This window comes from Leuciscus leuciscus (genome assembly GCF_965113295.1).
Source record: "Leuciscus leuciscus genome assembly, chromosome: 20".
Classification (NCBI taxonomy): Eukaryota; Metazoa; Chordata; class Actinopteri; order Cypriniformes; family Leuciscidae; genus Leuciscus; species Leuciscus leuciscus.
This window is the reverse complement of record NC_138744.1, coordinates 6008841-6080661: the sequence shown is the minus strand read 5'-3', so window position 1 is coordinate 6080661 and position 71821 is coordinate 6008841. Positions and strand designations below refer to the sequence as shown.

The 71821-nt window shown below is 37.9% G+C and overlaps 5 protein-coding genes across 7 annotated transcripts in view; 1 reads left to right on the top strand and 4 right to left on the bottom strand.

Moving 5' to 3' along the window:
• The window catches only part of polr3glb (RNA polymerase III subunit GL b), a 6029-nt gene extending 377 nt beyond the window's left edge, over window positions 1-5652 (top strand). For both annotated transcript variants that reach the window (XM_082148941.1, XM_082148942.1), the window contains exons 2-8: window positions 52-162; window positions 1674-1803; window positions 2554-2622; window positions 3346-3402; window positions 3860-3930; window positions 4049-4165; window positions 5080-5652. In XM_082148941.1, the coding sequence (XP_082005067.1) occupies window positions 55-162; window positions 1674-1803; window positions 2554-2622; window positions 3346-3402; window positions 3860-3930; window positions 4049-4165; window positions 5080-5166 (639 nt within the window). In that variant the 5' untranslated portion in view covers window positions 52-54 and the 3' untranslated portion in view covers window positions 5167-5652. The remainder of the gene's footprint in view (window positions 1-51; window positions 163-1673; window positions 1804-2553; window positions 2623-3345; window positions 3403-3859; window positions 3931-4048; window positions 4166-5079) is intronic.
• An 11311-nt stretch (window positions 5653-16963) lies between these two features.
• Window positions 16964-20023, bottom strand: txnipb (thioredoxin interacting protein b). 2 transcript variants are annotated; one of them, XM_082148998.1, is made up of 6 exons: window positions 19549-20023; window positions 18938-19013; window positions 18711-18858; window positions 18259-18618; window positions 17855-18154; window positions 16964-17723 (listed from the first exon to the last, which is right to left on the bottom strand). In XM_082148998.1, the coding sequence occupies exons 1-6, from the start codon at window positions 19802-19804 to the stop codon at window positions 17715-17717; spliced, it is 1149 nt and encodes a 382-aa protein (XP_082005124.1). In that variant the 5' UTR covers window positions 19805-20023; the 3' UTR covers window positions 16964-17714. The 2 variants fall into 2 exon arrangements, with proteins under 2 accessions (XP_082005124.1, XP_082005125.1); XM_082148999.1 differs by having other exon boundaries at window positions 16964-17720.
• Window positions 20024-21838: 1815 nt separating this feature from the next.
• hjv (hemojuvelin BMP co-receptor) lies at window positions 21839-37165 on the bottom strand. The gene is made up of 5 exons (XM_082148914.1): window positions 37010-37165; window positions 35245-35320; window positions 34183-34351; window positions 26268-26773; window positions 21839-23547 (listed from the first exon to the last, which is right to left on the bottom strand). The coding sequence occupies exons 3-5, from the start codon at window positions 34283-34285 to the stop codon at window positions 22930-22932; spliced, it is 1227 nt and encodes a 408-aa protein (XP_082005040.1). The 5' UTR covers window positions 34286-34351; window positions 35245-35320; window positions 37010-37165; the 3' UTR covers window positions 21839-22929.
• Window positions 37166-39924: 2759 nt separating this feature from the next.
• On the bottom strand, window positions 39925-63153 carry thbs3a (thrombospondin 3a). Its single transcript, XM_082148872.1, has 23 exons — window positions 62990-63153; window positions 61544-61750; window positions 60930-61183; window positions 59814-59916; window positions 59680-59706; window positions 59501-59583; window positions 59363-59414; window positions 58137-58285; window positions 57815-57955; window positions 57007-57081; window positions 56759-56911; window positions 56052-56162; window positions 52376-52483; window positions 49611-49770; window positions 49403-49521; window positions 48491-48543; window positions 47465-47667; window positions 47205-47383; window positions 44581-44629; window positions 44307-44503; window positions 44058-44230; window positions 40979-41118; window positions 39925-40814 (listed from the first exon to the last, which is right to left on the bottom strand). The coding sequence occupies exons 1-23, from the start codon at window positions 63063-63065 to the stop codon at window positions 40753-40755; spliced, it is 2874 nt and encodes a 957-aa protein (XP_082004998.1). The 5' UTR covers window positions 63066-63153; the 3' UTR covers window positions 39925-40752.
• Window positions 63154-65453: 2300 nt separating this feature from the next.
• The window catches only part of mtx1a (metaxin 1a), a 15041-nt gene continuing 8673 nt past the window's right edge, over window positions 65454-71821 (bottom strand). The window contains exons 4-8 of the mRNA XM_082148922.1: window positions 69768-69860; window positions 69507-69689; window positions 68711-68787; window positions 68413-68570; window positions 65454-68283 (exon numbers count right to left, since the gene is read on the bottom strand). Of these exons, the coding sequence (XP_082005048.1) occupies window positions 68060-68283; window positions 68413-68570; window positions 68711-68787; window positions 69507-69689; window positions 69768-69860 (735 nt within the window). The 3' untranslated portion in view covers window positions 65454-68059. The remainder of the gene's footprint in view (window positions 68284-68412; window positions 68571-68710; window positions 68788-69506; window positions 69690-69767; window positions 69861-71821) is intronic.

The window sequence follows — 71821 nt, the reverse complement described above, 5'->3', positions numbered from 1 at the left end:
AAAATAAATCAAGCTTATGTATAAATGTGATATGTGGTGATTGTGTCTCAGATAATGGCAGGAAGGGGCAGAGGGCAGCTCACTTTCTCTGTGGAGATTGTTGGAATCGGTAAAGGAGAAAATCTCCCTCCGTCCACCGTCCAGCCGACCCCTGTATTCCCTGTGAGTGTTTCAAGATAAGATAAAACCTCATCGGACTGATATGAATTATTGCATTACACTTATGTATTTGGCAGACGATTTTATACAAAGCGACTTACATTGTATTCAAGATACACATCAATTATTGCACGTCGAACCCAGGCGTTCCTGGCGTCGTTGAGCTCCAGAAATCACACAACTAATGCATTATACTTGTGTTAGTAAACTAATACATATTACTAACACAAGTAATAACAACTTCTCCAGTTTAACTGTCACATGTAGAGCAGCCCAAATGTATGAATGTCATCACAACAAAATATTAAAGTGCTATTTATTTTTAAAGTCCCCATGAAATCAAAAGTTTTTGGGCTTTTAGTATGGATATGTTTGGCTTAAAGGTATAGCGGAGGATCTTTCCAAATTTTAGATAAGACCCGCCCTCTCCACTTTTTGAAAAGTTTGATTGATTCACCAGAATGATTGACAGTTAGGAGGACCAATAGTATAGGTTACCCACCAGGAAGTAAAACATCCTCCGCTATACCTTTAAGGTTATCTATAAGCTAGTGTGCTCCAAAACAATGACAGAATTCACATTTAGAAGATATAAGCATTCAAAACTTGCAGTCTCTCAATTCCGCCAATATAGATCAATGATTTTGATGACATTTCTCTATGTTCTCATCAGATTTTCTGTCCAATCAAATGCTCTGTATAACTGAAAGAGTCCCGCCCCCTACATTATCAATAGACACTGAAGCTGGGCTGAAATTAGTCACTTGTTCAGTTCACACATTTACTATTTCTACATGGTGAATGGCACACAGTGCACTATATAGGGCCTAGGGAATGATTCAGACAGTGTAAATATGTTTTCCATAAGGGTGAATGAAGTCTGGTTTCACGTTAGTGTCACGAGGACCGCAGCAGCGCACACACAGTCTGCTCCGGTCCAGAGACACGATAGCAGAGCGGATCTGATTTGAATTCTACACAGCATGCTATATTTTATTTAGATTAGATATATTTAGATTAGGAGGTAACTGCAGATTTTCCAAGTTCAACGGCTCTGGCTGAGCTGTGATAACGCTAATGACTATTTTTAAAAGGTGGAGGAGCTGTTTGATATATCCCGCCCTGTCTTCCTGTTTCAGTGGGAAGTTCAATTACGTCAACATTGAATGCTGAGCTTTTCAAGGCAGTTCAGTGGGCTTTTAAAGATAGCACAACCAAAACATTTTACGAACATAAGTGCAAGTTTTAAATTACTCTAAAAAATACTGTTCATAATAAAACAAAAAGTGGTTGTTGGGAATTGTTGAAACATGTGATGAGTTGAAAAGTCAGCGCAAAAAAAGTTAGTTTTGAGAAAAACTCTTAGCATAATGAATCAGATATCCCTTATTAAAAGCGCATTTATGTATAGGAATGTTTAATTCAGTCAACAGCTGACTGTCAAAGCTGGTGTTTGTTAGACCCCTTATACAAGTGTATCAGCTGTCCTTCCTCAATTCTGTGTGATGTTTCAGCCTCTGGATCAGAAGCCGGTGCCCCTGCAGGCGGGTGAGGAGGCCGAGTACATGCTGGCACTCAAACAGGAGTTCAGAGGAGCCATGAAGACACTTCCATTTTACATCCGTCCAGCTGCACCCAAGAAAGGTCAGTTCAGGGTAGAGGATGAACTCTTTACTGGCATCTATAAAGTTACCATGATATTTTTTTTTTTTTACAGAATGTTATGGTGCTTATTATAAATGATTTATTTGTGCACATGATTATTTATTTTTTAATTCATAGGGAATCCCCCTCGAAATAACGTCTGTTCTCTTGACCAAGTCCAGCTCCACCTCTCCTGACCTAATGGGCGGAGCTCTATAACCATAATAGGGTTATGGGTAGGGTTAGGGTGTGGTTTGACCTTATAGCTCCACCCATTATGTTCAGCGAGGAGGGGCTGGACGTCAACTCCACCCATTGGCTCTGCAGTGAGCAGCCTCTCTGCCTCTGTTTAGTTAGCAACGCACAACATCCGATGATACAATCAATTCCTGAAGGACAAAATCAAATCCCGCTCTACATTTTACTCATTCCAGAAGCTTGAATATATGTCACAATAGGAAGAAAAGTCTATCGTACCTTCCATTTCGTGCCGACTTTAAGACATCCTCCATTTCTTTGCCTTACAGATTGAATGAAGACAAAATCCAATGTTTTTAAAACAGTTTTAGACTGAGACTGCATCATTTATTAAATACATTTTTACTTTTTATCAAAAACTTAAAAACAATCTAAGATCAAGGATTTTAACATTTACAGGGATTTTTTTTTTTGCCAGATGATTTCTTCCCTTTTTTTTATGAATAGGTCTATAGTGATTAGCAATTTTAAGTTATTTTTTCCTCTTGACAGATGTGGAGCGTTATTCTGACAAGTACCAAAAAAACGAAACCACTGACAACAGTTTGGAATGGAAGCCAGGTGAGTGATTTATGTCAGTGATTCACTTCAGTGCTATTATAATATTATTTATATATTTTCAAATAATATTTTGAATTAGTATTTATATTTACACATTTAATTAAAAACATTTAAGTTTTTTTTTATGTGCTTTTGTAATTTTAAAATGATAATTTTTTATATTTCTAAACAGTTTTAAATCATTTTTATTTCAGTTTTAGTTTTAATTCATTTAGTAATTTTAGCACTTTTTAGACCATGCATATTTAATAAAAAAATTATAATTTAGTTTGTAAAAATTATTTTACAACTTTGTAACCATGACTACAAAAAGCCTAAAACAGTAAAAAAAAAGAATTAAAAAAAAAAAAGATAAAAAGAACTTTACAGCTCAAATAATACACGAGTACTAACAGAAAATGAATTTAAGTGCTTTTATGAAATTATATGCCTCACTATATGCCTCACTATATGCTTTCAGCTTTTAAATCCTCTAAAAATTGGCCCCAAGTGCCTCACCGTTTGCCTTTTTTAAAGAGCACGCGGGATGAATCGAAATGATTTTGTGTGGTAACAAGCATTATGCTGAGGTTTACTTGCATTAAACCAATGTTCAAAATAAGTTTTTCATCTAATACTTGTAATTTCTTTTATTTCAATAGTTTCTAATAGTTCTAGTTAACAATAACAGCAGTGATTCACTTGCACGCTTGTGTGATCCTCTACATCCGTTTGTGTTTTCAGACTGGAGGCGTTTTCCGAAGGAGCTGCGCGTGAGGGAGAAGAGACCGCAGAGAGACAGTGAGTTTGTTTGATGCTCTTAACTGGCTCTTATGCTCTAATACTGGACACTGTGTTCTGCTGCAGAAAGCATGGGTGCGTACATGTGCTCCTGTTTAAAGCCGAGATAAGGGAGCAGGTGAGGCTGATGTGCTCATGAATGAGTGTGTAAAGACAAACCGCTCCGGCAGGTCTGCGCTTCGCTCTCTGACTCATCGGCGTCTCTGGGGAAATCAGAGAGACGGCTCTCAGCCGCGCTGCACACACATCTCCAAAATGAAAGGATGGAGAGAAAGAGAACGATGAGAGAGGGATGAAGGTTTGGGCTTGAAGGGCGTCTGTCACTAAAACAGGAGAAACAAGTTTATTTTTAGGCTTTTGTCAGAGGAGCTGTGATCAAAGAGTAGATGCTATTATGGGAGAATGTTGCTGATGTCATTTCCACTGTCACAAACATGCTTTGCTTATGTGGTTGCAGAAAGCCAAGCTGTTCCCAAACAACCCAAACAGCCACGAGTGGACAAAGAGGAGATCATACGCAAACTGGAGGTGTACAAATACTTGCCATTAATGCGTAATGCGTTCAAAAATAAGGAGTTTTAATCTACTTTGTTACACATTCCCATAAAAAATTTGTGGCATATGAACAAACTGTGTTTCTGTACAGACTCTAGAGCAGAAAGAGGAAGAAGGGAGTTCTGATGAAGGGGAGGGAGAGAAAAAGAAGCTAGAAGAGGAAGAAGCCGAGGGAGAGGAGGAGTGCGATGAAGAGGAATTCGAGGGCGTAAGTGATTCCTTTCTCTTGTGATATTAAGCCAACATGTTTGATCAACAGAGAATGTAAAAAAATTAAAATAAAGCTCAGTTGAGATAAAAAAAAAAAAAGGCCTGCAATTTATGACTTAAAATGTCGAAGTTGAATGCATTGTAAATCGCATTGGATAAAAGCATCTGCCAAATGCATAATTGTAATGTAAATTTGATGTTATAAGTTCAGTTGATTCTAACGTAAAGGAATATTTTGAGTTCAATACAAGATAAGCTCAATTGACAGCAGTGTTATTTTTCAGTTTTTATTTAAAATGATAGTTTTAGTCATTTTGTTATGTGCTTTTTAGTTTGTTTTATATTACTAGTTAACATTAATATATTTTTATTTTAGTTTTAGCCATTTTAGGACCTCAACTTAAAAACTTATTTTTTGTAAGTTGCCAAAGCCATTTTTCTGATCCATTTTGTGATACAAGTTTTTCATCTCATTTTTATATTTTATTTAATTTCAGCTTTATTTCAATTAACGAGTTTTAGTTTTAGTTAACAATAACTGATTGGCAGTACTTGTGGCATAACGTTGATTTCCACAAAAACTTATTTAGACTTTTACCAAAAAAGGGGAAAGTCTGGGTTACAGTGAGTGATGTTCTTACAATGACTCCATAAACATTCAAATACTCACTGTTTTTATACTATAGCCTCCAGAAGTAAACAATACACATTTATATAAATCCCTTACTAATCTTTTCTGTTTTAAATGCAGTTTTACAACTTTGTTGCCATTAAAACATAAAGCCTAAAACCCTAATGGTTAGTGAGTCCGACTGGTAACCCAAAGGTTGCTGGTTCGATTCCAGTACCGGCAGGAAATGACTCAATGTTCAATATAAGTTTTAACCAGTTAATCCTGTGTGTGTGTAACAGGAAACAGATTACGTCATGTCCTACTTTGACAATGAGGAGGAGTTTGGAGGGGAAAGCGATGATAATATGGATGAAGCTATTTACTGAAGCAGGTGACGGTGGCTCCACAGCACCCTCCTCTGGACCGGTTCTGGGGTGGATCATTATGTTTGGCAGCTAATGTTGAAATCTGTATGCAGTGGGCTTCCTCTCCTCCAATCGGTTGGCAGGGGAGTTTGATTGCTGACGAAGAGCTTCTGAATCTGAGAGCCACGGTTGGAGGGCACAGAGAAAAGCACTGAAACAAAAACTTCTCTCTTAATGCAGCTATACGTTCTTAGAGCTTTGTAAATTAATATTCTTGTCATTTTTTAGAATCTTACCTATAAATATGTATGTTTTAGTCTAAGTTTTAGACATTTGTATTTGTCTGAATAGCTTTTATACATCTTAGATTTTGGATAATCGCCAGTAAATGTAGATTGTTTATTTTGTATGATAATTAAGTAATGTTTTATAAAGTCTTAAGTCAAGTGGTTGTAAATATTCATGTTATTGCCATTTTATGTGATAAAGTCACGCTGTTTTGTAAGATTTTTGATGGATGGAGTCTAATTCTATGGTTTATATCCAACTTTGCTGGATATTTCCCTCCACACTGTTTGGGTACATTCGTTTGTAATCATAATTCACACAAAAACCCAGATAAATTAACACTTACAGAAGAACATGAAATTGCATCTTGAAAAAATTAAATTGGATTATTTCTTGAAATAATCATATACCCTTTTATGAATAACAGGAGCATTGGAAATATCTAAGCAGATTAAAGCATCTTAAATATAAGCTCTGTAAAAATATAATTAATATATTTGTATTAATTAATATAGTTAATTTATTAAGGAATAAATCGTTGAAATAAATTTTCCTGAACACAGATTAGATTTAAAAAATAAACACACCTCATCATGAACGAGTATCAGAGTTGCTTTCATAAAATTGACTAACAATGTGTGTGTGTGTGTGTGTGTGTGTGTGTGTGTGTGTGTGTGTGTGTGTGTGTGTGTGTGTGTGTGTGTGTGTGTGTGTGTGTGTGTGTGTGTGTGTGTGTGTGTGTGTGTGTGTGTGTGTGTGTGTGTGTGTGTGTGTGTGTGTGTCTTAGGGAATTAAAGTACCACAGTCTATACCTGTCTTTAAATGTCTGGTTAAATTGATTCACAGGTCTCTGTCTCTCATCACCTTTAATTTGCTGTGAATGTTTCTTTTAAGTCAGAGATAATAGCTGGAATATCATTTGACCAGAAACACCTGAAAAGAATCAGAATAGAAAGAAAAAAAAACATATTTTGTTGAGCAAATGATCAGCAGAGGAGAAAGAATTGTTCTAGACGCGACCCTTCAGCTCGAGAACACTCCGCTGGCTAGGCAAATTTGCTGAAGATGAATTTAGTGGCTGACTCAGGCGTCCTTTAACAGAGAACAGACAGGGGAATTCTTCCAGGAATAAGCCTGGGCTTTTATTCAAGGAAGCGGAGAGCAGTTCATCTCCAGTGGAAGATTACAGCAGCTGGAGACGACTGACATAAGAGCCGTCAAATGAAGCCGCTGCAGTGATATATTCACTCTAGACACCCTGAACACCGATCAGACACTACAAATCCAGAAAGCTCAGTTAACTGGCGTTCAATAATCAGCACAATCAACAGCTACACTATTGAGTTCAGGGTTAATGCCAAATGTCAATAATAATGTACAGCATGGTTATGCTCAGGAAATAATGCCATGTGGCAGAACATTTCAGACAATGACCATAAACTTTGGTGGACCACCATAGGAAGACATACCCCAATATTTAGAGCTCAAATAATGCACATTTCCCTCAATCCTTAATAAATGATTACAGCCGTGCAATGTACAAACAGTTTAATATATTAAATATTAATTTGTTGAATTAGAATATTTCTTTTCTAGCATGTTTTGTGTCAACCATTTTAACTGAATTTTGGAGGTTGAATATTACAGTGTTTACAGTATATTATAAATATAATGATAAATAATTACAGCTTTAGTTTTGTTTGTTTTTATAACAGAGAAATGCTAAGAATTTGTTTTATTTCATTTCATTAAAACCCACCTTTAAGTTAAATGTTTTAATACAATATATATATATTGGGGCATGCAAATTTGCTGATAATCAGATGATAAACAAAAAATTTTAAATCTGGTTTTATTTTTTAAATCATTTTGCATTACATTGAGACTGAATTACATCAAACCAATAACATGTCTAAGTTAAGCACCCTGTAAAAAATGTGTTCAAGTCTATATGCTTGCAAAGACATGACCAACTAATTGCACAAAATTACCTTGTTTCTTCTTGCACCTCACAGACTAAAATCAAAAACAGGCAAATCTCTGAAAATCATGCATATGGTTATAATTTGTTAATCTTAATTTTTTCCAACCCAATTATCAAAATGCACTTTCCAGCTCCTCTGCAGAGAGAGCATATGACCTCACAGACAGCAGAAGGTTTGTAAACCCAGAGTGCATGGCTGCGTCCGAAATCACATACTTCCCTACTATATAGTAGGCGAAGAAGAACAGTATGCGACAAGAGTAGTATGTGCGAATTCACAGTACTCATAAAAGAGTAGGTAAAAAGTACCCGGACGACCAAATACTTCTGGCGAGATTCTGAAGTGTGCATGCGATGGACTCTTTACTATCCCATGAGGACACGGGAGAGGATTTATGAATGGCAGTGAAGCGACGCAACTGACGCTGATGGTAGGCCACATGATAATGAACACATGGCGAATGTATACGTTCAGATTACATCCATACTACACACATTCATACTATTTAGAACATACTTTTTTAGCGCTTGTGAAGTAATTACTTATTCAAAATAAATACCTACTCAAAGAGTATGCGGTTTCAGCCAGACGCTAAACTTCCAAACCAGAAGTTCCAATTGCTATTAATTAAATACTTTGACTAATTTAATCATGCTTTCAGCTACCAATGAGACAATAGGCCTATACTCTTTAACATGTTTTATCATGTTTAAAACCATTCTGCACATTTTCAATCGAAATTCCATCTAGGCCTCATGAATACCCTGAGGATCCTTTTAAGCTAAAGTAAATAAAAGCTAACACACACACACACTTACCGAGACAGTTATTCCAGCTAAGGAGGCGAGGAGATGGCCTCTGTCCTTCAGCTCGGGTAATTAGGATGCAGCGCTCCGTCTGGATGGCGGTGTACTGAAAACAAAAGCAACGTAAGCACCCTACATAATAATTTCCAACCTGTCCTGCCCTCTAGAGGGGTGAATAATTGAGTTTCATACAAAAAAACACTCAGTCCACACACACTTATTCCAGGAACATGATTCTTTTTGACACTTGAAGGTCTGAGATTGTAGGACACTCTGCATGGTAAAAGCTTTATCTGCATTCACACCACTCATCCCATTCGAATGAGCAAGAGGATCAGTTCAGAGCTAAAATATAATGCTAACATGATAGAACATCTCTTGTGTTACATTCCCAAATATATGTTGGCTAAAGAAAGCTTTGTGGAGGAGACAACTGATGCAGTGACCAGCAAACAGAAAAGTGAGTCAGCATTCAACAACATCAGCTGAAGATGTCAGCCAGCCCTGGATGAGCCTGTTACTGATGCAAAGGTCACAGAAACCTGATTCTGAGATAAAACTCAGGCCAACTCTGCCTGGACAGTAGCCTATGATGGACAGTAGCCTATGATAGCCACTGCTAGCCTAGCATCCAGATTTCCTCCCAAACAAGGATATCTTGAATTGAAATGCATTTCTTGCTCACAGATGCAGGACTGTTTTGATGCAGTTCCAATAAGTAAGTTTAAGAATCAGAAAAGAAATGTATCTGAAGTTACAGCTATAACACGTGAAGCCACATAATCTGTTCATCTTTTTCACATTTAAAAATGCTGCTTGAACAAAGATTGTCCCGTATAAAGTTTGTTTGATAGTGAGTGAGTGTGTGTGTGTGTGTGTGTCAACTGTCAAGTCAAGTCAAGTCAAGTTTATTTGTATAGCGCTTTTCACAATACAGATTGTATCAAAGCAGCTTCACAGTATTAAATTAAAATAATACAACAAAGTTTGTTTCAAGAGGAATTTATTGATTGATAAAATTAAATTAAATATCCCCAAAATATCCCCAACTGAGCAAGCCAAAGGCAACACAGTGTGTGTGTGTGTGTGTGTGTGTGTGTGTGTGTGTGTGTGTGTGTGTGTGTGTGTGTGTTCTAACCTGTTCAGTTTTTAATAGACTGGCCTCTATCCAAACGTTGTAAATTCAGTCTGGTGTAAATCTACATAGTCATTTATGCATTTAGAAAACGCTTACAACGCTACTTACAAATGCAATCAAAGTATTAGCGATATTACGTTGGTGACCGAACCTGTTTTTCAAAAAATCTTTGGACGAACCCGGACTGTTCACTGAATGTTTCAAAAGGCGGTGTTTGAAATCGTTCCTGTAGACCTTATTCTGAGCAGCGCCATGATATGAAAGCGAGGCTGTGAGGGATAGACTTACCATGTTTTCAATAGCACCCGCTGTAAAAATCTGTATAAGCTCCATCATCACTTTTAATTTCCTCAGCTCGTATTGTCTGGATTTTTTTTTTTTTTTTTTTTTTTTTTTGTCTAATTAAATTTCTTGGAAAGATATTTTTGCAGTGTTTGTTTAGTCAGCAGTCCTCTGACTGTTTTTGAACAATCAAAAAACACATTAAATAACAGTACAACCCATGAAGAGATGACTCACTCACAGCCTCGCTTTCATTCCTGTTAAAATCAAAGATGGCGCTGCTGTGAATTAGGTCTTCCCTCATTCACTATTCCCTACATTTATTGCCCACTTGAAGGAGTGAATGAAAACGAGTGGGTGAGGGATCATGGGATAAAGTGTCCATCATATGCGCACTTCAGAATCTCGCTGGAAGTAATTGGTTATCCGGGTACTTTTTGCCTACTCTTACTGTACTGTGTTGTGAATTCTACTGTCACATACTGTTTTTCGCCAACTATATATTAGGGAAGTATGTAATTTCGGATGCAGCTAATTACTTAGTAAAGCCAGCGTTTGCGCATAAAGGTTGCCTACCTCAGGAATCTGTCCCCGTCTACTGGCGATGTACCTTCGGAAAGAATCACTGAATAAATCTGAACAACTGATTTGCTCGAAAACATTACATTTGAATATTTTCTGAGAAAAAATTGTTGATTTTAAACATTGTTTTGTGGCTAGTTTGTTCTGGGTAGTTGGTAAGGCTTTGCTAGGTGGTTGCATAGTGACATAAGTCAAAATAAGAGCACTAGTACTCTCTATCTATGCCATTCTGTTCCCTTGGGCTCTTTCCTCAGTGTCCTTCAATCGGTTTATATAATTGTGATTTCAGCCCAGTTACTTATAACATGCATGATTTGAGGCATCATTAAACTGTGCCAGACAATTTATGTGCCCAAGTGTAATTTTTGGGGTTTGTTCAAATACCAAACTCTAAGCATGAGCGGTAGGGTAGCTGTGGTATTTTAAGCAGTTCATAAAGCAAGCTATCCGTCCTTATTGTGCTATAATATTGTCTATAATATCTGCATTACTCTAGCTCAGGGTTATTAATAACATATCTCACGGACATCATCTCTATTATGCATTTTATAAAATGCTTCAAATTCTAGGCCACACATGTAAGACAAATACCAAGGCTCATGTTGCACCTGTCAATCACAGCAGAGAGTCCCGTTCTCCCTGTTGGGAGTAGACAACATTAGTCAGCGGGACATCCTGCTTCTCTCACATAACAGTAATCTAAAACAACTGGATTATGGCAAAGATTAGCTGATGGCTGGTATAATTAGTACTATGGTGGTACCTGTAACTGTTTGACATTTTCATTTTAATATGCTCTACAGAAGCAAGAGTGATGAATGGCACAGTGTCCGGTGCTCTTCTCGTGCAATGGAATTACAATTGTCACCAAATTCACAGAAAAATCAAGAAGAGACTGGTAAAAACAGTTCTACTTGGGTGGATTTCTAAACTAGGCTAAAGTTCAAGGGTCAGACATGGAGAGAGACAAGATTACGTGAGGGAGGTGAGGAAAGATACAGATCCTTTTTTGAGAGCACTCTAAGAAAAGGAACAGCTGCATATAGTGAGTAAACAACCATATCAGGTATCTGATTCTCTCATTTAATTAATGTATCCAGGATAGCTGATGTTGCCCTTGATGTAGATCCATCCCAGCACGCATACAGTCTTGCACAAATGATTCTTGGAGGGACAGTTCCTCTCCCGTCCCTGTGTTAAAATGTTAAAGGTGAAGTGTGTCATTCCTTTCACCAAACAGATTTGCAATAACAATAATAAACATGTTTCCCCAAACCCTCCCACCAATTGCCATTAGTACCAGAACAGATATCCCCGCCCCAAAATCCCACCATTGGTTCAGCCTATGTTGCAATGCTCAAACATACAAAGATAAATATTTCAGGGAAACCAACCTCAGGGAAACAAACAAACCATTGTTGCGAAACAACATTTTAAAATCACAATATGTAAGATTTTTGGATTGAAATATCCACAAAAAAAACAATGTTATATATTTTGTTTACTTGTGTACATACATCATTATCAAATGTTTTCAATAATGTTTAAATACAGAGAAACCAGCTATTTTAACCAGTGTAATGTCATTGGATCGCCTGTCAATTACATCATACACTGTGAAAAAAAGTTGCTCTCTTAAATTTTTAAGTACATTCAACTTTACAAGACATTTCAACTTAAATTACATTAAACTGACTTAAAAATAAATTGAATCTTGCATAACTTATTAAAAACAGTTGAAAATTGCTTAACTTATTTTGATAAGTTAAAGCAATGTAAAAACATATCTTGTCATAACTATATATATATTATGAATTATGTTAATTAATATATTATGTGTTTTATTAGACAGGTGAGGAACTATTTGGATACTTTTATCGACAGAAAACAAATCATTGTTATATAGCTCAACAATGTTAGTCTTATTGTTTGAAACTCTTGTTTTCTTGATTTACTGTGAGTAATATGTTTGTACCATGCCTGCAGAGACCATGCTATTTTGCCAAGTGGCTAAAATGGCAGAAAGAGCTTTATTTGTAGTAACAGTAATACAGCATTTTCTCCACCATACAGTATTTTTAAATGAATCACATGCCATTTAGCAACACAAGTCATCAAGCTTTTGTTAATATGATATTCTTATATCGATCTAGCTTACGGCAATGTGCAACAAGTCTCATACCAGCCACTGAGCGAACGTACAGAGTAACAGAACCTTAATCGTAAAATAGCCATAAACAACAAAACGAAAGGAGTTGCATAATAAAAACAGCAACGGAAAATGTCCCGGGCTCTCGGCCCCGCCCTGCTTCATACCACAGTAACATTAATAAAACTTTAGTACATTAATAATAATTTAATACATAATACATGATTTCTGCCTGAGTCCCGTGAGATTCCTTTCCATCGTCTGTGGAGGTGAAGATGACAACTCCCATGATTCCATGCTCATTCACAGCGTCATCACGCTACGCCTTTGTTTTTGTTTTGAATGAGCAACATTTAGCGGCAAAACTTACATACTGTGCCTTGAAAGGTGAAATATGGTTTTGGTTTTGGTTTTTTAAGTCCACCCAAAAATAATTTATTCACCCTCATGTTGTTCCAAACTCGTATGCAGTTTTTTTTTCTTCTTCTTCTGCGGAACACAAAAGAGATATTTTGAAGAATGATGTTAACGAAATAGTTTCGGATCCCATTCACTTCCATTGTCACTTCTATTTTTTGTCCCTGCAATGGGAACCAAAACTGTTTGGTTACCAAAATTCTTAAAGGGGTGGTTGATTATGATTTCACTTTTCTAACTTTAGTTAGTGTGTAATGTTGCTGTTTGAGCATAAACAACATCTGCAAAGTTACAACGCTCAAAGTTCAAAGCAAAGGAAGATATTTGCTTTAAAAGAAATAGTTTTTTAAGGACTACAACAAATGGCTGGTAGAGACTACATGACATTCCTCCCGGGTTAGTGACATCACTAACCCTTAAATTTACATAAACCCCGCCCCCTGAACACGATTTATAGATTATCAAGACAGAATATGCTAATCAATGACTAGAAGATAACTACACAAAAGCTACATAAATTCATCAACTAACCATTCAGAAACGTCCTGTTGCTTAGAGGTTGTCACTTCTTCTTGAGTCTCTCCATCATCTGACTCCAGTTTAAACATAAACATTGACATTTCCAGTGCATGTGTGTGTGAGGTAAAAGGACACGAGCTCTTGAAGCTCCGCCCCCTAAGCTGAGAGCAGCAGTTAATTTGCATTTAAAGGGACACACACAAAAACTGTGCATTTTTGCTCACCCTCAAAAAGTGACAACTTTAAAGGGATACTTCAGGATTTAGCATTAAGCTTTGTATTAGTAGAAAACCTGTATAATTTTCGAATTACCGTGCTTTCTACCCTCATATCCCCCTGAGATGAGAGATTTCTGTATTTTTTGTCTGGAAAAAATCCTCCGATGACGCAAAAATCGTCATTTTGCGTCATCTGAGGATTTTTTGGCCAGAGGCTAAAGACTACAGCCAGTAGTAGGGGCTGTCCCGCATGTTTTCAACCCGCCCATAGAGGGTGGGATCTCACTCACAGAATGTACACGTATCAGCCGTCTGTCTTTGGAAGCTAAGCTAACAGGCTCTTGTTCTGTGGAGAAAGCTGAATAGTAGGAGAAAGCTGAGTAGTAGGGGTTACCATCCTCTTTTTCCCGGACATGTCCGGCAGTCGAGATCGTCCAAAATGTCTGGGATTCGGCTTTTGCTTTCTGCAGTCGCCATTCATTGTTTACATGCACACCTTTTGTTTCAATCTAACTGAATTCATTCCAATTGGTGAATCTGAATGTAGTGTTTACATGAACGCTAAACAAGTGATCGGTTGATATGCGTTTTAACATTGCTAAGAAAATTCCCGCTCCTCTGTGAGAGATAGGAGACCGATGCGTCTCAGTAATGACGCCACCGGCCTCGCGCCGTTCTCCCGTGGCCCTCAGCCTCGTCCTACTCGCCACAGTAAACATGATGAATGGCGACTGTAGAACGCAAAAGCCGAATCCCGGACATTTTGGTCGATCTCGAAATACCGGGCAAACTCGTCACGGAGTCTCAGTAGTAGCCTAGCCTTCTTGTTTTCAACTGCGCTCTCTAACCGGTAGGCGTGGCTTGGGAGTGGCCTCCTAGGGCAGCGAAGCAAGTGCATTCTGGGAGTTGTTGTCTTTCATCCACATAAGCCAAAAATACATTTTCTGGCTTTTCTCAGTCTAGAAAGCTACACATAAATACACATTCATCTTTCCAGAGGTGAAGTATACCTTTAACATGCTATATACAAATATCTGTGGGGTATTTTGATCTAAAACTTCACACACACACACTGGGGACATCAGAGACTTATTTTACATCTTGTGAAAAGGGCATTACACCACCCCTTTAAAACTTTTTATCTGTTTTTATCTGGGACTTTAAGGCTCATTTCATACCTGTCAATAATAGCATAGAGTCCCTTGGTGGTAGGCAGCATCAGCAGGATGACCTGTACAGCACTCATATTATACTGGAGAAACCAAAGACAACTGGGTTATGAAAATAAAATAAAATACAATAAAATAAAACAGGACATTAAATTAAATAATAAACATAGATATATTTTTATTTATAAAAAAATTACTTTTTTCAAAATTCATAAGCTGTCTGTAATGGTAAGAGTTAAGGTGAATTAATTATTATTAGCTTAACTGAACATAAATAGAAGTCAATGAGATGTCCACACAAACACTGTATACTGTTTGGAATCGAAAATTGATTCCAATTCTGGAATCGGATACGTGTTATAAAAAAAAAAAATGTAATCCTCTTATTGATTCCTTTTTGTGCATTTTAAAATGACTTTAATCCATTCAAGCGCAAGAGGACCCACATGCTGTTTTCAGTGCTGCACACACATCCAAAGTGCGCGCACAGAAAATGTTATTTTAATGTGATTTTAAATCAATCAAGCGCAAGAAGCTGTTTTCTGTATTGCACACATCCAAAAAGTGCACACAGTATACTCACCTCTCATACTGTATACTACTCGATACTGAACTGAGTTCATCTTTTTGCACTTGAACGGACGAATCCACACAAAAATATGTCAAATATCCTCGTAAACACAGCCGGTTATATCTTAAGTGAACATAAACAGTTGACAAAGAAAACGCATAACTGTAGTCTGTATATTGGATCCATGCAGCTCTTAAAGTGACAGCAGCCTAATATTCCTGCTGCCGTCACTATCATAACGTTAATCAAATAACAAAAGACATAGAAAAAATTCACTTGCTGTTCTTGACTGAATACTTTTGTAACCATATTGGTAATGTGTATCTTATTTATAAAGTGCAGTGTTATTTTATATTTTATCGGAATCGATAAGCAGCATCTGAATCGGAATCGCTAAAATTCAAACGATGCCCAACCCTAACTGCATGTGAATAAATCTATGCAGCCTTGCATCTCTGTTTAGTGGGACTGTCTGACATTTTCACTTTAAACTCCTCAGCAAATGCAAAGAGTGAAAAATGCCAGCACAGGTTCAGAGACGCCTCCCTATCTGACCTATGCAGTGGGCTTCAACCACTGATGTATTTGTCTCACACAATATGCAATGGCATTACACAATTCACTCCAGTCTTACAGAAGCATATATAGAAAAATCAAGGGAAGACGAGTAATCTTGTATCTGCATGGATTTCTGAGCAAGGTTCAAGTTCAAGAGCTGTAAATGGAGCGAGTACGTGAGCGAGACAGAGGGGGGTCAGGAGAGATACAAATCCTTTTTGAGAGCGCTCTATAAAGAGGAACAGCTGCACCATGGGTAAACAGCCGCTTCAGGTTTCTGGTGATTTAATGGTTCCAGGATTGCTGATCTCGGCCTTGACTCGGTTCCATCCCTGCACGCATGCAGTCCTGCACGGATGTCCGCGGACAGGGCCGCTCCTTTCTGAATATCTTCACGTATTATTTTAATGCTTGCACTTTAATGTTTTTGTATTGCATATATTCATTTAGCAATATTTTTAGTTTACCCAATAAAACTAAAAGTATAGTAAATATAAGCATTTTCACTTGTGGACTTTTGGATCCCAGTGCACAATCAAAAATATGATAAAACACACAATAATCGCAGTAAACTGTAGGTAGGTACTGTAAAATACATGGTATGATCTGCCCGGTGAGCGAGTGTTCAGTTACCAGCACGTTCACTTTGCCTATTTGGATTAGAATTACGTAACTGGAATGCTATTCTGAACACAGGCCCATGGATGGAAGTGCATTGAGTAAATAGCTCTTGAATATTTTCCAGCCAGAAAATATTCCCCTACAGATACACAACAGGTGCTCATAACACTGCTATTTGTTTTGTTTCCTGCTATCAACCTTTGCTCTCCATTCATCCTCATGCCAAGAATGTAGACAAGACTCTGTGCTAATGTACTTACACACCATATGTTTCATAAAACAAAACTACATATGCTTAGTACAGTGACTGTAAAATTTCACAGTGTGCAATAATATATAGTACTCAGATATACAGTAAACAGATAGACAGACAGATGAATGGACAGACAGATAGACAGACAGACAGACAGACAGACAGACAGATAGATAGATAGATAGATAGATAGATAGATAGATAGATAGATAGATAGATAGATAGATAGATAGATAATAAGTTCAATGACACTTGATTGTATTTAATAATTTTAACTTTTATTGTATTGTGAAAAAGTTTTTATTAACTCAATCATTTTAAAATAAAAAAATCAATTACAAAATGCACACATTAAATTTACTTTGACACTAATACTCTATTGTAGACTATATGAAAACTGATTATGTAGGCATATTCTATATAAATGCATATTCTGATTTCTATCTATAAAATTAGAAATACACATGCTTCTAGGATTGTGATACTTGTCCGCAATCAGCAAACAAAAGCTCTGCATGATAACTCATTATGATATAGGCTACAATTGTTTCCACTCACAGAACTGCATCACATTTTTGTGCATCACAAAAATACTGTGCCTCTAATGTGCCGTTTTTTTTACTCTATACATTCCAATTTGGAATAAAAGCAGACATAATATTACACCAATATGGCAAAATCATAAATGTACAAACTCTCTCAGATGCTGAGGGTTCTTCAGAATTAAACATGAAGACGTCAATGGTCAGTTTCAAGAGGTGGAGTCTTCTTACATCAGAAAAACTGTCCTGTGATTCAGTAAAACAGCTTCAGGCGACTTCATCGACTTGCAATCAACCAGTTCTTGATGTGACTAAGCGTTTCATAGTCCACAAGTCTGAAGTAAAGCATGCATGGTCTTTTAGCAGTGTCATCCTGCGTTCTGAGATCTGAATCTTCCTGCGTTTGATCTTCTACTGGAGTTTAATGTTTTGTGGCAGCGAGTGAAGGAGAACTCCATTGCCAATGCAGCCTCAGTTCTCCTGTTTAATCAGAGAAAAGACAGACACAATCCTTAGTGCAATCTCAACTACGGTAAAGGCTGTGTTTAAATATATCTGTTTATGTGTGTGTGTGTGTGTGTGTGTGTGTGTGTGTGTGCGTGTGTGTGTACCTCAGTGTATGGTGGAGGAGGGGGAAGCTGATACTCGCTAACATGCATGAAGATAGGACTGTCATCCTCGTCGTAATCATCCAGGAGAGGAATGACGGAACTATCCATGTGGTTGTCCCGGGAGATCTCGCTGTAGCTGGGCGGAGAAGACGGGAGCGACGCGCAGGTGCTGGAGGAGGCACTGCCATCCTGGCTGCTCATGCTGCTGGTCCGACTGTTCATGCCGTTGTAGGGGATCGTCCCGATGACCAGAGGCAGTTCTAGGATCAGCTTCTCGCTTCCTGGGATGTGCACAGAGATCTAAACCCAGAGAGAGAGAGACGCCAGCATAGAGGTTAACCTCTGATCCGCATGTACTAGTGAAGTCTGAAGCATCTGCATTGATTATCAAGAATATAACTTACCCTCAGAGAGTAGTCAACGTGGATAATGTCACAGCCCAGGATGGTGGGCTTCAGCTTGGGCACACGGAGGACTCTCCCCTGCCACACGTCACGCATGCCAGATATGATGTGGTTGCCCCGGACAGAAACGAGTTTCTCGTGAAACACTTTGGTGCGGCCGTTCGCCAGGTAAATGTGCTTGGCTATGATGGCGGCTTTAGGAATGATGATCCGAGAGCAGGTGTTCTCGAACTGAGCGTCGATGCAGATGTCTTCTCCTTCGCTGTAACCCTTCCGGCCTATGTGAGCGGCCACGGAAACGCTGCCGTCGGGAATAAACATGCAGGTGACTTTCTTCTGATTCGCTCCTGCAACTGGAGCCTGAGAGGAAGCAGAAAGTACTAAAGTTCATACTCACGTTTTAACCATGTAAATTTCACAGATATTTGTGTGACCTCTGTGGAATTACTCACCATGAGATCTTGGGTGTTGACATCAATGGGTTCCTCCACCTTGAAATATCGCTTGCATTCTGCATACGACTGGCCTGATTTCTCTATGACGGCCTTCACGTAGTACTGGACTGAGCCAAACTTTCCCACATACGAGGAAACCAAGCACCTGTTTTTAAAGGTCTTGCGTTAAAATATGAATATTTTAATGCAATATTTGTAATAGGAAATTTCGAAAAGAAACCCACCCTGCCTGAGGAAGTTCGAAACCAAACATGAACTCGTATTTGTTTCCAGGCCTGAGAGTGATGGAGCCATCTGCATCTGTGGAGACGAGATTGTGCTTTAAGAAACACTCCAAAGTCATCATTTACACACCCTTATGTCTTTTGCATTTTCAATTTAAAATGGGTTTTTCAATAATTCGTAAACTTACATCTGTCCCCTCCCCAACCCCCCATTCATTGAGTTATCCCCTTTTGATTTTCATTCTATGCACAAATAACTAAATTCAACCCACACCAAAATTAGAGTCAAAGTAAATGGGAGAAAAATATCTGTCTATCCTTGTTCAAACTTACAATAGTAGGTTATATAGGAGCACGACTAGGCCTAGTTATGTGGCTCGAAACCACCCACAAGAAGTTAAAACAGAGGTTAGAGGTCTTAAAATGATGGATGATGTTTTACATTTAGGATTTAAAACGTTTTAATGACAACTAAAGTAAGATTTACAGGTTAGTCAGAGTGCGCTAAGTAGAGCAGTCGCTTTTAAGGAGGTTACTATAGCAACACAGTGCGTAAGTTAACTGGCACAATTACTGAATTGAATTCGCTCAAAAGTTTGTATGAGTCTCACCTGTTGGCTGATGATCGAGGTGAAGAATTTCTTCATATTTCAGGTACTCAATCTCCTCCCTGCAGCGCAGCTGTCCTTTATTATAATCGACTTTAGCGCATCCGATTCCGAAGAGTTTAACGGCGGAAAACCGCACCGCCTCCGCCACCTCCACGACCACCCGCCCGGCCACTTTATCTCCGCCGCTATACGCGCTCTTGTTCGGGTCACTCAACTTAACTTCTAAGGTCTTGGGTTTCTTTGTCAGTACGCCCATTTTTCTATTTGACTAATTCTCCGAACAAGAATTCCAGTAGTAATTAGCAGTGTTCCACTAATTGTTCTATTAACGCTCTCTTTTCGGTTATCAAAGTAACTGAATCGATCAGTTCAGCAACAAGCTCACCAGTACTTCCTGGTGTTATTTTCTGTTGTAATATTATTTTCGATAAGATGTTGGTGACTCTGTTCTGTCAGTAAACACTGAGTGGGAGTGGGTGGTTATATAGTTCACACGGCCGCTCTGCTGATGATGCGAGCTGGACACACATGGGCATCCGTGCTGGACACCCACATGCGCCCCGTGGATCGCCACAGGCTCGTCTCTCTCATAGGACACACGGGCTGTTTGCGTCCACTCGGGCCAATGGCAACCTGTCCAGAGCGCGTGGACAGCTCGTGGGTAAGGGGCAGGAGTCTTTGAGGAGGTGGCGTAATTATATGGAGCAGGGGTGGAGTATGAGAGCGCACTGTGCCCTGCTCCAAAACACTCCTGTGACTCATTCATAATACTGGTGGGGATTTCTTTCTACATAACAAATGCAATTGAACCTGAACTGAATGACACCAAAGAATCAAGTGTTTCTAGACAGCCCAGTTTACCCTAACAAAAATGTCTGTGGCTGTAGGCTACTATGGTAAAGAAATGGTATCGGATGGTTATACTATGTTAATTTGATTTTTTTTTTTTTTTTTTAAGTACCAGAAAGTTTATGATTTTGGACATATACCACAGTAGTAATGACTGGTATATGCATTTACTTTTGTCACTGTACTATGGTACTGCCATAGTAGGTTTATGTGAGGATATGCCATACTACCGAATGATAACCAAATGCATTTACCACGGTATTTAAATGGCACTAGGTAGACCAACCTCAGATAATGCCATGCCATTAACCTGGTTCATGGCCAAAAAAACACAATATTGCCTTTGCACATGTCCAAAATTCCATGTTATTGCATTGGTGCATATCCCAAAACCATGGTATTGCCCTGGTACATGATCAAAAAAACATGGTATTACCTTGATATATGTCAAAATACCATGGTATTTCCCTGGTACATGTCCAAAAACATTGTATTACATTGTATTTGTGGTATTTTGAGAGATATCTTATGATAACTACGATAAATCTGATAGATTAGACATGTTCAGTGGTCACCAGAGATAACCAAACTAATGCAACCATGAACAGTCCACATGCTCTGAAACGTGTGTTACAGAGAGACTATTCACATGGACTGTTCTGATTGGATGAGCACTGCCATCTGCTGACTGATCCAAAGTATTTCACTGCATGAGCCCCTACAAAACGTTTAGGAGGAGTCTGTCTGATTATATAACCCCGTTCATCTGTCATCACAGTGATCGGAGGAGCCTGTATAAACAAACAGCTGCTTACCTCATTCATTATGCTGTCCATCTATCTCCAGAGTTACAATCCTGTCCGAAGAGTGTGGGATATTGCCTATATAACTCCCCCTGTTATGGATGGCTGTCTGTAGAGTACTTTTTTAACACCTGTTGTTCCATCCTATATTATATTATATCATATGAACATAAAACTAGCATAAACTATAGTGAATGGTACTTTTAAGGTAAGTGCAGGGAAAATACATTTTTAAATTACATAACACAGACTAATATAAACATTCAAGCTCATCCAAACAAACACCATTCAGTGTCACCCAAGTGTGAAACACTCAGAATCAGCCACTAATATTTGATAATTCACAAGGAGTGAAACCTCCATCACCTGTGATCCTCAAACTGATGAATCTACAGCCTCCATCTCACACCTGCTGAAAACTATGGTTTTAACTTTAAACAACAGATGCGAACAGAGAATACCACAGATCCATGATCACGGTCTTCCACAGGCTATAGGTAGGAGTCTCTGGGCAATGAAGATCTATGAGAAGAAAAGAATCATTGATTCTCATGGTAAATTTCTCAGACACATATAATATCCATAATGTTCTGAAATCATAAGAACTAGTTTGACAGGAAAATTATTCAATACTCTTTATTTTAGTTTTGAGAAGGTGATTATTGCAATTTGCCATGAACTGCTTTATTCTACAGTACGTCTCCAGTGTTATTATTGTTTACACACTGAGAAACATGTTCATGACACCAATACGGAGGCCCAAACCTGCAGAAATTCAAAATAAATAAAAACATGTGATAATGGGAAAATTCATAAAGTAATAAAATGACTTGAAAAAAACAAATACAATTAGTTTTAGTTCAATTTAGTCCTGAATTTATTTTTCTATTACTTTGTTTCCTTTAGTGCTGTCAAGTCGATTAATCACTTTACAATAAGGTTTCATTAGTTAACATTAGTTAACTACTTTAGGTAACATGAACTAGGAATAAACAATACTTCTGCAGCATTTATTAATCTTAATGTTTATTTCAGCATTTACGAATACATTATTAAAATCAAAATTATTTGTTAATATTAGTTAATGCACTGTGAACTAACATGAACAGACAATGAACAACTGCATTTTTATTAACTAACATTAACAAAGATTAATAAATACTGTAACAAATGTATTGCTCATTGTTAGTTCATGTTAGGTAATACATTAACTAATGTTAATGAATGAGACCTTATTGTAAAGTGTGTTACCAAAATATATTTAAAAAATTTCAGGTAATGCATTAACTTTGGCAGCCCTAAAAAAACATGAATAACCCTGATTCATTAATTAATACTTTGTAGGCCAGCATATGACAAATAAACTGCTCTGTGGAAATATTTTACATTTCTTCTTTATTATAAATACACTCCTGCATTAAGTTAATCCACCTTTGAGAAAACATACACGAGCTGCATGAGCAAATATCATTCATATTTACATTTTTGCAAAGGTTATTCAAGTTTATCCTGCTAAAAATCTTCACAAATATGTTACATTTATAATTCACGCACATGTGCGTTTAACACTGAAACGAACACAATAAAATTCTTCTTAACAAGGCCGTTCCAGACAGCCTCTAACTCACAAAACCCAAGCCTCCAAACCACTGAGATGTAAACATTGAACAATAGTATAAATACCCTTTAAATATCACACAAGGCCTGCTTTAGTGCAGTGTTTTTGATGTCACACTAGGCCCAAAATAGTGTGTCTGAGTGTCTCTGTGAGGACGCTTAAGGCCAGCACCACCGGCAGTGACGGAGGGTTAGTACCTGCCCTGTCCGTCAGCAGGTGAACCCTATCAGGGTCAGAGATCATCGCATGAGCGTCCTCTAAAGCAGCCACAGCTGATGCACTGGAGTTCACGTCCCCAGAGACCTGTAGGTCAAACAGACAAGCCTGGAAATACACATCCCGCACCGGAAGCAGTGAGGAGCAGTGTGAGTACGCAGGCGAGAACGGATGAGCGCGTGGCATCTCCAGGCGCTGTGAGACCGGACACCCCCATATGCACAACTGCAGGTCCTGCTCGGGTGTATAGGACTCCACGATCGCACGAGGCGAGCGCACGGACAGACTCAGCGACCCGCCGACCTGACGCACCACTAGAGTCGTCCCGATGTGAGTCGCCCAGATCTCAGCGTGTCGGCCCGGGTCGTGAGAGTGAACGCGCAGGCTCTGGTGTCCTCTGCGATCGCCGCTGGTCACAGAACCGTCCGAGAACGCCGGGGGAACGTTATCCAGCTCTGCTTGATACATCTTCTGCTCTGCACACTCACGCCAGTTCTTCAAGATAACCGTGATCTGATGAGGAAACAGACCCGAGAAATGTCAGCTGCAGGACATTCTAATTCTGATTCTAAATCCGTGCACATATCCCATTATGCATGTCCTATTAATTATTCATCGCAATTCATCAGTAGATGTCAGGCTGTAGAATATCATTACCTCAACCCAATGTGTTTGAAAGCACTGAACAGCAGCGCTGAAAGAAGACAAATGTGTTATCTCCCTCTCAGCTGGACAGGCTCGTATAAGGGAATAAGAACAGTCTTTATTAAGATTGGCTGTTAATAAAGTAATGCTGGAGCCTTTAATATGGCAATAAAAAAGTGTTTGTGTTTAAGGACTGACTGAAAATGTGGAGTGTTTTAACAGATAGCCTCATGTACACTCTTAAAAATAAAGGCATCTGTGATTCAGTGAAGAACCTTTAACATTCATGAAACCTTTCCACTTTTAATAACTGTTCCCTGTAAGGTCGCCATAAAATCCCACTCTTGAAACCTCTACACTGTACCATAATATTTTGGTTACACTTTATTTTAAGGTGTCTTTGTTACATTGTAATTATACATTAAAGTACAGAGTAATATTAATTAACTACATGTACTTACTATAGGGTTCGGGTTAGGAAAAGGGTTTGGCTTAGGGTTAGTTGCATGTAATTATGCATAATTTATAGTTATTACTACCGTAACTACATGTAACGTGTAACAAAGACACTGTAAAATAAAGTGTTACCGACATTTCAAGTGTGTTTTATTTTGATGGCATTTTTTTTTTTTAAGGCTTTTCATAAACTCACGAAAACCCAGTTTGGGAATCCCAAACATAAACAATAAGAGAATGTCTGACCAGCATGTAAAAAGGCCAACAGTTTGCTTTGGTTTTATACGCTGTTTAGGGAAGGAGTCTGAATCAGCTGATACCACAATAAGCCCAGTATGGAAACTAAAATTCAAACCACTGGATATATATTTTTTAAATTTTTTTTTATTGCACAGCATCATCAGTTCTCAACTGGCTGTACAGAATGCACTAATTAAAATATTTGATATTAGAATTTCTAATAACATTTCAAAAATAATATGTGCAGATTATTTTATAGCCATAACTCTTAAATAAAACAGAATTAATCTACATAAGTCTCAAATAAAAAATGTGTATATTTGTATCTTTGTCAGTAACCTGGCAAATCCACAGATTGGTTCCTCTTCAAAAGTGCTACCTGCATCAACTTGCTAATTCATAATCACATCTTGTTTCCAGGCAAACTGGTGCTCCCAAAAGTAGCATAAAGCCAGTAAATCATATTAAATTAAAGCAGAAACTATCTAATGTAATAAGTCTACTCCTTAGAATCAGGACCAACGGCACAGATCTCAAACCTAACGGGTTCAAATATTTGAACTTTTACGGCTGGACTGTACGCAACCACCTGTGACCTGACTGGATGCAATGCATTATAATCAAAAGTATGAGCACGAGATGAGAATTACCAATATTTTTGAAAACAATACATCTTCTAATATCAGCTCAAAATATCAAAGATAATCTCTGACTGGACAAAATCATAGTCTGAAGCTAAAACAAATCTGAGTCCGGGCCAATTTCGATGTGATTTTCTGTGAAATCTGTCAACTCCGACAGCCCAAAATCTGTCTCTGACTTTCAGCAACTAACCATGTCTACACTGGACGCGCTATTCACACCGCAACAGCTAGAAGCTGTCCACACTGGATGCGATAAAGCAACCATTGCAAATCCATTTGTCTTTTGTGTCAGAAGTAGCACAAGCGCTTGGGAGTCCGTCAGAAATAGAATGGGACATCAGTTTACATCAGCACAGCATTCAGTGTAGACAGCATCACTTATTATAATGGGTTCTATTTGCTTTTGTTGTGTTGGGTCTGGTGTAGACACGGTTTAGTGTTTTCTCAGTAATGTTGTTTCACAGTTGTTGATGATGAGTGTCAAAACAAAACTGATAGGCCACACTGTGTCCTAACCAGACACGATGTGATAAGATTCGAGCAACAACGAATTTGTCTGTCCAGTGTCCACACCAGACGACACAACTATAAGATGACAAAATCAATCAAAAATCACAGCCAATCAGAAGATCCTGTGGGCGGAGTCTCTCTGCAAGTGCACTGCACTCCTACTTGGAGCACTCGCAACGAAATGGATAAGTAAAATTAATATATATTAGGCCTACGTCCTTTTAACATTATTAAAACTACATACTGTGTGACTGAAGTAATCATTGTCATAGAATACACTTGTTTGTTCACACTGAGTTTACAGTTTGAACATTCTTTTTCCCTTTAATTTATTTTCAAGATCTGAGGTGAATTATCCATTGTTTTCAGTATGGCTATAAAGAGCACACAAAATTATATTCAAACTCACATTAGATGCTTTTAACATTAAATAAGGACCACAAACAGCACCTGAGATTATCAATGTCACACTTTGTAAGGTGTTTTTTTCAGCCGCGACGTCGCAGAAATAATTGAAAAGATCCCTTTTATGACGTGTTTGGATTAATCCAGAGTTTTTGCAAATACCACCATCTATAATAAAATAATGAGTTAGCCTACATACAACTCATCCCTAAAAAATAGTAATTACAAATACAATACAAATAAGTGTTATTAAATGAATAATTCCAGGGTAATTTTATATTATATGATTATAAGTTATAGAAGAGGATAAATGTAAATGTGATTTTTCCACACCTTTGTGAGTATGGTGGTGTAAGAGCTCCCTCTAGTGGGCGTGCTGGTGGCCTGGATGTACAGGTACTGGTTGTCTATGAGAGGCCAGGCGCCCTGTACTGTACACGTCTGGAACTCGTCATTAAAGGTGCGGATATGCGGGTCTCCAAACACCCCGCAGTGCAGGTACTCAGGGGCCCGGCCCTCCCTCTGCATAAACCCCTTCTCATAGAAGCATCCGTCCCCTGAGAACGGGGGCTTGGGCAGGGGCCGCGGCTGAGCTGTGGGGCCGGTTTTGGGGCAGCGGTGTTGGATGAGCAGGTCCTCGATGCCCTGCACGGCAGAGTGGTACGCCAGGTCTCCACGGCACGCTCGGGCCGTCCGCTGGGTGCAGAAGGCGTAGGATCGCAGGGCGCTGCAGTAGCCAGCATTAGCACCCTCTTTACCCCCACCTCCAATGACGCCCATCTCCAGAGTCGCAGCCACGAAATCTGAGTTGCATCGCAAGATTCGACACTGTGCACACACTGTAGGGAAAAAACAAATGCATTATTTCATCTAGATGTTAAAAGTGGCCAAATTTCCAGAATTCACTCAAAAGAGTCAGACACCAAATGAAGGTACATTTAACAGTATTTACTAACTAAGAACAGTGGTGGAAAGAGTACTACATTTTTTTACTTAAGTAAAAGTATTACTGCTTAAATGATAATTTACTTCAGTATAAGTAGAACTACTGAAAAATAATATGACTCAAGTAAGAGTAAATAAGTAGTTTGCTCAAGTAACTACGTTTCAAAGTATAGTATTATTTTTCTATTTTTACCCTAAATGGGGAGATGATAGCGATATGGAGCGCTTAACACTCTCATGTCATCTGTTTCATTCATACTAGAAGCCCAGTACATACTGATTCATACCTCATGCAGAAAGTCCACAAGTGAGATTCATATAAGTATTAAACTTATGATGTTTCAGGAAATGCCTTATATGGACATAATAACATGCAAATAGAGACGTTTTGACTGATGAAACATGAAGACAAATACATGATACCGATAATATATCTGTGTTCATCAAGCTATCTCAGGTATTTTCATAAGAATGATGTATGTTTTTAAAGGGATAGTTCACCCAAAAAGGAAAATTAGCCCATTATTTACTCACCCTGAAGTCATCCTAGGTGTATATGACATTCTTCTTTCAGACGAATACAATCAGATTTATATTAAAAAGTGCTTCCAAGCTTTATAAGGGCAGTGAATAACTGGAGAAAAGGTTATTGAGGTTATGAAGGTTATGAAGCCCAAAAAAGTGCATCCATCCATGATTAAAGTGCTCCACTTTTACTCCAGGGGGTTAATAAAGGCCTTCTGAAGTGAAGCCATGCGTTTGTGTAAGGAAAATACCCATATTTAAAACTTTATAAACTATAATCACTAGCTTCCGCCAGACGGCCGTACGTATCGATTTACGGTGAAGACTAACCCTTGAACGTGGAAGCTCAGAGGTAAGAGCAAAACAAAACCCTAGTCGCGAATTAGCAATTTTGAAAAGAAATGTCGGAGGATTTCTATATAATAGAAGAGGAGCTTCAGTTTGTTGCACAGCCCTATTTGTTTAAACCGCGAGAGGCATCTAAGCCTACGATACTCCTTACATCCTATGTCATACATGCGCCACGGGTTACTCTTGCGTAATTATGCGTACGGTCGTATGGCGGAAGCTATAGTTATTTTAGATTATAAAGTTATAAATATGGGTATTTTTCTTACAAAAACCCATTGCTTCACTTCCGAAGGCCTTTATTAACCCACTGGAGCCATGTGGAGTACTTTTTATCATGGATGGATGCACTTTTTTGGGCTTCAAATTTTTTCCAGCCATTCACTCCCATTATAAAACTTGGAAGAGCCAGAAATTTTTTTTTTATAACTCAGATTGTATTCGTCTGAGAGAAGAATGTCATATACACCTATGAGGACTTGAGGGTGAGTAAATCATGGGCTAATTAAATTTTTTTGGGTGAACTTACCCTTTAATGAAATGCTAATCAACATAGCCTGTATCATATAATCTAATCAAATTATCACTCTGTTTAAGAAGCAACATGAAACCACAGAAGTAATTTCAAACACGACTGACGTGTATTGTGATTTTGATATTAAACTCATAAATTGTAGTGTTTGACGGTATGCTAAGCAAACATACTAGCTTTCCCTGTTGTCAAGAGCGATTGTTTTATTACTCATTTTGAAGAGTAAGTCCAGGTAAGATCATTTAAATGTTTTCATTTGAATCATTAATTGAAAGCAAGGAAGGTTAAGTGAGAGGTGCGATTAAAAAAAGAGAGAGATTTACAACAGTATGAATAAAAAAGTGCCAGTAAAAAAATAATAATAATTAAGTGGGATATGGTTAACATGTTAAATTAAATGCTCTTTTTTTTTTTCATTCTACCGAAAATGTGCTGGGAGGCGGCCCACTGTTGCTATAGTAACGAACTACACTTTTACATGCATCTGATTGACCGATAAATCATGTGATCTTATTTCACTGTTGTTGAGGTTTTTTCAGCTTTGTACAAAGTTTGCTTCGTACATTTAGTTTAACTGTATTGTTAAAGAGGGCGAACTTTACCATTCAGAATGGTACCATTCTGATTTAAAATCAGAAGATGAGCATAGATCACTTACTTTCACTAAAATATTGAAACGTTAGCGATACTGATTCAAAACACGAGCACCAGTGATTGAATAGAGAGCCTAAGTCCCTCCCCTTCCGGTGGACCACCATGGGACCTTATTTCGGAAAAATATTGTATGGTAGTCAATGGCGAGAAACAACAAATATTTTGATCTCGTTTGAATTGTGCCCTGAATTACACATATGATGTTTGTCAATTTAAAATATACATTTTAAAGTCAATAAAGTCGCAGTTTGATGTAAAACTGTTGAGGTATACGACTGTGAAAATACGTAATTACAAAGACTACAAACCCAAAAGGCGCACATATGACGTCATACCTTTTCTCTCAATGAATGAAGCTAACTTTACTGAAGCTAACGTCTGTCATTTTTTCTATAGTCTTACGTTATAAGACTTAAGTTATAATCGTAACGTTACGCCGTCATGCCTGAGTGTTTTGTACCAGACTGCACACACACATAGTGCGAGACGAGAGATGTAGTTCATTGAGCGATTTTCACATACAACTAAATGTTACTCTTCTGTTTTATGACAAACTGCGACTTTCTTGACTTTCATAATTATCTTTTAAATTGACAAACATCATATGTGTAATTCAGGGCACAGTTCAGACGGAATAAAAAGATAAGTTGTCTCTCGCCATTGACTACCATGCATATTTTTTCCGAAATAAGGTCCCATGAGCCGGAAGCGGAGGGGAGGGACTTAGGCTCTCTATTGAATGTCAAAGCGCGGTTTAAACGCCCCGCCCCACAGCCGAACTGGAAGTTTTGATTGGTTTTGCGCCCGAGTTAAACCTGTCAGTTATTGGCTAAAGCGCTTCAGATCTGTCTGTAATTGGCTAAACTGCTTCAGATCTGTCTGTTATTGGCTAAAGCGCTTCAGATCTGTCTGTAATTGGCTAAACTGCTTCAGATCTGTCTGTTATTGGCTAAAGCGCTTCAGATCTGTCTGTTATTGGCTAAACTGCTTCAGATCTGTCTGTAATTGGCTAAACTGCTTCAGATCTGTCTGTTATTGGCTAAACTGCTTCAGATCTGTCTGTTATTGGCTAAAGCGCTTCAGATCTGTCTGTTATTGGCTAAACTGCTTCAGATCTGTCTGTTATTGGCTAAACTGCTTCAGATCTGTCTGTTATTGGCTAAAGCGCTTCAGATCTGTCTGTTATTGGCTAAACTGCTTCAGATCTGTCTGTTATTGGCTAAAGCGCTTCAGATCTGTCTGTAATTGGCTAAACTGCTTCAGATCTGTCTGTTATTGGCTAAACTGCTTCAGATCTGTCTGTAATTGGCTAAACTGCTTCAGATCTGTCTGTTATTGGCTAAAGCGCTTCAGATCTGTATGTTATTGGCTAAACTGCTTCAGATCTGTCTGTTATTGGCTAAAGCGCTTCAGATCTGTATGTTATTGGCTAAAGCGCTTCAGATCTGTCTGTTATTGGCTAAACTGCTTCAGATCTGTCTGTTATTGGCTAAAGCGCTTCAGATCTGTCAGTTATTGGCTAAAGCGCTTCAGATCTGTCTGTTATTGGCTAAAGCGCTTCAGATCTGTCTGTTATTGGCTAAACTGCTTCAGATCTGTCTGTAATTGGCTAAACTGCTTCAGATCTGTCTGTTATTGGCTAAAGCGCTTCAGATCTGTCTGTTATTGGCTAAACTGCTTCAGATCTGTCTGTTATTGGCTAAAGCGCTTCAGATCTGTCTGTTATTGGCTAAACTGCTTCAGATCTGTCTGTTATTGGCTAAACTGCTTCAGATCTGTCTGTAATTGGCTAAAGCGCTTCAGATCTGTCAGTTATTGGCTAAAGCGCTTCAGATCTGTCTGTTATTGGCTAAAGCGCTTCAGATCTGTCTGTTATTGGCTAAACTGCTTCAGATCTGTCTGTTATTGGCTAAACTGCTTCAGATCTATCTGTAATTGGCTAAACTGCTTCAGATCTGTCTGTTATTGGCTAAAGCGCTTCAGATCTGTCTGTTATTGGCTAAAGCGCTTCAGATCTGTCTGTTATTGGCTAAACTGCTTCAGATCTGTCTGTTATTGGCTAAAGCGCTTCAGATCTGTCAGTTATTGGCTAAACTGCTTCAGATCTGTCTGTTATTGGCTAAAGCGCTTCAGATCTGTCTGTTATTGGCTAAACTGCTTCAGATCTGTCTGTTATTGGCTAAAGCGCTTCAGATCTGTCAGTTATTGGCTAAAGCGCTTCAGATCTGTCTGTTATTGGCTAAAGCGCTTCAGATCTGTCTGTAATTGGCTAAACTGCTTCAGATCTGTCTGTTATTGGCTAAAGCGCTTCAGATCTGTCTGTTATTGGCTAAACTGCTTCAGATCTGTCTGTAATTGGCTAAACTGCTTCAGATCTGTCTGTTATTGGCTAAACTGCTTCAGATCTGTCTGTTATTGGCTAAAGCGCTTCAGATCTGTCTGTTATTGGCTAAACTGCTTCAGATCTGTCTGTTATTGGCTAAACTGCTTCAGATCTGTCTGTTATTGGCTAAAGCGCTTCAGATCTGTCTGTTATTGGCTAAACTGCTTCAGATCTGTCTGTTATTGGCTAAAGCGCTTCAGATCTGTCTGTAATTGGCTAAACTGCTTCAGATCTGTCTGTTATTGGCTAAACTGCTTCAGATCTGTCTGTAATTGGCTAAACTGCTTCAGATCTGTCTGTTATTGGCTAAAGCGCTTCAGATCTGTATGTTATTGGCTAAACTGCTTCAGATCTGTCTGTTATTGGCTAAAGCGCTTCAGATCTGTCTGTTATTGGCTAAAGCGCTTCAGATCTGTCTGTTATTGGCTAAACTGCTTCAGATCTGTCTGTTATTGGCTAAAGCGCTTCAGATCTGTCAGTTATTGGCTAAAGCGCTTCAGATCTGTCTGTTATTGGCTAAAGCGCTTCAGATCTGTCTGTTATTGGCTAAACTGCTTCAGATCTGTCTGTAATTGGCTAAACTGCTTCAGATCTGTCTGTTATTGGCTAAAGCGCTTCAGATCTGTCTGTTATTGGCTAAACTGCTTCAGATCTGTCTGTTATTGGCTAAAGCGCTTCAGATCTGTCTGTTATTGGCTAAACTGCTTCAGATCTGTCTGTTATTGGCTAAACTGCTTCAGATCTGTCTGTAATTGGCTAAAGCGCTTCAGATCTGTCAGTTATTGGCTAAAGCGCTTCAGATCTGTCTGTTATTGGCTAAAGCGCTTCAGATCTGTCTGTTATTGGCTAAACTGCTTCAGATCTGTCTGTTATTGGCTAAACTGCTTCAGATCTATCTGTAATTGGCTAAACTGCTTCAGATCTGTCTGTTATTGGCTAAAGCGCTTCAGATCTGTCTGTTATTGGCTAAAGCGCTTCAGATCTGTCTGTTATTGGCTAAACTGCTTCAGATCTGTCTGTTATTGGCTAAAGCGCTTCAGATCTGTCAGTTATTGGCTAAACTGCTTCAGATCTGTCTGTTATTGGCTAAAGCGCTTCAGATCTGTCTGTTATTGGCTAAACTGCTTCAGATCTGTCTGTTATTGGCTAAAGCGCTTCAGATCTGTCAGTTATTGGCTAAAGCGCTTCAGATCTGTCTGTTATTGGCTAAAGCGCTTCAGATCTGTCTGTTATTGGCTAAACTGCTTCAGATCTGTCTGTTATTGGCTAAACTGCTTCAGATCTATCTGTAATTGGCTAAACTGCTTCAGATCTGTCTGTTATTGGCTAAAGCGCTTCAGATCTGTCTGTTATTGGCTAAACTGCTTCAGATCTGTCTGTTATTGGCTAAAGCGCTTCAGATCTGTCTGTTATTGGCTAAACTGCTTCAGATCTGTCTGTTATTGGCTAAACTGCTTCAGATCTGTCTGTTATTGGCTAAAGCGCTTCAGATCTGTCTGTTATTGGCTAAACTGCTTCAGATCTGTCTGGTATTGGCTAAAGCGCTTCAGATCTGTCTGTAATTGGCTAAACTGCTTCAGATCTGTCTGTTATTGGCTAAACTGCTTCAGATCTGTCTGTTATTGGCTAAAGCGCTTCAGATCTGTCTGTTATTGGCTAAACTGCTTCAGATCTGTCTGTTATTGGCTAAAGCGCTTCAGATCTGTCTGTTATTGGCTAAACTGCTTCAGATCTGTCTGTTATTGGCTAAAGCGCTTCAGATCTGTCTGTTATTGGCTAAACTGCTTCAGATCTGTCTGTTATTGGCTAAACTGCTTCAGATCTGTCTGTTATTGGCTAAAGCGCTTCAGATCTGTCTGTTATTGGCTAAACTGCTTCAGATCTGTCTGTAATTGGCTAAACTGCTTCAGATCTGTCTGTTATTGGCTAAAGCGCTTCAGATCTGTCTGTTATTGGCTAAACTGCTTCAGATCTGTCTGTTATTGGCTAAACTGCTTCAGATCTGTCTGTTATTGGCTAAAGCGCTTCAGATCTGTCTGTAATTGGCTAAACTGCTTCAGATCTGTCTGTTATTGGCTAAACTGCTTCAGATCTGTCTGTTATTGGCTAAAGCGCTTCAGATCTGTCTGTTATTGGCTAAACTGCTTCAGATCTGTCTGTTATTGGCTAAAGCGCTTCAGATCTGTCTGTAATTGGCTAAACTGCTTCAGATCTGTCTGTTATTGGCTAAAGCGCTTCAGATCTGTCTGTTATTGGCTAAAACGCTTCAGATCTGTATGTTATTGGCTAAAGCGCTTCAGATCTGTCTGTTATTGGCTAAAGCGCTTCAGATCTGTCTGTTATTGGCTAAAGCGCTTCAGATCTGTCTGTTATTGGCTAAAGCGCTTCAGATCTGTATGTTATTGGCTAAAGCGCTTCAGATCTGTATGTTATTGGCTAAATTGCTTCAGATCTGTCTGTTATTGGCTAAACTGCTTCAGATCTATCTGTTATTGGCTGAAGCTCAGGGCTCCACCGCAGTTTTTTTTTATTCTACTCAAGTAAAAGTACCACAATTTAATTATACGAAAAATCTACTCAAGAACTGTATTAGATATTTGAAAATATTTGTAATTAGTTACTTTCCACCTGTTTTGAGGCATTTAGGCTATCATATTTATTGAATAAAATATGTGGAATCTAAATAAATGTTCTGCAGTCTTGTTTTTCTTAACTCAAACTAAAACGTTTTTGTGTGTGTGTGTGTGTGTGTGTGTGTGTGTGTGTGTGTGTGTGTGTGTGTGTGTGTGTGTGTGTGTGTGTGTGTGTGTGTGTGTGTGTGTGTGTGTGTGTGAATTTAAATAGAACTGGAATACTTTTACCTGATGGAGCACTAAAGAGCAGGACCGTTGTGACAATGATCACAATGTGTTTCCATGTTGTGTGTGAATGATTCCCACGGACAGCTGATGCTGCCATTCCCATCCATACAGACACAGGCAGGACGGCCTGCTCACAGGTGTCTGCACAGGTGCTGATTGCTGAAGCGCTCTATATACAACAACCACACGGGGAGACAAGTCATCACAAATCTGGAAAAACATAGCCTACTTCTTTAGAAAGCTTTAAAGGGTTAGTTCCCTAAAAAATTACAATTCTCGAATTAATTACTCAACCTAATGTCGTTCTGAACCCGTAAGACTTTCGTTCATCTTCAGAACACAAATGAAGATCTTTTTGATGAAATCTGAGAGCTTTCTGTCCCTCCATTGACAGACGCAACTGACACTTTGACGCTTCAAAAAGTCCGTAAAGAGATTGTAAAACTAATCCATATGAATTGAGTGATTTAGTCAAAATTTTCTGAAGAAACTTGATCGCTTTTGTGGAACTGATTTAACTTACGGGTTTGGAACGAAATGAGGGTGAGTAATTAATGACAGAATTTTAATTTTTTGGGGTGAACTGTCCCTTTAAACAGTTATAATATTGTCTTATTTTCAGAACATCAAGAGCATTTTATTCATGATGTTTAACATTTAAATTAACTCTTTTCTATTTGAATATATTTTTAAATTTACTTTATTCTAAAAGCTGAATTGTCAGCATCATTACTCCAGTCTTCAGTGTCACATGATCCTTCAGAAATCATTCTAATATGCTGATTTGCTGCTCAAGAAACATTTATTATTATTATTATCAATGTTAAAAACAGTTACTGTTACTTTTGATCAATTGAATGCGTCTTTGCTGAATAAAAGTTGTATTATTTTGTATTATTCTTACTGACCCCAAACTTTTGAACAGTGTATTATTGTTATTATTGTATCATAAAGTATAATTTAGCATGGGTTTAATCTGTGTTCTAAATACAAGACCATTAATCTAATAGGCATTACGCAATAAAATGACATGTTCTATAGTTTCTAGAAACCCTCTCTTACCTCAAAAGCTCCTCTGATCAGTTATGAGTTCCTGAGACCCATCAAGAGACTGATAATGTCATGATTATGTTGTAGCCTTGGGAGAGAAATAAGAATATATGAAGAATTAGTGCATTCAAACTGTTGTGTGGACATGTTGTCAACTTTTTCATGCGGTCACTGAAACACAGAGTGAGACAAGACCACCTCACCTATGAAAGTTGACATTTTGAACTATATAATTAAATGTGCATATTCTGCAACTACATAAATAATAGATCAGATCAGCTGAAATGAACTGTACAAAGAGTTTCACATGTGTATCAGCACTGCTCTCAGTAGGGATATTTCACAGTTTGGACTCTCAGCACTGATGTGTTATTTACTAAGTCTTAAGAACAAACAGTGCGCGAGTAAACTAAAGTCCTATCCGTGTGTTTGCACTTGACCAACAACTCTGATGTGAACCATCTGAGTTGAATCAGTTTAAACAGAACAAACCTGGTGATAACTTTCAGCACATGACAAATCTCTCAACTCTCATTAAAATCTCATTTATGCTGCATGTAATTCTGATGCATTTCCACCTTCATGCCAGCAAAGCTTTTTCCCTGACACAGACAGCTGATATTTATTTTTCAGCTGTTGGGACGGCTGGTGGCGGGAGGGGCGGTTACGGGAGTTGAAGGGCAGAAATGGGGGGGTCTAAATATACCCCACCACACCGGCCTGCCCCTCCAGCACCTGCCCCAGTGGAAATAGCCAGGGCTGAAAGCTCTGCAGCACAGAAGCAGGTGTGAAACACACAGCAGAAACTCAACAGCTCTCCGTTTCCTTCTGAAGGCTAATTTCAGCCCGAACACTTCAGAATCATTCCCTCTTTCGCTATAGTGCCATTGCATGTAGAAACTGGCAGGATCTGGTGTGCCAGAGAGCTCACTTCCACTCCAAACGTGTCTAAACGCTCATCGGATACCAAATATCTCGGGACACAGGATCCTCCTGTAAACGGCTGCTTCTCTTTCGGAACACAGAGTCAGCTCCTGGACTCCTGTTAGACATGACTGGAAGTGTGACTGTCTGTGGCGAGGCATGCACATGTGCATTACTCCGTTTGTGTGTATGAAATAAATCAATCATTTCTTCAATTCTTGGTGCCAAACCGTACTGCTTATTAATAGGTAAACTCAATCCAAACTACCTTTGGAACAAAGGAATACATTGCTAAGGTAAATAAATGAATTAATAAGCCTACATAAATAAACAAACAAACACAATACACTTACTGCATGGTTCTGCTATACAGTACTTTATTGTGGACATAAAAAAAGTACTGTAGCAATACCATGGAACAGCGATGTATCAGATAGTAATACTATGGTATTTTCTGATATAGCCGAATTTACATGGTACTCCAAAGTACACTCTTAAAATAAATGTTCTTTATTGGTTCTATGAAGAACCTTTAACATCCATGGAAATGATCCATTCCACAAAAAGTTGGAATAATTTAGGTTGGAATGTGGAAAACATGGTTCATTTAAGAACTGTTCACTGAAGGGTTCTTTGGGGAACCAAAAAATGTTCTTCTATGGCATCAGTGTGAAAACTTCTCTTTCAAGAATTAATGTTTTTTTTTTTACAACAACCATATTTGTGCTGATTAATAGGATATTAAGTTCAATGCATAAACAGCCATTCTTTGTAGTTTTACATATATTTATATTACTTGTATTGTTAATTATTAACTATCCATGCACATAGAATAAAAGAGAGATAAACTCACAGAATCAGAGGACTCTCTCCTGTAGACCGACGCTGAGATCTTTCCCCGTCACTTCTGACATTGACGCGCTCATGTGACGGACTCATGTGCGGCGTGACCCCCGCGTCACTGTCCCGCACGCGTGAGACGCGTATCACCAGCTGACGGAGAGCTGTTCCAATCTCTCTCGGCATGTGTGTGTGAGCTGTTAGTCAACACACAAATATTGATCTTTCTAGAATCTAGACGTTACACTTCTTTATTACTTTTCCACTACAATTTAGTACAATAGTAAAATTAACCAAACTTGTAAATGTTTTTGTGATTTATGCTACTTCAATTATTCGAATTAACAAAAATAATCCAATAAATTCATCAAAAAGGTATTTGCTGTATTTTAAGGAATCTTTATTAAAATGCGTTAAGGTTATTATGATAAACATACGTATGTGATGTACTAAAATCACAGGTGGGAAGCTGCCAGCAGTCTTAAAAAAAATAAAAATAAAAATGTTAAATGCATACAAATTAATGGCTTGGTGAAAATCTAAAAGGATAAAAGGTCTGTGTAGCTAACAGTAAGTGTGTGTTTGTGAGATTTCTCTGTTTGCTGTTAAATGTGTGTGTTTGAGGATGTGTTTGCCCATCTTTGGACTCATTTAGCGGACATTTTATCTCCAGGACGTCCCACAGAGTTTTTCTGTTACTGATTTAGGTCGCTCAATTCGCACTTGTTAGATACATTTTCTGGTGTTTACATGCATATAAATGAAAGTTCAGAGCTGCAGTTCAGAGCGCGTCCGGCAGGTGGCGGTGTTGACCAGCGAGACATGAACGTGCTCGAATAGAGCGAGTTTGATGCAAATCACACGAAAATGAATACTGTAAACACTGAAATACAAGGCGGACACCAGCTTTTCAATACTGAAAAGTTTACATTTAAAAACAAAAGTTGTTGTCAGTGTATAGCCTACTGCACATGCACTGATGCATGTATACTGGGTGTGATGCATTCATCAGAGTGTGATATGGGACTGTGTGTGATCTGCTCTGTTGTCTGCAGTATGCATGCATGCATCAGTGAGTCTCAGGCTCTTTGTTGGCTGGCTGGATGGAGGCGGGGCCGCAGGTCCTTTTGTGCCCCTCACATTTTGGGCAAAACCAGAACAACCGAGCTGCAGACGCGCCAAAAGCATGAAACCGGGCTATACACAAATATTTTGTGAAGAAAAACTTCACAAACAGCGACGTCCGGTACAGAGATGTGATTTCAATACAGCGTTGTGAATTTTTAGGTGAGTAATAAACTCCTTGTGGGGTCAGGAGAAAACTTTCCATTTCATGATCTATTATTTGTTGAGTATATTTAGTGAAGTGAGTTATTCAACTTGTTATCATAGACAACTTTATTTTCTTTACAAAACATATAGATTATCTTTTGTGTTATACATTTTTGTCTACTGGCCTATTCGCTGGTCAACAGATTACCCCGTTACTAAGCAACAGTGATTCTCAACCAGCAGCACGCGCGTACGCCAGGAATACTTGGAACGGTTTCGCTTTCGCGCTGTTAAACTTAAAAAGCAAAAGAAAACAAATTAAATTTATATTTACCTTACTTATAATACTTACAAATTTGAGCTGTCATTATATATTAAAATAACTAACCTAACTGAATAACTAAACGGCACTGAAACGGAACATTAAACTTATTCCAAATCTGCGACAATTTAATTGGCCTATAACTTTTCCGACCCACAAGACATCCTGTGATCGTTTTATTATTATCATAAAGGTTTTACATGTTGATAGAAGTTAATAAGAACATCACTGATGGGAGTGTGTGGGGATAAGACAAAAAAAAAAAAAAAAAAAGGGTTGTGAAACTTTGGTGGGAATCATGAAGCTCAGTACCTTATATTCAGGTTTACACAATATATTAAAGATAATACAAACTAAGTTTGGCTTTAGGGCCTCAGCCCTCAGGTGCTCCAAAACCCACATGCCACATGGTCCTTCCCTACTAAATGAAAGATACGTTTACCATGTTTTTCTAACAAGCAGAAAACTTCATTTAAAAACAACATTTTGATTGTTTCAAGCTATTCTATGTAAGACTTTGTAAATAAATGTGTATTTGTGTTAATTGTGTAGTTCTGCGGAGAAGTCGTCTGAACTGAAGCCTTGTAGAGTGTGTTTGAGGTCCTGCGGTCTGGCAGGTGTGGGATGCTGTGCACTGTTGTTCAATCTCCCGCCAATATTGCACTCGTCCCGGCCTCCCTGACCACGAGGAACACGCGACTCCCCGCTGGAATCTCCCGCCACAACAACAGCTTATGAACTGCTCGACCACTAGGGCGGCGCCAGACTGCTGGTGTATCTTTTAACACCAGTGTTGAGTATATGGCTGCATCCGAAATCGCATACTTCCCTACTATATAGTGGGCAAAAAACGGTATGTGACAAAAGGAGTAAGCCCAAACTCACAGTAGTCATAAAAGAATAGGCAAAAAGTACCCGGATGACCTACTTCTTCCAGTGAGATTCTGAAGTGTGCATACAATGGACACTCTACTATCCCATGAGGGAGAGGATTTGTGAATGGCAGTGAAGCGATGTAACTGATGCTGATGGTAGGCCACATGATAATGACAGCATGGCGAATGTAGTATGTCTACACACTACATACTACAGACATTCATACTACATAGAACATGATTTTTTAGCAGTCGTGAAGTAATTATTTAAAATAAGTACCTACTCAACAGACACAGCCTATGACAGTGGCTATGTATGAATGGAATACTAACTTACTGCTTGCTTACTGACTGTTGTGCAGCTTGCACTGTATACTGTGTACTCATTTTGCATTGCATTGTGGGATACAGTATTCTACACAGTGTGCTCTGATGCGTACTGCACAATAAAGCAAGTGCTTTTAGATAATTCTGGTGTTTATGCATACATAAAATTAATGTATTATACATACTAAATACTGCACAAAAATGAAGAGTATACAAGCATTCTATTCTGAACATAGTGTGCTTAGATTTCTTTTGTGAGTTTATATAAAATAATTCTTAATAAACATTAAAAAAATATGTATGAAAATATAAAATGATACATAAATATATTAAAATATGTATGATTTGATTTCCAATAAATGTAATGTTTTATATATATATATTTAAATTTTTACTTGAAGCATTCATAGCAGATATAACATTTTCCCCCACAATGGCTAAGATGGCTTTATTTTATTTAATGTTAAATTATTATATTTCCATACATATGCTTGAGTGTAGAAAGAGAGCTTATCTCTTATTCATCATTAATGAAATACAGAACAGGAGAATTGGGATTGACGCATTAAACTGTCACTTTTGGCATTTTTTAAATTGACTGTTGTCATTATATTACAGAATAAAAGTACTGTGGGGTATTTATTGTGTTCTAGAAAATACACCATATCCCTTTATTTTAAGACATATTGTTAATGCATACACACTCTAATGAACCCTTTCAAACATACACTCTTATACTCACATTATACGGCTCCGCAACGACACAAAAACACGCAAAAGGTAAAATAAAAGTCTTTTTCTCTCCTTTCATTCAGTCTCCTCAACCGGAGTAACACAGACGCTGGGTAAATCTCTCATCTGTCCTGGTTGTTTGGCCCCTCGTACACAGGAGTTCAGTGGCCCCACACTGGGTTTCAGGGGGTCGAGAGAGAGAGAGAGACGTAGGGCGTCTCACTCCTCTCACACCTTTATGTGCATAAGAACCTGTTTACGGTGTGTACTGAAGTCCTCTGGAACGGTATCTGGAAAAGATATGTTTAATCTGCTTTATTCTTCTGTTGTAATGCTGGGTTTTGTCAATAAACAACTTTTATACAGAATTTGTAGATTTCTTGGAGACTTTGAGCGTTGGATTTGGGGGTCTAGGGATCATGATTTAAATATCAAAGAGTGGATTAATCTTTACCATTACAGCGGTAGCGCAGATTGGACCAAATGATGTTCTCTTGAGAGAAGCAGAACACGCCCAGGCGGCCTCCTCTCATGGAGGTGTCAATCACAACATTGGAGTCAGCCACCATCTCTGTGCCTTCATACAGCTTCACCCTGCAACAGGAGCACACACACACACACACACACGCATGAAAGTCACTGTCAAATACTACTGTGCAGGACTACTACTGGATCCAGATTTAATAAACGACAGCAAAATTGTTTAACGTACAAAAGTGAGCAAAAATATCCTTAAGATCAAACACTGAAATTCATTAATATCACCACAAATATCATAAATAGAAAAATTAAGTTTTGCAAGTGTAGTTTTGTGTGTGTGTGTATATATAATATAAATGTATATTTTTTAATACATTAGATATAATTTCTAAATATTATACCATAATATAATACTAAAATATTATACTAAATATAATACTATTATTATATAATATATAGTAAATATACCATATTATTATATATTATGTGTTTTCAAAATATATAAATAATATATACTGTATATGTATATATATATATATATATATATTTGTTAAAACATTACATATATTTTATAAATATTATAATACAATTATTATATCTAATATATAGAGATAATATACCATATTATTATATATTATGCCTGCTTTCAAAATATATATTAAATAATATATACTGTGCGTATTTATATATACTGTATATATATATATATATATATATATGCACACACATTTTATTTTGAATGCATTATATATAATAATATAATTTATATCTAATGTATTCAAAATATATATTAAATAATATATACATTTAATAATTAAAATGTATAAAATATTACAAAATATTTGGATTTTATGAGTATTATTCTAAGTAAAATGACCAACTAACAAATTAATTTGCACCCAAGTACTTTAGTCTTGTACGCACAAACTTTTACATCAACAACAAAAGAAACATTTTGTCCTCCCACTTAAAAACCCATTTATTTTGCAATCCCAACTTACACGGTTGCATTTTATAATTTGCATTTAGCATCGCCGACCCAATTTTGAGAACCGTTGTTGTAGAATATTTGATCTGAATGAAGCAGAGAACTGTTTTATGCCACTACTAAACTCCACCTGCTCGACCTCTAATTACCTGATAATAAATGAGATCTGATTTGATTTAGCAGCAGGCCGGACTTAAATTGCATTATGTATGAGCAGAGAACGGTTGCAGCACAATTCAGCGTGAGTGTGTGTGTGTGTGTGTGTGTGCGTACTGAAGTCCAGTGCTTTATTCACTCCTCTCACTGAATACAAAGCAGGTGTGTTTATGTGTGTGTGTTTGAAAAGGCCCTTACAAAGCCTCAGCTACACATTGTCTCACACAAATGTGCATACACGTGTACGTACACACACACGTGTACGTACACACACACACACACACACACACACACACACACACTGAGCTCCACACAGTTCTCTCTCTTCTTGTAGATATTTATGCAAACTAGAATCTTGGGAATGTTCTAAAAAGTTCAATAATCATGCAGACTCAAAGTTTAAAAGCTTCAGAACTGTTTAACTATGAAATGAGAATTTATTTTAGGCAATTTCTGTTATGACATTGCTGGAGTTTATGCGTTGTTTCTTTGGCATGAGCATCTGATTTACAACACAATGCCAAGAAATTACTCAGAACAGGAAATCATACACAATACATGTTTAACTGTCCTCTGCGGTCCGTTCTCATTCTTTCTTTAACGGCCCGTCCACTACAGTAGTTTCCGTTGGATCTGCATATGAACAGGCACCAAGAAAATTCTTGCCAAGGATTTCATTGGCATGGCAACCACAACAATGGGCGGCCAGGGGGCCCAACCACTCAGCAGAGTCTCAGGGGTGTGAGGAGGGCAAGAGGAGGGGGCAATTGTGAAGAAATTTTAAGGATAACGAGTCATAGCACCCCCCCCCCCCCCCCCCCCTCCCCAGTATACCAGCACAAGGTTCTAGCAGCTGCCGCTCGCACCAGTGCAGTCACTGACCCAATCTGGTATTGCGCCCTCTTGTGACAACAAACGCAGTCCACAATCGGACAGAAAAAAAAGTTGCTTCAGCAAGGACAAATGTCTTCTTATTACTCTTCATAAAGGAATATACAAGGTAAATAAAATAATTTAGCATTTAACAATAACATTTTTGCCATGCAGTCAATTAAAATACTTTCAATTACCTACTCAGTGTGAAAAAACTAAGATTTTTTACAGTAATGTACATTACCATTCAAAAGTTTAGGGTCGATTTAGTTTTTTTTTTTGAAAAGTCTCTTATGCTGATTTGCTGTTATTTGCTGATCTGATGTTATTTTAGTAACATTGAGATACTAACATATTTTTGAGTTGGTTTTTATTTTTGCATCTTCTATTGTCATTTAATTTTAGTAAGTTTTAGTCATTTTTTGTGTTTTTGAAAATTGTATTCGTTTTTATGTCTATATAGTTTTTTATTTCACTTTTAGTTTTAGTTATTTTCGTACATCAAGTTAAACTAAATGAAAATGAAAAATGTTTCCTTGGCAACAAGCTGAAATAAAAAAAGTTTTTAGTTTTTAGTTAAGTATAATAACCCTGATTACAACTTAAAATAATAGTTTTTTTTATATGTTTTAAAATGTAATTTATTCCTGAGACAAAGCTGAATTTTCAGCATCATTACTCCAGTCTTCAGTGTCACATGATCCTTCAGAAATCATTTGAAAATGCTGATTTGCTGCTCAAGAAACATTTCTTATTATTATCAGTATTGAAAACAGTTGTGCTGCTTCATATTTTTGTGGAAAACGTGAAAAAAAAAAATTATGCTGAATTCTTTGATGAATAGAAAGTTTATTTAAAAAGATTTAATTTGAAATAGAAGTATTTTGTAACACAAGTGTCTTTATTGTCACTTTTGATCAATTTAATGCATCCTTGCTGAATAAAAGTATTATCATTTTTATTTTTAATCTAACTGACAGCAAACTTTTGAACAGTAGCGTATATCCTGCTGCTGCACACTTGTAGAAGATCTCACCTGATGTAGCCGACCTGTGGCCGGTGGATGAGCTGCCACCGGTACGAGGTTTTATCTTGCCAGCCGACATTACGTGGGTCTTTCCACAGCAGTTTCACCTCTCCATCCGTATCCCCCGCGTGCCACAGAGCGTTACGAAGAAATTCCCCGGGGCCTGTACGAGACTTCACTGCCTACACAAGCACAAGAGGTCTTACTCCACAAGAGGTCATATGACAATGAAACTACACAATTAAGTAACATTCGTACCTTGAGCTGCATGCCCGGTTCAGCCATGGCCCTGAATGGGATCGACTGCCAGTAGGTCTGTTCGGTCTGCTTCCACATCACCACATAGAAACTAGACGAATCCTGATAGCCGAAGATGAAGCCGGCGTAGTCGTCATCAGTCACCGTGTTAACGTGAAAAGTTCCCTCAAAGTCCACACCGTTAAACGCTGTGTAACCTGTGGAGAAGTGATTTAGAGTTTAAGTTTGAGTGTCTGCTGGGCGTTTAACTCTTGAAATCTGAAACCGGACTCACCCACTGCCAAGCCCGGGTCGCTGTTCATGGTTTGAACAATCTCCATACCCTGAAACCCAAATTCATCTTTATTAATACAAGCACTTCGCAAAGTACCGAAAATTACAGACTTCATCTTTAAATAATATCAATGACCTGGATGCCCCAAAAAAGTTGACTTGTGTCAATGAGATCAACAGGATTCTAATGATGTCAGAAGTAGGGGTGCTGAAGCACCCCCTGTTTTCACAGGTTTATAAACGCAACACAACTTTTATAAAGAAATCAATACATTTTAAATCAGTTAACCTTTATTAAGGAATTCAACTGTAAATTGTAAGTAGGCTACAAATCTTTTGTCTTTTTAAAATGTTTTAATCTTACATAGTTTACTTTCTCAAAATGGGACTGTTATTTCATTCCTCTTGGATCTTGATTGACGCACACCAGGGAAAGAAATTAACAAGTGACATGGTGAGAACCCATACTCGGAATTCGTCCTCTGCATTTAACCCATACAAGTTAGTGCACACACATTAGGAGTAGTGAGTAGTGAACACACACACACACACACACACACACACACACTCAATCAAAATGAACAAAAATGCCCCCCAATATTAAGAATGAGTTCCTGATTTTTGTACGATATAGTTAAGCAATAGGCTATCACACAAGTTTTTCCCCGAAAAACATATTTCAAATGTGATGTTGATATTATAAAACAGTAAAATAATCAAGAACTTAAAGTCGGCATGAAACGGAAGTTGAGATTGTAATTTTTTCCTTGTTGTGACGTATATCCGAGTGAAACGGCTTCTGAAATTAGAAAAAAAAATGTAGGGCGGGGCTTGATTTCGTCCTTCGGGAATTGATTGGATCGTTGGAGGTTGGGCATTGCAAACAAAATGGAGGCAGATTTGAATGCCAGTTTACATTCAGTTGTGGAGGATTTCTCTCCACCGGACTCCCCACCGTTACCCTCCCATGAAGGATTTTTTATTGAGGAGCCCGGCGACGAGAACGAGGACGAGCAGCTACATTTTCAGGCAGGAATCAGCCCATATTTATATGAGCCTCCCGCGAACCAAGATGAGTCAAGTCAAGTTCACCCTCGAGAGCAGCTCGACGGGTCCGAATGGTTGGCTATCTATCGTATCTAAATCTAGTTATTTACCTTAACTGTCATAACAAACGAGACAGACACCGATAGCCGCACCCTTTCGCCATGGCACGTGACCGAAAGAGAAGAGAGGTCGTTTCGAGGGGGGAGGGAAGGGTAATGTATTTGATTAAAGATTATAAGGGTACATGAATTTAAAAAAAATGAATGAATGAAGTGCACAGATAAATCATTTATAATAAACACTACAATATTACATATAAAAAGAAGATTTGTCAAATTTGATTTCATGCCGACTTTATCATTAAAGCTGCAGTCCGTAGTTTTTCCTCTGTCGCCATCTCTGTTCGAAATCTGCAATTGCAGTTATTCACGGAATTATTGACTTTATGTGGGTTGTGCCTCGGCTCGGCAGTCGGCACAGCGCGGATGAATCCAATGTTTTGAGGAGAATGTGCGGCTGTCAATCACCACGCCGGTGTGGATGCGCATTCGCAATCACAGATTCTACTTTTTGGAAGTATGACCAACATAAGAATTTTCACCGGAAAATGTCGTCTGAACAAGTAACATCCACTTTTGTTCTGACCAATTAAGGGAAAAAAAGCATTGCAGTAAATCGCGCTGATTAAATATATCGATCGCTTATCATCTCACGTCAAACCGTGCAAATTATACTTTGTTCTCAAATTGTTAATGTTAACAACATCAGCATTGCGTGACTACATTTAATGCCCTTCCGGTATTTATCCTTGTTTTCGCACGGGCCGGTTGCTGTCTCTTTTTTTCTGTAGCCACTCCGAAGTCTTTAGCATTTTACAACGGGTGAATCTCCAGTTGTCACGGGTGATTGTCGTTTGAACCTTTCTGGATCCGCCATCAAATTGATAAGAGTTAATTATATCAAGTGCTGTGAGAAAAGGCTTTAAATCTCCACCTCCAACATCCTCACACGCAACATAGCCTCTACTAGCCGAGACTCCTTCTTTATGTGTACCTTCTCACCTTCTGAGATATGCTCGAATTTCCCGTGGAAATCCACCAGTACCACTGGAATTAAAAACCTTATTACAAGCTTACGGTTTTGAATCGAGCTATGGCAAGCAGATAGTTTTGAACACTGGCTGGTTATGTGCTTGCTCAAAAATATATTTTGGATAATTTTTAATCCAAAAAAGTAACGGACTGCAGCTTTAAGTAAATAACTTACATTTTTGCTCCTTCAGCGAAAATAGTTCCAAACAAAGCGCCGTGCAAGCTCATTTATTGCCTGCAAAAATACCTCAATAGCCCCTTTTTTGAAATAGCGTATTACAAATGCATTACTTGTTGCATTACAATTGCAATCATGTTCTGTCAAAAATGTACTGTATGCTCCATCTATTAAACAAGCGTTCTCGGGGATTGTTTGTTATGCTTATGGCGTTGACATGTTTTATATATATTATTTCTTTATATACTATTTCTTTACCCACATTCCCCAACCCAAAACATCTTCCCGCGTCCCTGCATGATGCTTTACCTGATTGAGCACCACCCAGTTTGGGTCGATCTGAGCGTCACCCTCAGGGTCTAGAATGACCGTCTGATAGGCTCTGAAATCCGTAAGAGTGACTTCAGCACTTTCTGGACACACGTCGATCACATCCAGTACAGCATCATTGTCAAAGTCATTCTCACACACGTCACCAACTCCATTACCTAAATGACAAGAAAGAAAAGAATTAGGCGAGTCATTAATACGGAAGATTATTTACCATCAGTGGATATGAACGCTCTTACTGTCCGAGTCTTTCTGGTTGGGGTTGGAAATGAGTCTGCAGTTATCAGGTCCGATGCCGTTGATGGCGTAATTGTCCGGGATCCCGTCGTTATCGTCGTCTTCGTCACAGTCATCTCCGATGCCGTCGTTATCCGAGTCAAGTTGAGAGCTGTTTGGAATGTCGGGGCAGTTATCTCGAGTGTCCTGGTGTCCGTCTCCATCACTGAAAACACACAAGATTCAACATTATGAGCTGAACTGAAATTGTTTGAGGTGATAATAACTGGTATAAGCAACAATGAGAACACAAGGGCTACGTTCACACTGTCATTCCAGATCAGATTATTTGTATCTCCGATTGAAATATGATTGAATGTCCACACTGTGTATCACAACTGATCCAATTTGTGTGTGCTGTGGCATTTTCCAGAATATTTGTGTTGGTTTCTATGCCAATGGGGTTGCATTGGTAGGCATACGCCAAAAATCATCAACATCAACATGAAGGGGGTTGCAATGATGAGTAGCCACGGCACTGGACTACTATGTCTAATGAAGCAGTGGCAGCTTTATTCCATGCTGCCGTCTCCATGTGTGTGGATGCATCCTCCCACTCGTGTGGTAACCAAATTTGATGAAGGGATGTGGCTGTCAAACTTCAGAATGCGTGCCGGCACATTCACCACCTTTCTGCATCAATGTCTGACGTGTTTACCTTTTACATGCTGTGAGAAAGTGACATGTGACTCAAACACTTAAGCAAAATCCAATCAGAGCAGTCAGACTTTATGATTTAAATAGGATTTCAAGCCACATATGAATGAAGCTTGAAACAGTTTTCTAAAAAATTCTAAAAAATGTGATTTTTTTGCTGTTTACTCTTGCTTAATATGATCGGATATGCACAAAAATGTAATTCGGACTGACAGTCTGAACGAAGCTTAGATGGCAGCAATCTTCCCATATACAGGTTAGTGAGTGAAAGGATAGTCTGCCAATTGTGGGATTTATATATTTAAATTGACCAGAGTTGTGCGCGTACTCACGTGTCTTGGTTGGTGTCACAAACATCCCCGACCAAGTCATTGTCTACATCTGTCTGCAATAGTATTAACGGAGTTTATTATTCATACATTTAATTTGAGAGAAAAAAAAAGTATATAAAATAGACCATTCACTGCAAAATCAAAATTTTGCTGTTTTTTAGTTACTCAAATTATTTGTTAAAGAGATATTTCACCCAAAATGTTTTATTCTGTCATAATTTACTAATGCCATTCCAAATAGGATTATTAGCGTTAAACAAAACTAAACTTATTAAAAATATTTACGTTAACTGAAATCAAGCTGAAACAAAATAAAATAAAAATATTAAATGCAAAACTAAATGAAAATTAACTGAAATTAAATAACTAACTGTATTAAGTTGAAACTAAAGTTTCAACTTTAGTTGTATTAAAGTTGTACAAAAGTGACTAAAATTTTAATTGATTAATTGATTAAAATTTAAATAGAATTAAAAATAAAAATAAATTAAACCTAAATAGTAATATAAAAAAATTTAATAAAAATAAACCAATTTTATTTAATAAAAGTTCATTCAAAATATTAATAAAAGCTATCGTAGTATATAAATAATACTTAAATAGCAATAGTTTCAAACCTGTATGACTTTCTTTTGTGGAACACAAATACAAAAATATACACTGGTCAAAGGCTTCAAAATGAGTAAAAAGCACCATAGGGTATCATAAAAGTGTTCTGAGTCTATACGATAGCTTTGTATGAGGAACAAACCAAAATTTAATTCCCTCCATTGTAGCTCTCAAATCAAATGGGGGCTTTAATGTCCTTTTTTAATTTTTCCATAGAAGAAAGTCACACAACTTCTTTTTGACACTGCATCAACTTACAATGAAAGTGTGAAGTTTGATATAAAGTAAGATGTGATGCAGTACCTGCATGGGGTTGCTGATCTCAGGACAGCTGTCACATGCATCACCCACTCCATCTCTGTCCCGGTCTGTTTGCATTGGGTTCGGCACTTTGGGACAGTTATCCAGCACATTCTGGATTCCTGCAAAACATCCACACACATCACGTACACAAAGGATGATGTTGTTGGGACACAAAGTGGAGCCATTCATCAAGCTGAACAGTCTTTACCATCTCCATCGATGTCTTCATCGCAAGCGTCTCCCTCTCCGTTATTGTCAGTATCTTTCTGGTCGATGTTGGGAACGGTGGGACAGTTATCACACGCGTCACCGAATGAATCGGTGTCAGAGTTCTGCTGATCTTTATTGGACACCAACCGACAGTTATCCTGAAACATACACATTCATTCATAGAGAGACATAAAATTAAATAAAAATCACCCCTCACACAGCCAAATCAAATGCAGTGTTATTTTAGTATAACTGATACACTGATTTTCAGTTTTCAATTTTAGTTTATGTTTAAAGGAACCGTATGTAAGAAATGTATTTCAATTAATCATAAAATGGCCCTGATATGTCACTAGACATTAAGAAATCATGTTCATTTCAAATACTTATATCACTGACAACAGTAGTCCGGCCAGGATATTGTCATTTAAAAAGTGAAGTTGCAGCCCTCAACTGATGTTGATGTTGTCATGTTGTGTTTTGGCCTGATGCTCCATCCTCCACCTATCTACCAATCACGAAGTCAGTAGTGTTTTGGCATCCGGGTTGCCAGCTCTGCTCTAGTTACCACAGCTGCAGCTACAAACATGTCGGATAAAGAGTCAAAGAGTACGTTTTTTGTCCAGAATCTCAAAGTTTTGGGACAAAAAAGCTATGTTAATTCTGGCAAATGCTCTAATTCAGCCTTATTTTGATTACGCATGTTGTTCTTGGTACAATGGTGTCTTAAAGCACCTGAAACTCAGGCTTCAGACTGCTCAAAATAGGGTTATAAGGCTTGTTTTGAACCTCCCCATGAGAACTCATCTTGATATTTCTCACTTTGAGACTATTGGGTGGTTAAAAGTAGAAGATCGAGTCTCTCAGATTCACCTGTGCATGGTACATAGGACTGTACATGGGGCTGTCCCGAAATATTTGAATAATTATTTTAATAGAGTGAGAGATGTTCACAGCTACGCTACCAGAGGCAGCACTACTGATTTTGTACCTCCAAGAGTTAAGAATAATTTAGGTAAAGAGTCCTTCTTGTTTGTAGCAACAAGTTTGTGGAACAGGTTGCCAGGAAATTTAAAGATGACCAGAAGTTTAGTAGGTTTCTGAAAAAATGGCTCAGATGCCAATAATCTGACATTTATGTATGATTAACCATTGTATGACAATATTTTATAGCTTTGTTTTGACGGATTTTATTTGGTATTTATATGGATGTGATGATTGATGCTTGATTTATTGCCACTAGCTCTGTCCCCCCTTTCTCAGGACCGCAATGGAAATAAGCCCTAGGGCTTTATTGTATTATCCTGACTTTGTTTTGTTTCTTTTAATGTATGATGCAAAGATGTATCGTATTTTTAACAAAAATGTCTTCATCGTGTTTTATGTTTTAACTATCTGGCAACCTCGAGTCAGGGGGGATACACCGCTCTACAGTAATTCGAAAGTGATTGTAGTACCAGTTTTGGCCACAATCTTACATACGGTTCCTTTAAGTCATTTTGCTATGTGCTTTTGTCATTTTTATTATTTACTTTATTATTAACTTCAAGATTTTCATTTAAGTGCCCCTATTTTTCTTTTTTCAGATATTACTTTTCATGTAGTGTGTTATTTATGTGTTTATGAATTTACAAGGTCTGCAAAGTTATAAAGATCAAAGTGCACAACAAATAAAGTTACTGTCTCCTAAAAGAAAGAGCTGATTTTGAACCGCCTGAAACGAGTCGTCAGCAATTCCAGTCTCACTTCACATAGCAACGTAACAAATTTGCATAATGCCAGCCTATGGTCTTCATTGGCTGCCTGTGAACAACGTCTCCTTTGACCCGCCCTCAAACACTGTAGTTGTAGCTGAGGCCTGGAAGAGTTTGGTTTGTGTTGTCGACATGTTGAGAAGATTCTGTTTTCAGCGCTGTGAATCTACTTTGCATGCACTTCGAAAGGATGAGGACTCATGAATGGACTTGATATGAAAAAACTGACGCCATTGTTACTGAGACTTTGTTTAATAGCAAAAGTAACAAAGCTCAAAGCTTACTGCAAATTATTTGATGGGAGGCGCTACAAAGTTTTGTTCATTCATCAACTGAAAACAGCATAGACTAAAAGATTGATTCTTGGGATTTAAGAATTGATAATGGTTCATAAAAATGAGAATAGTTTAAAATCAAGAAATTTATATTTTTAAGCCTGTGTGATAGGCTTACATCTATTTTTAGAAATTTTTAATTTTATATTTTAGAAAACTGAATAGGGTCAATAGTCTGGAAACACAAATATTTTTCCTGATTTCTTTTTTCCATACTTTTCCAGACCTGAAAATTACTCAAATCAAATTCCATACTTTTCCAAACTGCTAAGGAACCCTTACTGTTCGTCTCATTGTGTATCAATCAAGCGCTGAGGAAGCCTCCGACGCTAAATTTCAGATGTGGTAATAGGCGTTTTGTTTCCCACATGCGCTGTATGCAGTAGACCAATCACAACAGACTGAGCCATCTGACCAATCAGAGCAGAGAAGGCTCTCGGAAAGGAGGGATTTAGAAACTAACCATTTTCAGACTTCAGAGAAATTAGGGCAATCTATATTATGAGAAAATTAAAGTGTTTTTTGATCTTGGATGCATGTAAACCTATTGTAGGAAACCTCAAAAACAAAATGAGGAATTTTTAAAATAGCATTATAGGGGCAGTTTAACAAAAATTATTTTAGTTAGTTTTAGTCAACATTAACAACACTGGTCGGATGGGACACAAACACACCTCTACGTTCTTTATTCCGTCTCCATCGGCATCCTCATCACACTGGTCTCCGATCCCATCGTTATCTGCATCTTCCTGACCAGAGTTGGGTGTGAACACGCAGTTGTCCTGACAAACACAGAATGTGAAAAATCAAAAAACCCTAGCACAACACTTCAAGCTGGAACTGAATAAAATCCTGCTTTCAGACATACTGAATCTAAGAGAGTTCATGGGAGAAGTTCCGGGACAGCAAACTACGGTGAATCTGTCATATAAAAGTCCAAACAAGCTCAAAAACAAACTTGGTTTATGCAAACACATTACCTCATCTAGGATGAATAGCTTAATTTACTTGAAAGGTACAAGATGTGCGAACAATTGCATTTGAATAAATGTTTCTTTATTCCATCAGAATAAATAGAACAATATGGTTTCCCAACAATACTTATAACGAATATCAATTCAGTAGGGGTGTAACGACACACGTATTCGTATTGAACTGTTCGGTACGAGGCTTTCGGTTCGGTACGCATTACAAACCGAACGATTCGTTGGACCATTTTTCCTGTTGGTGCGACCAAAAGTTTATTAGCAGTTGTGACCATAAATAAAAGGAAATAAGGTTTAGAGAAGTTTAGAGAAAACTGGTTTAGAGATATGGCCAGATAAGGCAACCCCCCTTTCGTTGAATAGAAGCCATTTGAGGGTTGTCTCCCCCATCCCCCATGTCACCTGGTCAAGAGAGAATAAAGGAAGGTGTTCTCGCTCTCTCTGGGCTCTTCTTTGCTGGACGTGAATGGAATAGGTGGTCTTTCTCTCTCTCTCTCTCTCTCTCTCTCTCTCTCTCTCTCTCTCGCTCTCTTTCCCTTTCTCTCTCTCTCTCTCTCTCTCTCTCTCTCTCTCAGGTAGGCTACAAGCTGGGTAAGATTATTTGGTGTAACCAATGTATAACCATGTTCTAGATATCTGAATTGATTGTGGAATTGATCTCTGATATCTGAAATATTAAATTGTTACATGTGATTATTCTAACTGATTTTGACATAGGGGTGGGCGATATGGTAAAAATATCATATCACGATTTTTTTCAGGAAAATCACGATTAACGATTTTATCACGATTCTTTTTTATGTTGGTTTTACTATTTTGTGACTGAGCATTACAGCCAAACTAATGTCCATATTTTAAAAACAAAGCCTTAGGTAACAAAATATAAAATAAAAAAGAATGGCAGACGGGGCGAAGATAAAAAATATTTGTCATTATTTTCTTTGTTATTAAATATTAAGATCAAAGATACACATTACACACACAACTTAATATACAAATTAAATAAACAGGGCTTTGTTTTCAGCTACAGGTGTATTTAACAGTAGCATAGAAGAAAGTAATTAAATGAACAAATATGAAAATAAAACAAAACATAGACTTCACTGTATAAATTATAAATTGATACTTATTAAAGCTACTATTAAAGTTATCAGTCAAGAGCAGTGAGTGATTTTCTCTTTGCATTTTGTTGTTTTATTAACAATAAAGGGATAGTTCTCCTAAAAATTCAAATTGTCATAATTTACTCTCTCAAGTTGTTTTAAACTCGAATAAGTTTCTTTCTTCTGTTGAAAATAAAAGTTATTTGGAAGAATGTGACTTCCATAGTATATTTTTCTCCTATGGAAGTCAATGGGGACCAGCTACTGTTTGTATAGCCACATTCTTCAAAATATTAATATTAGAAAAATATTAGAAAATATTAGAAGGAAATTAATACAGGCTTGGAACAACATTATAGTGCGTAAATAATGAGATCATTTTTATTTTTGGGTGAACTATCCCTTTAAGGCCAAACGGCAGCGTGTTTACTATTGCTACTGTCTCTTTAAGAGCTGCACTCGACGCGTCTTTTATACACGCATTTGACAAGCAGATTTTCTCTCAATTTTCTCAAGTTTGCTTTCACTTTAGACATCACCGACTTTGTTTATGTAAACCTTGTGTGTATTTGACAGTATTAGCACAATAAGACTCGAAAGATAACTTAGACCAGTATCCAGGCGCTGGTAGACAGGCTTTTAGTGCATGTGAGCTTCACATGTACGCGCTGAGAAACGCACACGTTAGAACAGCGCATCAGCACGCAAATTAAATGTTTAACCGACAAGGCATTAAAGCACATGCAAATTATGAACTTTTGTGAACTGTAGTGTCCCGTTCCGCTGCGTTAACATTTGATCTGAATATACGTGGCGTTGTTCAGTAACGTTATGTTGGGACAGAGGCGCCAGAACAGCAACTGAGGATGCACGATTCTACGATATTTCTTCAAAAGCAGATCGTGGAGACATTTTAATCGTCCACGATCAAAAATCGTCATATCGCACACCCCTATTTTGACATGGTTAAAAGGAATAGTCATACATTCGCTCACTTTTAGTGAGGCACAGATATTATTAAAACCTTTCATTTATGGAGTCAGATGAAGTAACGAGTAAATACAGATCAATGTATTACAAATTTAACCAACCAATACTTTGCATGAGTGAGGACAGAACACGTGATACCTTCCCCGTGTATTGGCGAACCGGCAATTGGACCAATATAGCGGGCCTTACAACAACGTCGCCCAACATCAACTGGCAAACGTAATGAAAGCTGAACGAAACTGCACTACTCATTTGTGCTTAAAGGACCGTTTATCAGTTTGGACCAATGTTAGTGCAGCGTGAGCCGATCTTGATCAAGCGACACTGTTACTACACAGCGCTAAGAAATCCAGTAAAGAAAGCATTTGAATTCGCCACAGAAGTAATAACATCACTTCGGTATCTAGTGAGAAGCATTAAAATTTCTCAGTTTTAACCATAGATCTCTATTAGATAAAACAGCGCTGATGTGGAAACCAGGAGAAACATTGTGCCATGAATGAACTACAGTAGTTGTAGGCTTCAAGTCTCCAAATCAACAACATTCACCATGGATTTAATGTAGTAACACTAACTGTAGCCATGGAAGTTTGGCAGGAATAGTAAAATGCTTTCAAGTACGTCACACATCTTTTTCCAGCACTTCAAACTCAAATATGATCATATTTAAATGTTATTTTTAATGTGATGACCAAAACATTACTTGTTCATCCTTCAAAGATTACCCCCCATTTATAAAACTAAAAGTTTCAAGATGTAGGAAAACTCACACTTATTTAAAAATAAAAAAGACATTACATTACCATTGTAACCAGTAGGTGGCTGCCATTTCCACTCCCAAATATAAATTTTTTAATCGTTTTGCTTTTGAATTATTATTTCAACATTATGAATAAAAATGCTGCCCTAAAATGTTAATCTGGAGCCTTGCAAACGTAAAATAAAACTGCACATTGTAATTTCTGCAAGTTAAGTCTTTTTATTACAGTAATAAAGTCAAAATGGGGGAAATGTGAAATGTGTGCCCCTAAATTTTCTGCTTGAGCGCCTAAAAATCACCATGTGCGGCTTTTTAAAAATCAAGGAAATTTCTCTGGCACATCTTTCTTTTTGCTGTATCAAAAACTTACCAAACCGTGACACCACTGTGTCGTTTCGAACCGAACCTAAATTTTGTGAACCGTTACACCCCTACAATTCATCGAATGTTGATACAACATCGGTGTGTGCAGGGAGAAGGATTGTGGGTAAAATGATTGTGAGATTCATACCTGTTTACAGTGCTTGTTGTTGTCCATGCAGGGCAAGGAGCGATCCGGATAACCATCAATATCTGTGTCCTTCCCACAAGTGTGACCATTACCAGCCCATCCAACATTACACTAAGAGAATCATACAGAGGTTTATCAGAAAACTTTGACAGTCTTAATACAATAAAGATACAATATGACACATGTAAATCTGAGTTTTTGTCCTAACCAGCCATGATAAAGTGACAAGGCTTTTAAAAAGTTGTTCTTAGAGTAAAGAACTTTTACTACTATACTTTTTCTACTATAAAGAACCTTTTGTGTAAAAGAAAGGTTCCATGGATATTGAAGGTTCTTCATGGAACCATAGATACCAATAAAGAACCTTTATTTACTGCATTGTGCTAGATAGCCCCACAATAATAAAAAAAAAAAGTAGGGTGGGGTCTTGGTTTAATCCACTGATTGTTGATTGGATGAAGGCAGATATGAATGCAAGCTTTCAGTTGTTTATAAGAAAGGGGCAGAGTTTAAGAGGACTAAATGATTGGAGAAGTTCGGTATGCATCACCAGAGAGGTCATTTTGATTACAAATGCGTGGATGAATCATTCACAATAGGATCATAAAATAATAAAGTGAATTTCCATTTCATGCTGACTTTCTGATTGGATGTGAGTTGTCTTTCAAATCTTACTACAGGTAACTGGTAACTGAGTGTACACATACAGCACAGGTGACGTCCCCGTTCCGCTGAATGATGCAGTGAGCATTAGTGTCACAGGGGTTGAAACTGAGCGAAGCACAAGATTTCCGAGGGAAACATCCAGCTGTCTGATTCCCAACATATCCAACTTTGCACTGACCACATCGATACGATCCCTGAGAGAAGGGAAAGAAGTTTAAAAAAACATTAACATACACTGTGTGTGTGATTTCAGAGAAAATGTCTGGGAGTTTTTATGTCTCATACTCACAATGGTGTTGATGCAGATGGAGTTGGGCGTGCAGGCGTTGACCAAATCAAGACATTCATCGATGTCAGAGCATTCCTGAAATAAAATCATTGCAAAAAAGATATTTGTTGCCACTTGCTTTGATATTGTGCTATCTGATGCAATGACATTCGGCCATTTTTAAGTGTAATTTTTGACAGTGACATTTTTGACACTTCCGCTGCTTTCATCCTCTTAAATCTGTAGCCAAATTATTTAATTATACAGACTACCGTTCAAAAGTTTCAGGTAGAAATGCTTCTTTTTTTTTTTTTTAAGAAATAATATTCAATAATATTCAGCAAGGAGGCATTATATTGATCAAAAGTGAAAAAAGTTTGAACTTGAGTTCTGCCAGAACGAGTGAATGAGACGCACTGAATAAAATGCACATTCACTCTGACAATAGATGGCGCTTATGAAACCAGAAATCAGCCGTTACCCCAGTAACCCTGTAAACAAAGCAGGCTGCACTACTTTTTGTTTTTGAAAAGTATTTAAATGTCATTTGACATGTTATTTGATCAGTCACATTACTTCCAGTTATGCATGTTTGAACATGCATAACATGATCTATTACATGTTTTAAGATGTTACAAGTTGTCATGTGTTTACTATTTTTATAGTATACTGAGTTGTGTACTATTTTCATATTACAAATGATACAAATACATATAATACAAAGTTTGTTTTTAAATCTTACATTTGATTTAAAAAAATTGTGCAGCACAATATTATTTCACAATATTACTTTTTTTACTGTATCTTTAATTAAATAAATGCACTGTACCTGGCGGTAACTCTTAGCATATTCCACACCGACTCCAGAGAGAGGTGGACCCCATAGCCCGGGCGGGCAGGACTCACAGGTGAAACCTTTTGCTGTGTTGACACATGCGCTTGGTATATAACACGGCTGAGCCACTGCACACTGAGGGAGAGAGACATGCTAATCATTCAAATTATCTAAATATAAATCAGTTTTATGATTAAAAAACAAAGGCATGTTTATTTGAGATGCTTGGAACATGGACATAAACACTCACAGTGGGTTCTGGACCAAGACTTATCATTACTCTAAGATAAAACCAGCGCTAAATGCCTTCACCCACCTCATCTATATCCTTACAGTGTGTGCCGTTCCCGGTCATTCCCTCCGGACAGGGGCCACAACTGTACCCTGGGAAATCAAACGTCTCTATGCAGCCCACGCCCTTAAAACAAGGACTGGGCTGACAGCGTGAACGTGGTTCATGAAATCCTTCAAACCAAAGAGATGAATTATCAAAACCAGATAGTTGAAAATGAGCTCCAGAAATCTAATATCATACGAATAATACATACATAAATGTCTGTGAGCGGATAGTTTTAGGACATATTCATAACGGAATACTAGCAGACTGCTTTCTGCACACTATACACTGCATGCTTCCTACTATTAAAAAGTAGTAGTATGTGGTTTTGCAGCGATAAACTTTTCAAACTTTGGTGTCACATGACCTCATTATTGTGTTTTTAATCCAAGGTGTTTTGTGTAAAGGTGTAACGCTTAAAAAAAAAAATGTAACGCTTCAGTAAAATAAATAAATAAATAAATAAATAAATAAATATAAATATAAATATAATATAAATACACTACTATTCAAAAGTTTGGTGTCAGTAAGATTTTTTTCTTAAGAAAGTAATACTATTATTCAGGAATGACACATTAAAGTGATCAAAAAGTGACAGTAAATTCAAAAGATTTCTATTTCAAATAAATGCTGCTCTTTTCAACTTTCTATTTAGCAAAGAGTCCTGAAAAGAAAAGTATCACTGTTTCCACAAAAATATTAAGCAGCACAACTGTTTTCAACACTGATAAGAAGAAATCAGCATATTAAACTAATTTCTAAAGGATCATGTGACACTGGAGTAATGATTCTGAAAATTCACCTTTGCATGACAGGAATAAATTAAATTTTAAAATATATTCAAATAGAAAACAGTCATTTTAAATTGTAATAATATTTCACAATATTACTGTATTTACTGTTTATTTTATTTTATTTACCAACCCCAACCTTTTAAATGATAGTGTTTTCACTCACATCGTCACATGTAATAAATAGTTTGTATAATAAAATAAATCTATTAATGTTGTCAGGAATTATTCAGTATGTACAACAGTGTGTCGACTGTGGTTCTGGTTATCACTCTCTTTCTTAACTCAACTGTGTATGATGAACAACTTTATGTACAGGTAGCACTTCTAACAGGACTGATGACCGTGTGCTGCAGTCTGACTCTGAACGCAGACCATAAGCTCTGTCAGGTTGGCTTGATGTTTGCTACTCACCACACATTTGGCACTCCAGAATAGCGTTCCTAACAAGAGACATTTCTTTCACCTAAATAGTACAAAAAACTTCAATTAAACATGTTCAGAACAATTTCCCTTACATATACACACTCACTCACTCACTCACTCACACACCTGTTCTCTGATGTCCTCTCTCAGCTCTCCCAAAATCTGATTAAAGATGATCAGCTGGCCAATCAGAGCTTTAGTGTGGTCACCTGTACAAAAAATAATGCAATATCTTTAAATTAAATAAATAAAAGCCAACAAATCGCATATTATGACTTCACCAATGTCCTGAGATGTCAACTCACCTAAAATAGAATTAACTTCACCGTTCACTGAAAAACAAATTTTAAGCAAAAAACTTTCAGACAAAGATTTCGCAAGCAATCAAAAAGCTACATATTCAAGCCCCATGTACAGTCTTGTGTTGATGTTGGCTAACCTATGTTATATGAAGAGGCGTCTCCCTGAAAGGGGCAGTCGGTGAGAGCTCCAGCCTGGGCAACAGTGCCACCTAGTGCCAGTTTAAGGGACTCCACTGAGCCCTGGAAGACAAACTTGTTAGTTACAAGAGCTCCTCTGGTTTCTGTACGTTCATCCTTTGATCATAGTATTTTATATAATATCAGTTTGGATATCATATATTATCATCATATCTGGATTTCAGGTCTTACCCAATCATAACGTCTAATCTTTCCTTTCATTAAAAATTAAAGGAATAGTTTACGCAACAATGAAAACTCCTTATTAAAAAAAAAAAAAAAAGTTAAATCAGTCATTATTTACTTCTAAACCTTAGATCTAAACCTGAATGCTGTTATTTTTCTGTGATACACAAAAGAACAACTTTTGGAGAATAACCGTATACAACATGGGAAAAAAAAAAATGTCAGAACTAGTGCTGTAAAATAGATGAATCTCGATTAATCGCATCTAACATAAAAGTTTTTGTTTATATAACATAAGTGTGTATATACTGTATATTATCATATTTATATATGTATTATATATATGTGTGTGTCGCAATTACTCGATTTGACAGCACTATTCAGTACACACACTACTGTTTAAAAATGTGGGGATATTACTCTTTTTTTTAATTAATAGTTGTATTCAGCAAATATGCATTAAATTAAAAAGCAAAGACTTTTACACTGTTGCAACAAATTTCTATTCCCATTTCTATCCTGAAAATAGAAATTGATAATAATAAGAAATGTTCCTTGAGCTCCAAAACAGTATATTAGAATGATTTCTGAAGGATCATGTGACACTGAAGACTGGAGTAATGATGCATAAAATTCAGCTTTGCAATCACAGAAATACATTACATTTTAAAATGTATTAAAAAAGAAAACATTTATTTTAAATTATAATAACTTTTCACACAATTTTACTGTTTTTCCCCAAAATAAATGCAGCCTTAGTAATAAGCATAAGAGACTTCTTTCAAAAACATTACAATTCCATACATTTGAGCGGAAGTGTATATGCAGCTGTTGTGTGAAGACATTATCAAGACATCATATGATCAAGGTTATATTGTGTTGGATCTCACCTGCATACGAACGTATGCCTTGTGGCCATTACGAATCTCCACCAGCTCGCTGTCTCTGGGCAAAGCGACCAATGGGGGCAGCCGCTGTGCGGAGTCAGCCAGACGGCAGTTCACATACAGCTCCAGGTTCAGGTACTCTCTGCGCAGGCCACCGACTCGTAGAATAACAGACTGAGGCCGTCCGTCTGCCACATTAGGTGTCTGCAGGTTTACTGTGTGCAGCTTCCCATCTTCACGAACATACCGGACCAGAACTAAAACAAACAAACAAACCTTTTAGAGATGTTCTGAGGCGATACCACATTCATAACCCTGTAATGCTACATATTTATGAGTGAAACAGGATATTCAATGAAAAAAAAAGAAGGGCGGGACTTGTTTTTATCCATCAAGAATTGATTGGATGGAGAAAAGTGGGCATTCCATACCAAAATGGAGCGAAATCTCAATGCAAGTTTGTTGAAACAAGCAACCTGCAATTTGGCTGTTAGTCAACATTATACAGTACAACAGCCTATGCAGTGATGTCAGCGGAAAAGTAAAGTTGTTTCTGAGAAAAAGCAAGTTGATTATGATTATGATTTAATGATAAAAATGGGTCATCGCTGCATTACCTTTGTTAATTTTGCTCATGATGGCAACCTCCAGGTATTTCTTGTTATCCTGCTTGTTGTAGAGGCCCAGCAGAACTCCACCCAGTTTAGGAGGCAGACGAAACGTAGACATCACATACACATCACTCAGAGTCTTTAGTGCTAAAGAGACCTTCTCCACTGCGGCCACAGTCTGCTTCACATCCTCTAAACTCAACACGTCTATCACTGAGAGAGAGAAACAGAGACAGGATGAATTAAAGGAACAGGCAATTAATAACCTCATGTTGGAGTTGTTCCAAACCCGTATGTATGTTTTTTCCCCCCATGAAACAGAAGATTTTTTAATGACCATAGCTGTCAAACTCTAATAACAGCAAAAAAAGACCAATTTAATAAAAAGCAATAAAAGCTGTGCATGACTCATACGGTACACTATATTTAATTATTTTAAATGGCCATTCAATTTCCATTATTTTATCCTAGCAAGCTTTTAATACTCTATTTGAAATCTTTTCTCAGCATAATTTATAGAGTTGGCAGGGTTACTTAAAAAATTTATTCAGTTACAGTTACAAATTACTTCATAAAAAAGTATTCAGAGATGTAATCCAAGCACCACAATATGAAAGTAATGTAATCTGATTACTTTTGCGTTCCCTCAAGGTCACATAATGTAAATAAATTCAAGTAATCTAAAAAACAATATTAAATTATCTATAATTAATATAACATAATATAGCCTATACAATTATTTCTATTTACCATCTGATGTAATTATTCTTAATTGTTCCCATTCACCACCTCCCAATCTTTCGTCGTAATCGTTCTTAAGTTATTTGGCTGGTTAAATAAAGGTCAAAGGTCAAAGGTCAAAAGTCAGCGAGTTGAACTCGAGAACTGAGCAGACCTGTTTGTGAATGAATCATTCAGAATGGGTTTGTGAAATGGGTCAACTAACTAAAAAAAAAAAAAAAAATTGATTTGAAAAGTAGTTTTGAATCGAATCCCATATGACCGAGTCATTTGCATCATCATTTTTATAATGCTTTTGCGTCATTTTTGAAAGCTCTTGCTACTATTCCTTATACATTGACATTGTATGGCCTATTATTCTATTTTTTCTTTTGTGCTCCACAGAGGAAAGTAAGTCATGCAGGTTTGGCAGAACATGAGAGTGAGTAAATGATGAATTGTCTACTATATTTTCTGAGAGAAATTGAACTCTGTCTCCTCTAAATCTCCTCATGCCCAGTGACTCTTTTTCTATCTCTTTTTCACAGTTCTTTTAACAGGACCATGAAGAACGTTTAACTTTTTAGAGTGAATACGGATTAAAGACTTTAAAAGAAACATATGCATATAAAAGAAAGACAAAACATTAACTGGTAACTAACTACCTGAGAGAAGTCAGTATAACTGATTAAGTAAAGAAAAGAAAAAAAGAAAAAAAGTTAGAATAATTACCCGGCACGTCTTGTTTCTGTGCGCTCTCTGCGTACCGGACGAACATCAACACGAAGATACTGACCCAAAATGTCATGTTTACAAAATAATACAAGCAAAAAAGTGATGCAGGGAATATCAGAAACAGATCCGTCAACGATGCATTGAAACACGAAATATTTCCACGGGAACAAACCTGCGCTGTTCCGCAGAGAGAGAGAGAGAGAGAGAGAGAGAGAGAGAGAGAGAGTGTGTGTGTGTGTGTGTGTGTGTGTGTGTGTGTGAGAGAGAGAGAGAGAGAGAGAGAGAGAGAGAGAGAGAGAGAGAGAGAGAGAGAGAGAGTGTGTGTGTGTGTGTGTGTGTGTGTGTGTGTGTGTGAGAGAGAGAGAGAGAGAGAGAGAGAGAGAGAGAGAGAGAGAGAGAGAGAGAGAGAGAGAGAGAGAGAGAGAGAGAGAGTTGCGTTCACAGACTGAGCTGATCAGAGTGAGAACTGAATCCGCCCTCTTCTTCATCATCATACAAAACATTAAAACACACACACGCATTGATTGCACGCGTATACTCTGGGGTTGTTGTTCACACAGGTTGCGTTCAGCGTTCATAAATAGAGGACCGTAGAAGTCTCGAGACAGCTTTTTGAAAGTTTAACTATTTTTAACTGTTTTAACGCTGCGCAACTGCCATGGACATGTGGTTGATTCTGGAGAACAGGAAAACCGTTCAAAAAAGTTGCACAAACTAAGTCGGTATCGGTCATTTTCAATTGGTTGCGGGTCCTCGCCCTCAACAATAGCCTATAAATAAATAGCTAACAGTTACTGTTCTCGTGATATACTCGAAATATGTAGAATCTACAAAAATTATGTTCTTGACGTATCGCACTCCTCGTGCTGTTGTTGCTATAATGACAAGTAGCTACGCGCGTGACTTCGTTTGCTAACGCCTGTTTAGCGTCAAGTAAAGATGTGGTCACTCAGGTAGACTTTTATGGTAACTGAAAACGTGTTGATGTACTTGTCAAGAGACCCCACTGCCACCTTTTTAAATTTATTTTTCAGAAGCCACTAGCTAGCTATAATTTGTATTGTGACCTCACACTGACCCTCAAAAGATTCTGAGATAAAAACTAAAGACATTTGAAAAAGAAAAAGAAAAGCTTTCCCTTAAAGGGATAGTTAATCTAAAAATGAAAATGTTGTCATCATTTACTCATCCTCATGTTGTTCCAACCCTGAATGAAGTTCTTTCTTCAAAATATCTTCTTTTGTGTTTAGCAGAAGAATGTTGGTAATCAGACGGAAACCATTGACTTCCATAGTAGGGGAAAAAAAATACTATGTCAATGGCGGGTGCCGTCAACTTTCTGGTTACTGACATTCTTCAAAATATCTTCTTTTGTGTTCAGCTGAAGAAAGAAATTCATACAGGTTTGCAACAACTTGAGCAACATTTTCATTTTTGGATAAACTAAATTATTTTAAATGACAAGAGCGAATGCAAACACTGGCTTTGGCCATCTATTCTTGCTCATACTCATAATTCCAGTGTCAGCTTTTGATTTTACACCAATCTGCAAGCAAACAAATTGTCATAAAGAAAGCAAAAGCTGTTGACATTTTAAAGCGGAGCAGCATGAGGACTGTTCAGTCTCGACAGTCTGTCCTGGGGTGGTGTTTATTTTTCATTACCTCGGAGTTTCCTTAGAAACAGCCTTTAACAGCAGGTGTCAGGGGAACAGTTCTGTCATACTTGAGCTTTACTGGACCCTGCAAGCAGAAAAAATTGTTCAGCTTTTTGTACTACGCACCATCCGAAAGTGCTTTAAATGATGGGACTTGTTAAACAGCCCTCTTCCCAGAAAGGAAAATATGAGTGGAGTAAAATTTTCACAATGGAGTCATGAATCTAACTTTTACACCCTGAACAAAACCAGAACCAGTTTGGTCCATGACACATAGTTTCAGAGCATAACCCCACCCACCGCTTCCCCGTCTCAATCCCTGTGTGGAAAATGAGCACAATCCAAATGCATTTTTCCTTCTCAAACAGAAATTCTTTCCCAGATGATTTTTGTTGAGGTCATTAAACGCTGTCGTGCGGCTTCGGGGAGCTCCTGATTGCTCTGGATCTAGTGGTGCGGAGGGGGTTCACTATGTTTCCACGCACAAATACAAGGAAACAAACCCAGGAATGAACAGGAGCCAGAGAGAGATTCCAGTCTGGTGCTGTAACACACAGCTGTGTCTCCCCAGGGCACAAATTCACAGAGCCCTCGCTCAGCCGACTCTGATGATCGGAAACACTGCCGGCAGGTAAATTGTAACTTGAAGAGAATATCTTTCTCTCTTACAAACCTCCACTTCACACACACAGTCCTCAGGGCCTTCTGTTACAACAATGCAGCAGATAAAATCAGATTTTTGTTGGAGCAACCCCCTCAGTGTCATTGCAACATTGCATCTGCAGAAAATAAAGAAACCCCAGGTTTATTATTCAGGACTGTTTATTTGCCCCTCAAATTATGAAAATAGAAATCCATATGCAATATTATTACAGCACATAACACCTAGTGAAAAGAGATCAAATTTCCTTTACATTTCTGTAGAATCCCATGCTTAACCATGACAGATGCCTTGTCTATTAATGATTTTGAACAAATCAACACATCAGTGTAAAAGGTTAACTGGTTTTAAAGGGTTAGTTCACCCAAAAATGAAAATTCTGTCAGTAATTACTCACCCTCATGTTGTTCCAACCCCGTAAGACCTTCGTTCATCTTCGGAACACAAATTAAGATATTTTTGATTAAATCTGAGAGCTGGCTCACTGCTCCATAGGCTTCTAAGACACTATAACTTGCTGGCCCAGAAAATGCATTAAAGACATCGTTAATATAGTCCAAGTGACTACAGTGGCTCAATCTTAAGTTTATAAAGCGACGAGAATGCTTTTTGTGCGCAAAAAAACACAAAGATAACGACTTTATTCCACTATTTATTTCCTTCTCTCTGAGCCTTGAGTTTTTTCACGTAGTGTTTTAGCGCAGCGCGTCTGTGTTGTACGTCACACGCATCACCACATGACCAGCGTCGCCCAATAGTGAGCCTACGTGGTGACGTGCAACACAGACGCGCTGCGCTAAAACACTACGTGAAAAAACTCGAGGCCCAGAGAGAAGGAAATTAATAGTGGAATAAAGTCATTATTTTTGTTGTTTTTTGCGCACAAAAAGTATTCTCGTCGCTTTATAAACTTAAGATTGAGCCACTGGAGTCACTTGGACTATATTAACGATGTCTTTAATGCATTTTCTGGGCCAGCAAGTAATAGTGTCTTAGAAGCCTATGGAGGAGTGAGCCAGCTCTCAGATTTAATAAAAAATATCTTAATTTGTGTTCCGAAGATGAACGAAGGTCTTACGGGGTTGGAACAACATGAGGGTGAGTAATTACTGACAGAATTTTCATTTTTGGGTGAACTAACCCTTTAAAGGTGCAAAACAATGTTGAGAGGAAAAATGACTTCAGACAATACCTGAATCAGCAACCTTCAAAAATGCATTGTTTCTATTTCAAACATAGTTTAACTAGAGAGAGAGAGAGAGAGAGAGAGAGAGAGAGAGAGAGAGAGAAAATTCACTCTCATGTAAGTTAACTACCTTACAGAAAACCTCATGGACCTCATGGAAAGTTACAGGAACTGAAACATCTTAGCCAGTTTTGCGGTCTGTCAGTGAGGTTCCTTTGGACAGTATCTTTTGGCTTTAATAACTAACTGCCTCCTAAAAGAATCTCCATCTGACAGCAATTTCTAATCCTCAATAACATAAGCCACAGTTTCTCTCTTTATCATTGAATATATCATGTTTAAAAAAAAAGTTTTTGTGCCCAAAATTAAAATAGTTATTTTATTCCCTCTTGTGTTGTAAACCTGTATGATTTTTTACAAAAGAACATATTTTGAATCATATTTGAGTCACAGTTTTTTATTCAATGTGTAATGGTATTTTGGATCATTCTGGCAAAATTCAAATGTGCAATACACAAAATTAGTGATGCCTAATGCCATTGGTCCTCACATGACAAGTGACCAAGCATGCTGCACCAAATTTGAATATGCATATGCACTGATTATTTGATTTAAAGCAAATAAGATACAAAAACAATATTTTTAGCAAATAATGCTATAAATTAGGGACAGTTTCTCACGTAAACTATCGTATGGCTGCAGAATACTTTGAAAATACCGCAAGTTGTTTGGACTACTCTAACGCGTTAGTGTTACTATGTTGTTTTGGAGCTTAGATGTAAAAAAAAAAAAACCAACTACAAACAGCCACTTTCTCTATGTGGAAATTCTGGCAAAATCCTTTTGTGTTTCACGGAAGAAACTAAGTCGCACAGGTTTGGAACAACATGAAGAAGAATAAATGTTTTTTTTGTGATCTATTTCTTTATGACTTTATGAAAATATTGGTCATTTTCTATTTCCATCAATAGGATCCATCACATTAACATGAGCATTAATCTGTCTGAAGTATGACAAGTACTGACAGCAGAGCGGAAAATAATGATTTATGCAGTTAGCAAATAAAATGTGCATTAAAATAAGAAAAACACTGACTGAGCTTCAAACAAGGCAATAGCACACACGAGATGTGAAAATCTAATTGTCATTGTCGTAAAGCTATGAAAGGGTTTAAAACGCTCTGTTTTGGTCCACAGTCACACAATAAAAGTTGAGGGAATCGCTTAGTTGGTGACAAGTTTTAAGTGCTCTCTTACCTGAACTGAGCTTAATATTAGTAGCTATGAATAGTTATGCTTTTTATTTTTGGTACCAAAAAAACACCAATAAAAACACACGTGAACATACCAAGTTAAGAGATTAAAGCAACAATGCATATCTATGGAAAAACAGAAAATTATTTAACAAAAATAGAAAATGAAAGCTTATGCAATTAAAGCTCAAGTCAAGGAATAAATAATACATAAATCCCTAACAATATATGGTTTCTTGTATGTTCCATGTAAAGTGACCATCCCAGTGCAACTAACAGAAAGCCCTACTTTCATTCATTCTCATTCTCATTCACTCCTCCTCTTCATCCTCATGGGAGGGGCCTCTGAGGGAGGCGGGGCCTACATGCTCCTCCTCCTGCATATGCTCAATAGCTACTATGCCGGTGAGGAGAGCGTAGCTCAACATCGCTGCCACAGCAACCAGCACTGACAGAAGCTGCTTGCGTCTCTTGTATGGCTCGTTGTCAAAGTCGCCCCCCTGCTGTGTGCTGGACACCGGACGACTGACGCCCTCTGCACACAGAACAGACACGAACAGGCAACCATATGAAGAAAAATCTTCTCTTATTCTACGGACAGAAGTACAACATGCTGCACATTTTGTTCTTTGCAAACACTTTATTGTAGTTGTTAGTTGCCCACCTTTACTCTCACTGGGGAAGTACAGGCTCAGGATGTTAGAGCAATATGTGTTCAAGTTGTCCAGATTCTTCAAGTTCTGCTGCAGTCGGCAGTTAGGCAGTTGAATCTTAATAAGTGGCGCTAGATGACCAAACACATACGCATCCAGAGAAGAGGGCCTTTAACACACAAATACATCAAATGTATATCAAAATGTGTATTACACCTAACCAATAATTAACCAAGAGTCTCAAAGTGAAGCTCAAAGATCAACCTTGATGCTTAAAACACCTAGCAGTTTTCTTACTATAGGACTTACGAATCTCCAAAGAAGAATTTGTTCGATCCCAGGCGCTGAGAGAGAAGATTCAGGCACTCCAGAGCATCATGGTAAAGCTGGAGAATCAGAGTCATAGATCATAGAGAGGATGTAGAAGAAACAACTAGATTACAGACTCTTATGTCACTATCTCTAACTCATATGTAACAAAAAAAATTATTATATATACATTTTTAGTAATCGTTCTATGAGAAGTCTATAAGAATAGGGCAGTCTATAATGATAACGACAAAGAGGAATCACTTATAGAACAATTTTTTCCACTTATCAACGCGATTTTAAAGAGCTTGAGCATTTAAAGCAGCAGACGACATAACTGCAGGGTGTGCTTACTATAAACAGAACGATATTGTGCATTGGTGTGGATTCTAATATAGTTATAGGTGTGACTGGGCCTAAACATTGCAAAATATAACATTTTGCTTAGTCGTAGTGAGCAGATCACAAGCATGCACATTGTGACTCAAAGTTTCATAAGCAGAGTTGTTTCCTAACACTAGCAACTAGTTCTCTGCCAGAACGGAACTTCTGCTCTATCTGAGCCCAGATTCTTCACATCTGCTGATTTATCAGTGTCCTCTTCAGGGACCAGAACATCGTTGCCTTCTGGAACATTGAGTCTAACAGCCGCCCTTTTCTCTGAAAGAGGGGGTTAGTGTCACAATAGCCCAAACACCATCTGATGACCATTTCACAGCACATAAAAACAAATACTATCAAGCACAATATCCAGAATCCCACCCGGAGAACATGTAGCCAACTCGTCCTATCTCACCTCCTTCTCTGCCTCTTCTCCCGCCTCCAGCGCGCTGTTTCCTCGGATCAGACGGAGTCGCTCCAGCTGCCTGTTCTGCATGCGGCCCGGCAGGAAGAAATTGAGCGGGAAGCACATATTCTCCCCGTACCAGCGGCGCGTCACCTCCGCATAGTTCTTAGGATCGACCCATAAAGCGTAGATCTGGTGGGAAATGAGGAGAGTGTTTGAGCACGTACCCACCAAAACTATCATCTTCAAGTTTCAGGATTCGAATCTCACAAGCGCAGGCAACAGTCGCTCCTCCAGCAGCGAGGTGAAGGCCAGCGTGTCTGCACCCTCTTTGGCCGAGAGATCATAGTCTGCATTGTATTTCTGAAAGACAATGTTACAGCATTACTACTACATCTGCTATTGTTCAGACAAACAGGTAGTCCCTTTCCAAATCATGCATTTGACCGTTCAAGCAGGGCCGGTGATTACAACCAAAGAATGGCTTATTATTTATTGAGCACTGAAGTGATGATGTACAGGGGTTGGACAATGAAACTGAAACACCTGGTTTTAGACCACAATAATTTATTAGTATGGTGTAGAGCGCCTCCTTTTGCAAATACAGCATGAAGTCGTCTTGGAAATGACAGATACTGCAAATCCTGCACAGTGGCCAGTGGGATTTTGAGCCATTCCTCTTCCACAACAGCGGCCAGGCTGGTTTCTGACTTGCTCCTCCAAAATATCCCAAAGTGGCTTAAAAATATTTAGATCTGGTGACTGTGCAGGCCATGGGAGATGTTCAACTTCACTTTCATGTTCATCAAACCATTCTTTCACAAGTCTTGCTGTGTGTATTGGTGCATTGTCATGCTGATGTACCCTTCAGGGTTCAATATTTGAACTGTTAGGTGCACACGGCCCTTTAGAATGGTTCAGTAGTCCTTGGCTGTGACGTGCCCATCAACCTCAGTAGAGAATGCCATGATATTGCATCACTGATCCACCCCTGTGCTTCAATCTGGGCAGCAACAGTCTGTGTGTTAAGCCTCTTTGGGGCTTCTCCACACCCTAACTCCCATGGATGTGGGAAAGACAGTGAAGGTGGACTCATCAAAGAACAATACATGTTTCACATTGTCCATAGCCCAAGAATTGCACTGTTGGCACCAATGAAACCAACTACTGGCAATGGCACGAGTGATCAAAGGTTTGGTTATAGCAGCCCGACCATGAATACTGACCCTGTGGAGCTCCTGACGAACAGCTTTGGTGGAAACAGGGCAGTCGAGGACAGAATTGAATTCTGCAGTGAGTTGGGCAGCTGTGGTTTTATGTTTTTTTGGATACAATCTGAGTTAGTACCTGGACATCCCTTTCAGACAGCTCCCTCTTGCGTCGACAATAGATGAACCAGTGAGACATGCACCAACAATTTGTCTTCTTTTGAACTGAGATGTTTCCCATTATGCTATGTGGATTGCAATATTTAAAGTACAACTGTGCTATTGCTCTGCTAATTCAACCTTCACAATCTGCTCTTACTGATGAAATGTAAAATTAGTGAGGACTGGCCACAAGGCTGCGCATATATAGGCATGAAACCTAAAGTTTCATTGTTCAACCACTGTATTTTTGTAGGCCATCCCAGAAGTAAGCATCATCTGGTTCCCTCGACAAAACGGCAGAAGGATTTTTCAATTGACTTTTGAATTATAGCAGAAAATAAGCTTAATAAAGTTATAATAAATTTAATGTTAATGATTAGTTAATGATTCTCACACATTTTTTTCCATCAAGATATTCTTCACAATTTTGAGGCCTAAATACAAGCAGCAGAAGTAAAAAGCAAAAGTTTGCCTATAAACGAACTACACCATGGTCGCACAACTTCAACGTCACCATCACCAAGATTAAATCTTAATTTAAATTTAACAAGTTTGAAAGTTTGAGTTATAATAGTTTGCAAGAGTGCAAGTATAAACACAACAATTGACTTGATCTGTGTATGTTTTTGACTCCGAACAGCACTACTACCTGGTAGAATGAGAGACAAGAAACATATTTATAGAAAGGGTTTTAATTATGCACATAATTAAAACCTTTCCTGAAAACACATACTTATTGTGTCTCATTCCAAACAAATTTAATGGATACCTTCATTGTGCAATCAAACATGATTAATGAGAAAATTAGGGCCTTTATGATGCCAACATGCATCACTGGAAACTCTGCAGTCCTCAAATGAATGAACCCGAAACTACTAAACTTAGCTTTGTTTGGTGAAATATACAGGGACACGGTATAGAGAAAAATGTGATCATAGAGGTTTTTGTGGGCGA

Bases quoted from the DNA above. Each gene is read 5' to 3' on its own strand.
- hjv (XM_082148914.1), bottom strand. From the start codon at position 34,285: ATGGGAATGGCAGCATCAGCTGTCCGTGGGAATCATTCACACACAACA. The intron at 26,774-34,182 runs GTAAAAGTATTC...TTTTCCCTACAG, and splicing joins GCTCTTTAGTGCTCCATCAG to TGTGTGCACAGTGTCGAATC. The intron at 23,548-26,267 runs GTGTGGAAAAAT...TTTCCTCATCAG, and splicing joins ACACCACCATACTCACAAAG to ATCACGGTTATCTTGAAGAA.
- thbs3a (XM_082148872.1), bottom strand. From the start codon at position 63,065: ATGACATTTTGGGTCAGTATCTTCGTGTTGATGTTCGTCCGGTACGCA. The intron at 52,484-56,051 runs GTATGAATCTCA...TGTGTTTGTCAG, and splicing joins ACAACAAGCACTGTAAACAG to GACAACTGCGTGTTCACACC. The intron at 41,119-44,057 runs GTGAGATCTTCT...CTCCTGTTGCAG, and splicing joins CCACAGGTCGGCTACATCAG to GGTGAAGCTGTATGAAGGCA.
- txnipb (XM_082148998.1), bottom strand. From the start codon at position 19,804: ATGGGCGTACTGACAAAGAAACCCAAGACCTTAGAAGTTAAGTTGAGT. The intron at 19,014-19,548 runs GTGAGACTCATA...TCGTCTCCACAG, and splicing joins CCTCGATCATCAGCCAACAG to ATGCAGATGGCTCCATCACT. The intron at 18,619-18,710 runs GTGAGTAATTCC...GCTTCCTCTCAG, and splicing joins TCAACACCCAAGATCTCATG to GCTCCAGTTGCAGGAGCGAA.